At 45.4% G+C, this 72,089-nt stretch overlaps 4 protein-coding genes across 4 annotated transcripts; 3 read left to right on the forward strand and 1 right to left on the reverse strand.

Annotated features, from left to right (window-relative positions):
* Positions 1–17,268: 17,268 nt before the first annotated feature.
* LOC109752455 (putative 12-oxophytodienoate reductase 4) lies at positions 17,269–18,825 on the forward strand. The gene is made up of 2 exons (XM_020311347.4): positions 17,269–18,017; positions 18,137–18,825. Exons 1-2 carry the CDS (start codon positions 17,492–17,494, stop codon positions 18,718–18,720), a joined length of 1,110 nt encoding a protein of 369 aa, XP_020166936.1. The 5' UTR covers positions 17,269–17,491; the 3' UTR covers positions 18,721–18,825.
* Positions 18,826–25,866: 7,041 nt separating this feature from the next.
* LOC109752463 (1-aminocyclopropane-1-carboxylate oxidase homolog 1-like) lies at positions 25,867–28,408 on the forward strand. The gene is made up of 3 exons (XM_020311354.4): positions 25,867–26,454; positions 27,651–27,972; positions 28,074–28,408. The coding sequence occupies exons 1-3, from the start codon at positions 25,919–25,921 to the stop codon at positions 28,326–28,328; spliced, it is 1,113 nt and encodes a 370-aa protein (XP_020166943.1). The 5' UTR covers positions 25,867–25,918; the 3' UTR covers positions 28,329–28,408.
* A 22,844-nt stretch (positions 28,409–51,252) lies between these two features.
* LOC109752430 (uncharacterized) lies at positions 51,253–55,483 on the forward strand. Its single transcript, XM_073507707.1, has 8 exons — positions 51,253–51,325; positions 52,836–53,326; positions 53,408–53,549; positions 53,660–54,105; positions 54,194–54,326; positions 54,437–54,882; positions 54,977–55,128; positions 55,222–55,483. Exons 2-7 carry the CDS (start codon positions 52,976–52,978, stop codon positions 55,097–55,099), a joined length of 1,641 nt encoding a protein of 546 aa, XP_073363808.1. The 5' UTR covers positions 51,253–51,325; positions 52,836–52,975; the 3' UTR covers positions 55,100–55,128; positions 55,222–55,483.
* Positions 55,484–55,600: 117 nt separating this feature from the next.
* On the reverse strand, positions 55,601–57,343 carry LOC109752457 (1-aminocyclopropane-1-carboxylate oxidase homolog 1). Its single transcript, XM_020311348.4, has 3 exons — positions 56,502–57,343; positions 56,048–56,369; positions 55,601–55,952 (listed from the first exon to the last, which is right to left on the reverse strand). Exons 1-3 carry the CDS (start codon positions 57,011–57,013, stop codon positions 55,707–55,709), a joined length of 1,080 nt encoding a protein of 359 aa, XP_020166937.1. The 5' UTR covers positions 57,014–57,343; the 3' UTR covers positions 55,601–55,706.
* Positions 57,344–72,089: the final 14,746 nt, after the last annotated feature.

Consider the following 72,089-nt stretch of genomic DNA (forward strand, 5'->3'; position numbering starts at 1 on the left):
AGCCGAGAAGAATGGTTGTTCTATTTATATGAGTAATATCTTTTATGGTCATGCACCCTTGAAGAGTGGTCTATTTTTGTTGAATCTCGATAGGAGTGACACACATATTCATAATATTGAAACCAAAAGATGCAGAGTTGATAATGATAGTGCAACTTATTTGTGGCACTGCCCTTTGGGTCATATTGGTGTAAAGCGCATGAAGAAACTCCATTCTGATGGACTTTTGGAAATCACTTGATTATGAATCACTTGGTACTTGCGAACCATGCCTCATGGGCAAGATGACTAAAACTCCGTTCTCCGGAACAATGGAGCAAGCAACAGATTTATTGGAAATCATACATACTGATGTATGTGGTCCAATGAACATTGAGGCTCGCGGCGGGTATCGTTATTTTCTGACTTCCACAGATGATTTGAGCAGATGGGTATATCCACTTGATGAAACATAAGTCTGAAACATTTGAAAAGTTCAAAGAATTTCAGTGTGAAGTGGAAAATCATCGTAACAAGAAAATAAAGTTTATGCGATCTGATCGTGGAGGAGAATATTTGAGTTACGAGTTTGGTCTTCATTTGAAACAATGCGGAATAGTTTCGCAACTCACGCCACCCGGAACACCACAGCGTAATGGTTTGTCCGAACATCGTAATCGTACTTTACTAGATATGGTGCGATCTATGATGTCTCTTACTGATTTACCGCTATCGTTTTGGGGTTATGCTTTAGAGACGGCTGCATTCACGTTAAATAGGGCAACATCTAAATCCGTTGAGATGACACCTTATGAACTGTGGTTTGGCAAGAAACCCAAGTTGTCGTTTCTTAAAGTTTGGGGCTGCGATGCTTATGTGAAAAAGTTTCAACCTGATAAGCTCGAACCCAATTCGGAGAAATGTGTCGTTATAGGATACCCAAAGGAGACTGTTGGGTACACCTTCTATCATAGATCGAAGGCAAGACATTCGTTGCTAAGAATGGATCCTTTCTAGAGAAGGAGTTTCTCTTGAAAGAAGTGAGTGGGAGGAAAGTAGAACTTGATGAGGTAATTGTACCTGCTCCCTTATTGGAAAGTAGTTCATCACAGAAATCAGTTCCTGTGACACCTACACCAATTAGTGAGGAAGCTAATGATGATGATCATGTAACTTCAGATCAAGTTACTACTGAACCTCGTAGGTCAACCAGAGTAAGATCTGCACCAGAGTGGTACGGTAATCCAGTTCTGGAGGTCATGTAACTTAACCATGACGAACCTACGAACTGTGAGGAAGCGATGATGAGACTAGATTCCAAGAAATGGCTTGAGGCCATGAAATCTGAGATGGGATCCATGTATGAGAACAAAGTGTGGACTTTGGTTGACTTGCCCGATGATCGGCAAGCCATCGAGAATAAATGGATCTTCAAGAAGAAGACTGACGCTGACGGTAATTTTACTGTCTACAAAGCTCGACATGTTGCGAAAGGTTTTCGACAAGTTCAAGGAGTTGACTACGATGAGACCTTCTCACCCATAGCGATGCTTAAGTCCGTCCGAATCATCTTAGCAATTGCTGCATTTTAGGATTATGAAATTTGGCAAATGGATGTAAAGACTGCATTCCTAAATGGATTTCTGGAAGAAGAGTTGTATATGATGCAACCCGAAGGTTTTATCAATCCAAAGGATACTAACAAAGTGTGCAAGCTCCAGCGATCCATTTATGGACTGGTGCAAGCATCTCAGAGTTGGAATAAACGTTTTGATGGCGTGATCAAAGCATATGGGTTTATACAGACTTTTGGAGAAGCCTGTATTTACAAGAAAGTGAGTGGGAGCTCTGTAGCATTTCTAATATTATATGTGGATGACATATTGTTGATTGGAAATGATATAGAATTTCTGGATAGCATAAAAGGATACTTGAATAAGAGTTTTTCAATGAAAGACCTCGGTGAAGCTGCTTATATATTGGGCATCAAGATCTATAGAGATAGATCAAGATGCTTAATTGGACTTTCACAAAGCACATACCTTGATAAAGTTTTGAAGAAGTTCAAAATGGATCAAGCAAAGAAAGGGTTCTTGCCTGTGTTACAAGGTGTGAAGTTGAGTCAGACTCAATGTCCGACCACTGCAGAAGATAGAGAGAAAATGAAAGTCATTCCCTATGCTTCAGCCATAGGTTCTATCATGTATGCAATGTTGTGTATCAGACCTTATGTGTGCCATGCTATTAGTTTAGCAGGAAGGTACCAAAGTAATCCAGGAGTGGATCACTGGACAGTGGTCAAGAACATCCTGAAATACCTGAAATGGACTAGGGATATGTTTCTCGTCTATGGAGGTGACAAAGAACTCGTCGTAAATGGTTACGTCGATGCAAGCTTTGACACTGATCCGGATGACTCTAAGTCACAAACCGGATACGTATTTATATTGAACGGTGGAGCTGTAAGTTGGTGCAGTTCTAAGCAAAGCGTCGTGGCGGGATCTACGTGTGAAGCGGAGTACATAGCTGCTTCGGAAGCAGCAAATGAAGGAGTCTGGATGAAGGAGTTCATATCCGATCTAGGTGTCATACCTAGTGCATCGGGTCCAATAAAAATCTTTTGTGACAATACTAGTGCAATTGCCTTGGCAAAGGAATCCAGATTTCACAAGAGAACCAAACACATCAAGAGACGCTTCAATTCCATCCGTGATCAAGTAAAGGAGGGAGACATAGAGATTTGCAAGATACATACGGATCTGAATGTTGCAGACCCGTTGACTAAGCCTCTCTCACGAGTAAAACATGATCAACACCAAGACTCAATGGGTGTTAGAATCATTACTGTGTAATCTAGATTTTTGACTCTAGTGCAAGTGGGAGACTGAAGGAAATATGCCCTAGAAGCAATAATAAAGTTTTTTTTTGAAAGACCCAGCTTGGTTGCTGGTGTTTCATGTTGATCATAGCAGAGAGCATGTGGAAAAAAACAGGGACATGGGGCTGATCCGCAGATCAGAGAGAAAAGATAAAGAAAAAAACTAGAGGAAAAGGTAACAAGCCCACTAGGGGAAAACTACAGTGGCGAGAACGATCAGCCTATCCCTTCTGGAGGCAGAGTGAACGGGTGCATTAGGTAGGAAGCACCAGCTTGCCGCCAGAGGTCAATACCTCTCCTGATCGCCTGCATGACCACCGTCGCGGAGGGCTCCTTTTCTCTGAAAGTGCAGATGTTGCGGTGCAACCAAATCTCCCAGAGCGTCAGCATCGTCAGTGATTTGATGCCCTTTCTGAACTCTGGCTTTGTGCTCCCCACAATCCGCGACACCCGATCAGCTGTCGTTGCATCACTGCCTTCAGGCTGCGTCCTTAGGGCCTCACAGCCTTGCCATGTTGACAAACTGTTCCAGAGAGATGCAGTGAACGGGCATGTCCAGAAAACGTGTTCAGCAGTCTCAAGGCTCCGCACACAGAATTGGCAGAAATATGAGTTTGGCCATCCTCGTCGCTGTAATCGGTCGTTGCACCACAACCTGTCCAGCATCAGCAGCCAGCAGAAAATCTTCAGCTTCCCGGGCGCCCATGTTTTCCAAACGAGCTGTGGGAAAACCGAGCCGTGGTTGGTCTGGAATTGTGCTCGATATGCTGACGATGCCGAGTAGCAGCCATTGGCCTCGAGACTCCAACTAATTTCATCTGCAGAGTCTAGGTTGAGGGAGATCGAAGTAGTTCGCAACAGCCGTGCCAAGCACATGCAGTCTTGCACCACCAGCTCTGTCTGTCCATGCGCTAGGTCTCTGATCCAGTGGTCCTCATCCAGGGCATCGGCCACACTCCTATTCTTCCGCTTTGAGTGCTGATATAGAGCGGGAAATAGCACCCTCAGCGCGCCCGTTGGCAGCCAGGAGCAGGTCCAGAAACGAGTTGTCTGGCCATTTCCAACTGTCACTACCGTAGCCGCGCTGAAGAACGCCTTGTCTGCTTCCGAGCACGGCACTTCCATGCCCGCCCATGGCCTCTCCGGGTGCTTCCATGTGAGCCAGAGCCATCTTTGCCGGAGAGCTCTGCCGAAACGCTCGAGATCGAGGACCCCAAGCCCGCCCTTGTCCAGCAGAGAGCAAACCTTGGGCCAGTTCACCTTACATTTGCCACCGGACAGCTCCTCCTCTTGCGCCCAGAGGAAACGTCGCCGCACCTTGTCAATCTCCTTGAGAAATTTTTTCGGCATACGAAGCACAGTGAGTGCAAAGGTAGGAATTGCGCTTAGAACAGCTCGGACTAGCACCCGCCTGCCAGCGATAGACATTAGCTTTCCTTTCCACCCTGCCAACCGTGCCCTAATCCGGTCGAGGACGAACTGGAGGTGCACGATCCTGGTTCTGGTGAGGGTGAGCGGCAACCCCAGGTATTTCATCGGGAAAATGGCCACGGTGCCCCCAAAACTTTGCAACACCTGCTGAATGTCAACTGTTTCACAACGGATCGGGGTTGCAGTTGATTTCTGACGATTTATCTTCAAGCCCGTGGCTTCTCCAAACATATGCAGAATAGTGACAAAAGCATCCATCTCGGCCTTGTCCGGATTCATGAAAATCACGACATCATCTGCGTAGAGGCTGACCCTGAGCTTGAGCTCTCTCCTAGGCAACGGCTTAATCATCTGCTGTGTGATCGCCTCGTCAATCAGGCGCTGCAACGGGTCGATTGCAATAATAAAGAGCAGCGGTGACAGCGGATCTCCTTGACGAAGCCCTTTCCGATGCTTGATCCTGCTCCCTGCCGTTCCGTTGAGGAGGAATTCAGAGCTCGACGTTGAGAGCAGCCATGCAACCCAATCCCTCCACCGAGCGCTGAAACCCAGTTCTTGCAGCAGCTCCAGCAGGTAGTCCCAGGACACACTATCAAAAGCCTTTGATATATCCAGCTTCAGCAGCAGCGACAGTGTTCTGCTTCTGTGCAAAGCTCGTACTCCATTTTGCATGTACAGAAAACTATCCTGGATGCACTTGTTCTTCATGAAGGCAGATTGCGCTGGTGAAACAATTGTGTGGATCACTTTTGTCAGCCTGATTGACAGAACCTTGGTCACCAACTTGGCAAAAGAATGTATCAAACTAATCGGCCGAAAGTCATTCAGTCTTGCGGCACCCTCTTTCTTTGGAAGCAGCGCCACAAACGCCGTGTTCACCGCAGCTAAATTTCCCCCCGCGAGGCTGTAGAAGCGGTGGAACGCCGCCATAATGTCATTGATGATTGGCCAGCAGGCGCTGAAGAACCTGCCAATGAAGCCGTCAGGCCCTGGAGCTTTTTCCGCTGGCGACTGCAAAATTGCTGCCCAAACTTCATCTTCGGTGAAGGGGTTGTCCAACCCAGCGGCTTGGACCCTTGGCAGCCGCAGCACGCCCCGGTTTAACGTGACACTCCGGCCCGTGCTAGCTGCCATTGCCTTGCTAAAGTGATCCTGGATGACTTGGGCCTTGTCTGCATGCGTTATTGCAATTCTGTCATCGCTCTTGATGGAGTGAATGAAGTTGTTGCGCCTTCTCGAGCAGAACTTGGCATGAAAGAACTTGGTGCTGGCATCTCCCGCTCGCAGCCAGAGTACCCGAGAGGCTTGCCTTTTTCTGGCTCGCTCGATGGCCGCCAACCCTACCAATCTCATCTTGAGCAATCTACGCAGAGTATACTCTGCAACCAACAGGGTTCTTGCCTCTTGAGCTACTTCTAACCGCAGGATGACCTCACTGGCAATATGGAACTGCAGTTTTGCATCACTGATAAGGGACTTGCTCCAAATCTTCATATCACAAGCAGTTCTGGTCAGCTTGGTTTGCAATCGTGAGAACGCACAGCGCTGCTGAACTGGCCGGTTCCACGCCCGCTCGACGGTGGCTTGCAAATGTGGGAATTTTGGCCAGAAGGACTCAAAACAAAAACGAGCAGGGCGCTTAGGGGCGTCGCACGATGCTAGGATCAGCGGGCAGTGATCAGAGCACGCCGTTGCAGAGGCCATCAGTCCATAAGCGGGGAAGAGCAGCTCCCAATTGACGTTGCAGAAAAATTTATTTATGCTAACCAAGGTAGGGTTTTGCCGTTCGTTACTCCACGTGAAGCGTCTATTTTTGCACTTAATCTCCTGCAGGCAAGCCGAGTCGATCGCAGCTCTAAACCTACCCATAATGCGCCTATTGAGATTAAAATTGTTTTTATCCCTCGCCTCATAGATTATGTTAAAATCTCCTGTAAGCAACCACGGCTCAGTCGAGGGCGGCGCAGAGCTAGCTAACTCTCTTAGAAAATCATCTTTTCGAGTGTTGTCCGCTGGCCCGTAGACGGTGGTTAGCCAGAATGCAGTCGCCGTGCGCAGGACAGTAACTTTTGCAGTTATGTTAAACTCTCCTACAGCGTGAGAGACGATCGAGACAATCTGCTTATCCCACAGAACTGCAATCCCTCCCCTGGTGCCTATCGCAGGGAGGACTATGCAGTCAGCAAGCCTCGCTCCTCCTACATCCTTGACTAGGGCCGGCGACCAGATATCGATCTTAGTTTCTTGGAGGCACAGGATTGCTGGTCGATGCGCCGCCGCAGTCTCGCACACAGCATCACGTTTTGCTGGCATGTTCAATCCCCGCACATTCCAGCTAAAAATTGGGCAGTGGTTGTCATCCATATGGACACCAGATCATACTCCAACGACAACTACTACCATTTATAGAGTTCAGGATGGAAAAAAACCACACACAACCACGCACGAGGGGATGCTGGCACCCTCCAATAGGCCCCAAACTGCACCAGCACCAGCTAAGCCTACCTGCTAACCTGACTAAAACAATAACAGGACCTAACTCAACCCCGCTTAAGGCCGGGCGCCGTTGGAGACTACTAACATGAGGAGAAACTAACATGATCACACTACGGCCTCATCGGCAGCTCCATCAGGTCCGGCCATGGCGGCAGCAACACGCAGCGCCTCCTGACTGAGGCGGGTGAGCTTGGCGATGCAGGCAATGTCTTCGTCAGAGAGCGGCTCATCGAACTTGCGCAAAAGCTTCTCTGCAGCCTTGGCGGTCATCTTCTCCTTGGGACCCAGCAGGCCCAGCTCGCGCACCAGCCTGAGGGTTCCCCGCTGCGCGACTGGCACTAGGGACGGGTTGGCCGCCTGCCTGGCACTGTGGCGAACGGGGGGCGGCGCAGTCCTGGTCTTGGGGGGGGCAGATGAACGGCGTACCGGTGCAGTAGGCACCAACGGTGGCTTCGTTCCTTGGAAGAGATCCTGCGGGGCAGCAGCTGCGGCTGTAGGTGCGGCAGCCGCGTTGAGCTGCAGGCAGCAGACCTGGCGGGTGACGGCGCCTAACTGCATCTCGACCACCGTGGGGCGGGCCGGCTCGTTGCAGCTTAGGTGGCCTACCGCTGCAGTTGGGCCCGCGAGAGTTGGGCCGAAGACGTCCAGTAGGCCCGTGGTCGCGGCCGTGGCGTTGTCGACTTCTCCGTTGAATTTCAGGGGCTCAGAAACGGCAGCCGCCGCGTGAGCCTCCAGCTCAGCGGCCATGCAGTCAAAATGGGGGGGCGGGAGCGGGATCTTGGCGCCGGCGAAGAAGTCCGCAATTGGGTCAGCGGTTGGTTGCGCATCGGCAGGCGCCTGGGGGGGCAGGGGCCGCGGGGCCTGGAGCAGGGCGGTCCCTGCACCCGCAGCACGGCGGCGCCCAGAGTTGTGGCGGCCCCTGGAGCTCTCCGAGCGGCGCTGGCCCGGAGGGGAACGGCTGCGGCGACGCGAGGAGGCCTCCGTCTCCACCACCTTCTCCTTACCCGCACGGCTGCGACCGAGGAGCGTGTCTTTCCAAGATCTGCGCCCGCCCCGGTCGTCGCCCTCGTCGTCCTTCCTGCCGCTGCCAGTGGCACCGCCGCGGCACCCCATATCCGCCAGCGCGGCGAGTTGACGGCGATAGTGTGGCTCACGCTGGCCGTCCTCCAGGCCCTTCTTCCAGGAGCCAGCCGGGATGATGCGCGGCATCGGCCTGTCGTCGTCGTCCGAGTCCGAGGACGGCAGGCCGCTCTGAGCGGAGCGAGGCGATTGCGGCTCGTACGGAGTCCAGTCCTCGATGCGATCGACGTGGATGATGACGTCGTGGCGGCTGGCGGACGGCGGCGCAGCAACGGCTCGGCCAGGCGGCGAGAAGCCCAGCATCTCGTCCACTCTGCCCGCCCCGCGCTGCATCAGCCAGAAGGTGTGCTTGGTCGGGATGAGGCCGACATCCCACACCCAGACCCAGCAGGCGAAGGTCTTGGTGTGGCTGCGCTCGAACGTGCGGCTGTCGAGGCGGTCGACGCGGCAGCCGAGCGCCTCCTCGACCCCCTCCACAGACCAAAAATGTTGCGGCATCTTCTCGATGACGACTCGGACATGGTAGTTGAATGGCTGGATCACCGCATGGTCGTCTTCATGCCAGCGCTTGATGAAGAATTTGGCGCCGTCAACCGTCAGGGCGCCCAGCTTGGCCACTTGCTCCTGGTGAATCGGCAGGTCGAAGATGATGAGGTAGTCCTCCGGGTCGTGGCAGGTGATCCGCAGCTGGTGCGGCTGGATGCGCAGCCGCGCCTCGAGCTCCTGGCCGACCGCCATGGCAGAGGAGGTCCGCCTGGCGTCCGCCGCCGTGAGCAGCACGGCCTGGCGCTTGAGGACGAAGACGGCGTGCTCCAGGGCAGGGGTGGACATAACCACCTTGTAGCTGTGGCGCGGACGGTGCGCAGGGTCGGCGACGTGGGTACCCTCCATGGCAGACGACGGGGACGCGGCGAAGGTTGGTGGCGGAGTTGCGGCAGCAGCAGCAGGGAAGCGAAGCCTGTCCCGCACCGGCACCCGAGCCGAGGCCGCGGCGGGGTTACGCTTGGGATTCTGCGGGCACTCCCGGCCGAAGTGGCCGGAAAGGTTGCAGATGATGCAGCAGATCGGGTCCCGGCAGTCCTACCTACGGTGTTTCTTGCTCAGGCAACGAAAACACTTCCCCCTGAACTGGCTTAAGAAGGCAGCCCGGCCGGCATTGAAGGCTTCACGCCGGCCAGGGAGGGATGGAGAAAAGCGCGGCCTATTGCCCGCAGGGCCAGAGCTGGGACGCCGGCCTTTCCGGGATGAGACCAAAGTACAACCACGGTCCGGCTTCGAGGGAGGCGAGCTGGCGGAGGCCGCAGGCGCGACGACTATGGATTGAAGGCGCGGTCGCTCCGAAAGAGGCAAAAGGATGGGATCCGCAGCAGGATCCGCTGGGCGAAGCAGGGCCGAGGCGGTGGAGCACTCTCCGCGAAGTAGGATCCGGCGTGGGGATTCGGGATCTCGCGCATTGACGTCGCGGGGCAGCTGGGAATCCGGCACCATGGACGGACCGGAGGACGCAGGTGAGCCCGGCGTGGATCCACGCCGACTACCACTAGCACTAGATCTACGGGAGCGGGGGCGGCCCATGTCTCCAGCTGGAGGCCGCTGACGGGAGGAGCGGTGGCCGCCGCGGCCGGAGTGACCAGCGGCGCGTAGGGGCTAGGTTGGGCAGCTCACGGCCCGAAGAGAGGTGGCCGCCGCGGCCGGAGCGGCCGGCGGCGCGGGGAGGGGAGGGACGCTCGAGAAGTGCTCGGGAGGGGAGCTTCTGGAGGGGTAGGGGTTGAAAGTGTCGTCTAATAATTTAAGCAATAATAAAGTTGTTATTTATATTTCCTTATATCATGATAAATGTTTCTACTTCATGCTAGAATTGTATTAACCGGAAACTTAGTACATGTGTGAATACATAGACAACCAGAGTTTCACTAGTATGCCTCTACTTGACTAGCTCGTTGAATCAAAGATGGTTAAGTTTCCTAGCCATAGATATGAGTTTTCATTTGATTAAACAGGATCACATCATTAGAGAATGATGTGATTGACTTGACCCATCCGTTAGCTTAGCAGGATGATCATTTTGTTTGTTGCTATTGCTTTCTCCATGACTTATACATGATCCTATGACTATGAGATTATGCAACTCCCGAATACCGGAGGAACACTTTGTGTGCTATCAAATGTCACAACGTAACTGGATGATTATAAAGATGCTCTACAGGTGTCTCCGATGGTGTTTGTTGAGTTGGCATAGATCGAGATTAGGATTTGCCACTCCGATTGTCGGAGAGGTATCTCTGGGCCCTCTCGGTAATGCACATTACTATAAGCCTTGCAAGCAATGTGACTAATGAGTCAGTTGCAGGATGATGCATTATGGAATGAGTAAAGAGACTTGCTGGTAACGAGATTGAACTAGGTATTGAGATACCGATGATAGAATCTCGGGCAAGTAACATACCGATGACAAAGGGAACAACGTATGTTGTTATGCGATTTGACCGATAACGATCTTCGTAGAATATGTAGGAACCAATATGAGCATCCAGGTTCCGCTATTGGTTATTGACCAGAGACGAGTCTCGGTCATGTCTACATAGTTCCCGAACCCATAGGGTCTGCACGCTTAACGTTCGATTACGATCGGTATTATGAGTTTATGTGTTTTGTTGTACCTAAGGTTATTCGGAGTCCAGGATGTGATCACGGACATGACGAGGAGTCTCGAAATGGTCGAGACATAAAGATCGATATATTGAAAGGCTATGTTTGGACATCGGAATGGTTCCGGGTGAGTTCGGACATTTACCGGAGTACCGGGGGGTTACCGGAACCCCCCAGGGAGTCTATGGGCCTTATTGGGCCTTAGTGGAAGACAGAATGAGGCGGCCAAGGTGGGGGCGCCCCCCCCCCCCCCCAAGCCCAATCCGAATTGGGGTGGGTGGCCGGGCCCCCTTTCCTTCTCCCTCTCTCCTCCTTCCTTCTTCTCCTACTCCAACTAGGGAAGGGGGAATCCTACTCCCACCGGGAGTAGGACTCCCCCCTTGGGCGCGCCATGAGAGGGCCGGCCCTCCCCTCCTCCACTCCTTTATATACGGGGGAGGGGGGCACCCCATAGACTCACAAGTTGATTGTTTAGCCATGTGCGGTGCCCCCCTCAACAGATTTCCACCTCGGTCATATCGTTGTAGTGCTTAGGCGATGCCCTGCGTCGGTAACTTCATCATCACCGTCATCACGCCGTCGTGCTGACGAAACTCTCCGTCGGCCTCAGCTGGATCTAGAGTTCGTGGGACGTCATCGAGCTGAACGTGTGCAGATCGCGGGGGTGTTGTACTTTCGGTGCTAGGATCGGTCGGATCGTGAAGACGTGCAACTACATCAACCGCGTTGTCGTAACGCTTCCGCTTTCGGTCTACGAGGGTACGTGGACAACACTCTTCCCAATCGTTGCTATGCATCACCTAGATGAATCTTGCATGTGCGTAGGAATTTTTTTAAAATTACTACGTTCCCCAACAGTTATATCCTACCACATTTTCTTGATTTACTATTTTTTAGTTTCTGAATTACAAATTGTACATATAGCCTATTACTCGGAATCAAACATGCGTGTGTTCGGCCTATTTTGTACTACTAACATTTGCTACACTACAGCATAAGTCTCAATCATAGCCAAATTTTTACCTAATATTAAAGGGGGATGCTTTCATAGTTCTCCATATATCAACCTTTTTATATCCGTTGATTTTATGTGAACAATAAAGATTGACGACTAAGATTTAAAAGTAGATGTACGTAAGAGTTTGAAAAAAAACTTCACAACTCCTCCCACGGTACAAGAAGAAAATCAGAAACAAAAGGCACGTCTAACGTATATTCTGTCCTATCCCAATTAGTACTCCGTCTCCTTCCCCTTTTTAAATTAGAAAAACTCAAATTAGTATACTGTATAAATACTACCGTAATGTTATTTAACTACACGTACTCTGTCGGTTTGAGTCCCCAGAGAAAATAATGCCAAGGACTGATGTCATGCCCTAGCACCGTCGTAGTTGATCCTCGCCTCAGCGTCGCCGCGTCGCCGAAGTCGACTACCACAACCGCAGACGCAAGCGGGAAGCTGAGACAAACTTGGAGAAGAAGCGGAACATGGTGACAAGTTGCGCCGGGAGCAGAAAGCAGGCGCGGCTGAGCGACACCATGACGGCAGCGAGGCTGAGCCAAACTTGGAGAAGAAGGTGAACATGGTGATGAGTTGCGCCGGGAGTAGGAAGCAGGGGCGGCTGAGCGACACCATGACGGCAGCGAGGCCCTTGGTCTGGAACATGGGGGCGCAGTTGAATCGAAACGCTGGCGCAGCGGTGAGCGCCAGACGCAAGGTGAAAGGTGGTGGGCAGCGATAACACGAGCGGCAGAACGGCGGTGATGAGGTTGGTGGCAATGCGCATGACCGTGTTCTCCGGGAACCGCCGCAGGTGTCGTTGGAACTCCGGGGATGGCGCACCCACACAGCCGATCGTTCGCACGAGGGGGCACCAGCACAGCTTGTACTACCTGCACGACAAGCTGCTTAGGAGGAAGACACGTAGCCTAATATGGCAATGGCAGCGGTAGCCACACCTGGTGGGGGTTGCCCAAGTGGAGGGCAGCCGACCGAAAACCCTGAACGGTGTGGAGGAAAGGTTTGGGCGCATCCCGCGCGGCCGTGTGCAGGTGATGTGCAGCACGCCCCTGGCCGATCCAGGAGTGAGAGGGATGTTGGAGGCGGCCACGGCTCACAGGCAGGGCGCTCGGGGACGAGAGGGAGCCCCTGCGTACATCGCTGGGGCTCGAGCTGCTCGGGAGGCGCGACCAGATGGGCTCAGGCAGCGGGGTCATGGGATCGAGGTGGTCACGGCTCGGGCGCTCGTCCATGGCAGCGAGCTACCGGAGAGTTGCGGCCGGAGGAGGAGGCCACATAAAGGCGAGCGGCGGAGTGAGGGGAGGCTCGGCCGGATCGAGCGTGTTGCGTACGAGGCCTAGAGCAGTCCAGGTCATGGTGGTTGCGGGCGAGCTCGCGAGGAAGTGGAAGGAGACTAAGGCGCGAGGTTGCAGGAGGGACTTTGACCCCTATTTGCACGCCCGCCGTGGAGGGCGTTTTGCTGTGTCTGTTTTCCGCAGCATGCATGCACGCAACAGACTCCACAATAGAGGTAAATACACTAGAGTGCTTTAACTTACGTTCACTTTAGTGCCTGAACTTGAAAAAAAGTCAAACTGGTTTTAAAACTTGGCACGAACGTGCTAATCCGGTCTATAGACGTAAAGTGCGTCGATATGGCATCGTATATGGCTGATGTGGCACTGACATGGCATGGGGCCCACTTATACTTACAAAACAAAATTACTTGAATACTATATGTCTCTATGATTAGCGGGCCTGCCTGTCAGTACGTTAGCGGAATGGACTTGAACCGGCAACCTGCCGCTTATGAGCTGGTCGCACTAGCCACAACATAGAATATGATTGCTAACTAAGATGGCCTCTCATTCTTCATGTATTTTAACTCGAACTCTTCTGTCTATAAATGGGCTGCAGCCAATGGCTCATTTTACACACGTTATTTTTTTAAAAGTAAATAATAATCATAATAAAAAAAGTTAGAATCAAATATTCATGTGTTATTAATAATTACCTCATGCCACACAAATACTAGTGTGCACACAATATAATATCTAGAGGTATACAATAAAATAACTTATTAAAACTGTAATTTTTAGAAATATTGACTTATAATTTAGAAATATCTACTCCTATAAAAGATTCAGTTGGTGATGATGGTGTGTCTGCCATCCGTCATTTTTGACCATTAGATCTACATCTATAAATTGTGAGGTAAGTTGTGGCCTTTTTGCAAAAATAGCCCACTTCTCTGCTCCAATGTCCAGAAAACACCTTAGTATCTTGAAATCAACCACATCTCTCCCTCACCTCATCAAAACAGCCCGAGGAATATTTTTGAGTGAAACATAATATATTTTTAATGATATATGTATATCAAAACTAGAGTGTTTTCTTTCAAGTATGTGAACAAGTATTATTTTACTTTGGATCCGTTGCAACGCACGGGCACATTGCTAGTTAATATTTTACATATAACCCATGAGTATTTAAAAATGTTTGCAAATACAAACATTTAAAAATATGCATATAAATATTAAAACGTTTCAATAATGGAAAGAATATTTACAAACTGTAATATAAAAGAAATATATTATTTATATTATACAAACATTGTTATTATTCATATATTATTTCATTACTATATATTTTAAATATTCATATAATTGTTAAATATAATCCATGACTGTGTATTTTAAATGTTTGTATTTAAAACATGTTTTAATACCCATGGATTATTTTTAAAATAGTATTTTATAAAAAATAAATTATTTTATTGCATACCGCTTTACGGATATTTGTGTAGCATGAGGTAATTATTTATTACACGTGAATATTTGAATCTAACTTTAATTATTATGATTATTATTTACATAATTTTTACAATAAAAAATAGCCTGTGCAAAATGGGCCACTACCTGCAGCCCGTTGTTGTACACAACAGTTTTTGGTTCGACTACATTAAGCCAGAGGGGGCACCATTATCGTCAATGCAATGCTGGTTTTGTTGGCTAGCGCAAGCATGGACCAAGTGTCATGTTGTAGGTTCGATTCCCATCTAGGGCATTTTTGTGTTAATTTTCCTAATTACTGACAGGCGGGCCCACTAATCATAGAGACTTAGATTACTAAGTTATTCTTTTTCATAGCTACAAGTGGGCCCTTTGCCATGTCAGTGCCACGTCAGCCACATATGATGCCATGTCGACGTACTTTATGTCTACGGACAGGATTAGCACCGTATATGCACGTTCGTGCCAAGTTTTAGAACTAGTTTGGCGTATTTTTCAAGTTCAATCACTAAAGTGAACATCCACAGCAAATTCAAACACCACGGGTGTATTTACCTCTCCACAATACAAGCACTGTCATGCAACGCCATCCATCCATCCATCCATCCTGCAAGCGCTAGGGCTGGCTGGATGCTCGATCGGTTCATGGCGTACTTGGTGCCTCGATGGGGCCAAATAGATAGTTTTATGGCCCATTTAGACAACCAACTGGCTCTTTGATTTTTCTGCAAATTTTTTTTTTTTGCATTGAACATTAGCTAGCCAGCCAGAGCAAACCATGTACGCAGTACGCGTACATGTAGATTTGTTTTGTACAAAATGAAGGTAGTCGCCCTACCTTTCCCTAAGGAGAACTCTGCCAATGACCACTATAGGGAGAAATCAAGCCTAAGGGCAAATTAGGCATTAGCCAACCGGACATGGCCGCTGTGAATTAATAAGCCGACCTCCTATATAGAGACGATGAGCCAATGAGGTTGGCAAGAAGGCTAGCAGCGAGACAGCCGTTGCTAGCTTGGAATTTGATGGAGATGTGAAATCGGAGAAGAAGGTGCTTTGAGACGGGTGCTAAACACGTGTCATTTTTCTTTGCACAGATTTTATTAGTTATAGGCAAAAAGACCCGGTTTCATTTTTCCGTCCCACGGGAACGCCGTCGTGGACCATAACTTCCCCTGGGGGTAACCGGTTTTAGCATGCAATTTACTCTGTGAATGCACCCCCGATGCATGGTAAGTACACTCCATAGAGCTCTACATCTGCGGGCGAGGTAAATTTGTCTTTTGTGAATATAAAAAATCCTTTAGATTTTTAAATTAATCAATTCTTTATAAACTGACAAAGAACATTTCCTTTACAAACGGTGCTCTATGAATATAGCTCTTCTTCTTATCCTTATGTTGATCTGTATTTGAAGGGATGAACATGTCTTGAAAAAAAGACACTATAATCGACACCAACACAAATTCACTGCTTTGAAGTAGGATGTTCCAATAAAGTTTTGATATTGTAAAATTGGGCCTAAAAATTAGCTTCATCGGATCCCCTTCAATTATTGGTGATCACCAAGCATTTAGCCCAACTCCCCTATATGGAGGGGGCCTTGGCTTTCTCGCAATACCATCCCTAAGCTGCCCATCACCAACAACCGTCCTGCCACCGTTGCAACACACATGCCTTTTTGCTAGTTAGAATAATACATTGTGCCTTGCGTAAATACATTGTATATTGACTAGGGTATATACTCGAGTTGCTACAAGAGTCAAAAGTGCCCAGAATTTATATTTCAGAGTCGAAAATAATACCTGCTGATTTTGTAATATTAAGTGAAGAATCCTCCTGATTATGGTGACTACAATTCCTCCACCCGGGCATGTGTAGAAATCCCAAAATACATGCAATCCCAAAGGATTCGATAAAAAAAAGGCCGCGTTGTTACTTACCAGAGTCCCACCATGAATCTACAGGCGTGCTCCTCCATCGCCCCCGCTGAGGCATCGGAGGCCATGGTCTTGCCGTTTTGGGGCTGGAATTGGGCGTCAGCGGTGGGTGTGTACGACAGAAAAAAATGAGGCGTGGGCGTCGTGCGCTACTATACATCAATCATGGTCATGCCGCTCGGCAAGGCCTGATATCTTGGAGTGATTAATGTTCAGTACTTGCGATCTCAAGGAAAAAGAGGAATGGTCGTGGGCTGTTGCGTGCGGGGCTGCTAGGTGACTCCGAACATTAATGATCAGAGATTTACCTGTTGCGTCCCTGGGCCATGGCCTACCTGCAAACCTGGGAGGGGGCCCGGGGTGGCCGCCCCCCTTGCCCTTCCCCCGGCCCGGCCCTGGCCTACACTCAACAAAGGTATGCCGAGTTCCCTTGACAAGGAACGTGGCAAACTGTAATGACATGTGCCACTTCTTCACTCGTCGAGATTCTCTAGGTTCCACGATCGGCAAATGTTTGCGAGTCCGGCTCCCTAGGACTTGGTGAACACTGGGCCACACGTCACGTTCTCATTCGTTTGAAATTTCCTGAGTTCGGATGTTGGGGCACTCTGCAACATTGATTTACTATTATGAATGTTGATATTTGTTTTCAAAAAAATGAAATTAGGGGAAAATTAATATGTAAAAAAATGGAGGGAGTACTATTTTTGTCAGCACCAGCTCTGCGTGCTCAGCTAAGCAGAAAATATCTTTTTTTTTAACGCCTAAACCAAGTAGGCCCAGTGTCAATGTTGACAACAATATGTCAGATAGGCTTGGTTTCAGCATGGATGTTTTATCCCAAAACAACAGGGTTTGATGCGTGACGGTGACCTGGATAGGATAATTGGTCATGGATGACGCATCACCATCGATGCTGCAAGTTGCAGCTGCATAATTTTGACCCATGATCCTAGCAGCCTCCATCTTTCTTGACCATTATAGCCGCCACTACAGTCGCCACCTGCCACTCTCTTCTCCCCTTCCCTCGGCCACATGATCCACTCTCCTCACCTTACTCAAAGTCGCAACTAGCATGGATACGACGTGGACAGTCCGAATCTCACACCATTTTTTCATATTATATACAATCTCACAGATCCCATGGCGTGTGCAGTGTGCTGTATAAATTAGTGGATGCCTCCACCTTCATCGACCACCTCCATTGATCAAAGATCAGAGCTCAGGAGCTCAGGAGCTCGCAGCAATGGAGCCGCAGGCCGAGCGCAAGCCCATCCCGCTGATGACGCCGTACAAGATGGGCACGTCGCTCGACCTCGCCCACCGGGTGGTGCTGGCGCCGCTGACGCGGCAGCGCTCCTACGGCAACGTGCCGCAGCCGCACGCCACCGTCTACTACGGCCAGCGCGCCACGCCCGGCGGGATGCTCATCACGGAGGCCACGGGGGTCTCCGACACGGCGCAGGGGTACACCGACACCCCGGGCGTCTGGACGGCGGAGCAGGCGGAGGCGTGGCGCCCCGTCGTCGACGCCGTGCACGCCAAGGGCGCCCTCTTCTTCTGCCAGCTCTGGCACGTCGGCCGCGTCTCGTCCTACGGCTTCCAGCCCGGCGGCGCCGCGCCCGTGTCCAGCACCCAGAGGATGGTCGGCCCGCAGGTCAGGCACGACGGCACCACCGAGGAGTTCTCGCCGCCCAGGAGGCTGGCCGTGGAGGAGATCCCCATGATCGTCGACGACTTCAGGAAAGCTGCACGGAACGCCATCAACGCCGGTACGTACATCATCAGAACATATGTTTCCTCTGCTTTGCATTTTACACTCTGCTTTCCTCTACTGTACATTTCAACACTTTGTTGACACTCTGCTTTGCTCTGCACGCGGACGGGTCAGGCTTCGACGGCGTGGAGATCCACGGCGGCAACGGGTACCTCATCGAGCAGTTCCTCAAGGACAGTGCCAACGACCGGGACGACGGCTATGGCGGCAGCCTGGAGAACCGGTGCCGCTTCGCGCTGGAGGTGGTGGACGCCGTCGCCAAGGAGGTGGGCGCCCACCGTGTGGGTATCCGCCTCTCACCCTTCATGGACTACATGGACTGCCACGACTCCGACCCGCACGTGCTCGGTCTCCACATGGCCACGAAGCTCAACGACCACGGCATCCTCTACCTCCACATGATTGAGCCCCGGATGGCCCTCGTTGACGGCCGGCGGGTGGTCCCGCACCGACTACTTCCCTACAGGGAGGCCTTCAAGGGCACCTTTATTGCGAATGGCGGGTACGACCGGGAGGAGGGGGACAAGGCGGTCGCATCGGGGTACGCCGACCTCGTCTCGTTTGGGCGGCTATTCCTCGCAAACCCAGACCTGCCCAAGAGGCTAGAGCTCAACGCGCCGCTTAACAAGTACAATAGGATGACGTTCTACATCTCTGATCCCGTCGTCGGCTACACTGACTACCCGTTTCTTCCTTGATGTGTCATTGAACCATGGATAATGATTGATATTATGTCATTTCTACCGTGAATAATGTGTCATTCACTCATTGTCATGTGAATTTCAAATGGAACATTTTCTTTATCCCAGCTCTTCCCTTTTTACCCGCGTAGGCCCCATGGTACATGTGGCTTTTTTATGTAGAATTTTTCTGGTCATGAAAATGTCGCAAAATTATGAGTGTATAAATTTTGAAGTTTGAAATTTCAAAATTCGGAATGATTAATTTTAAAAGCACCGACAAAATAGGTTGAATTGCTTATCATATGTGTCACGTGGGTATGAGGGTGCAAATTTAGTACGAAAGCTTGGACAAAATTCGTGATGGGTGGTTGAAAATAAATATCCCATTATATACCGGTGGGTGCTTGCGTCCTTGGTGGACCACTGGACCTGCATCAGATCGCAATAACAGGTACGTAACGTTGTTTTTCTTGACACGTACGTAACTTTGATTGGAGTCCGAACCGAACACTAGGTTTTGCCTGCATCTTCAATATGAGACTCTGCTCAAGCAAATCGCATCCAGACCTAGAGGCCTAGAGGGTAGAAACCGAGGAGCGACTAATCAGGCATGACGGCGATGGAGACGGCAGGGATACAGGCGGCGGCAGTGGCGATGGAGACGGAGACGATGGCAGCGGAGGCGACGATCGCTGGCGGCTCCCGCCGGCTGTCCGAGACTGATCAGCCCGGGTCGAGCTCCCCGGTGGCGCCGACGTGCCAAAAACTTGCCGATGGCGACAAGGCGGATGCCGGGAAGGTGAAGGGGAAGGGGAAGAGGACCGTCAGGGTGACCCAGGAGTACATCGATATGCTGCTGCGTCTGGAGTGGGAGAACCCCCTGCCCCCCTGCGACATGGACTCCCTCGACGTCTACACCGGCAATCAGCCCTCAGCCCTGGAGAAAGCTCCCATGAAAGAATTCTTGCTTTCTACGTCTTTAATTCATTTATTTTCCTAATAGCGTTTGTGGAATATCAAACCAAACGGTTGCTACATGAATATAACACATTTTCACTATATTTTGCCCACAACTTTTTACATGCCTCAACATAAACCTTGATGTACAAGAGAATGAACTGAGTTGCCCTGGTTATGTGGTCTGGGCATCCAGAGAGGTTGCAGAGTCGGCGGGTCAAGACATAATAACATGACTCAACATAAACCTTCACGTGCAAGAGATTGGAACTGGGCTGTTCCAATCACATTGATTAGGATTTTCCTCACAGCTGTTCAAGAAAAGTTTTATAGTCGGAGTATGTCAGTATATAAGAATCAGCGGGGATTACATGTGTGTATGGAGAGACACGGGCAGAGAACCGACACCATCTGGCCTTTGATGTAAAAGTTGAAAGCACAGTCCGATCTGCCATGTTTTTTTGATCAAAAGGGGTTTCTCCCCGCCCCATTTTTATAAAAAACGGAGCAACGCAAGTCATCAAGACTGTTACAAGCAACCGTGACTGCCAGAAGTAGCAGACCAGAGAACAGAAAGAGCTACATCCCCTAGTTTTTAAGCAGACCAGACTGAATCAAAGTAACCACAAGGAAACCTAAAGTCTTATGCAGCCATGCAAGGCAAGATATAAGTCATCATCTGGGTCGCGGCAGAAGTAGGACGAAGGGGGAGATCGCTACGTCTTTTTCCTCCATCATCACTCCAAGTGAGCCTTCAGCGTCCCACGTCGGTTCTTCTTCGCGCACGCCCTCAGGCCCAGGCCCAGGCAATCCTGAGCAGCTCTCCTCTTCGTCGATCCAGAAGTTGAAGGCATCTTCTCAGCAGGACCGATTGATCGCCTCCACAAAGAATCTTCCATTGATGTAGCGATGTGCTGATCCTTGCCAAGATTGCACGGGTGCTTGTCCATGGTATACCCTGAAAACACATATCGTTACGCATAGTCCAAATGCTCCAAATGGTAGCAACACAGGCAATATTGACAACAGATTTCTTATTATTCACATTCCAGAAAGAGGACAATTCAGCCATGTTATTAGGGATAGTGAACTCAAAAGAGTCAGCCACATCACTCCAAACCTTTCTAGCAACTACACATTCAAAGAAAAGGTGGCAGACTGATTCCTCCTCATCACAGTATAAGCATTTTAAGTTATCCACCACCCTTCTTTTGTTCAAATTATCTCTGGTGAGGATTTTATTATTAAAAGCTAGCCACCAAAAGACTAGATACCTGTGAGGTACAGCAATCTTCCAAAAGTTTTTCCAGACAGGAGTAGAAACCATGTTATGTTTATGGAGGATTTCAACGAAGCTATGTGGTCTTTTCAGCATTTTTCTATGACATCAAGGAATGAAGCCCAAATGCTTGCCTTCGGAGATGTACTTGAAGCATGTGAGTTGACAGATATTGGCTTTTCATGTATTGCACACACATATGATAATAAATGGAATGGAAGGCGCAATGTAAAGGAGAGACTTGATAGGGTGGTTGCAGACAACAAATGCAAGGGATATTTATTCTGATGCCTCAGTAGTTCAACGGGTGAGCCCATGTTCTGATCATATCCTTGGGAGGGCCGTTTTGGCGCTGGGGTGCATATGCTCCCTAATGAACACTAACTTCAAAATAAATAGTAAATAAAATTTAAAAAATCTATTTTTTTTGTAGATCTTCATGTTAGCGTAACAAACGCATTTGACAATTTTCATGTGAAACGGGATGATAGTGCTTCGTCGGTGAAAAAAATAAGTGTAACATTTGAATGTAAAATTTGTCGTTCGACTTGTTTTTTTGCTCAGATCAAAATACTTAAACTTTTCTCCTAAAAATTTGCAGCTACCATTTTAGTGTGACAAAGAACACACCTATTTTTTTCAAATTTTTTGACATTTGCAAAAAAAAGTACATTTTTGATGGGTAGGAGAATATGCTCCCAAGAGCCGAATTGGATTTCTGTCACATCCCTCTCCTACTCAAGGGTGAAAGGGGAGAGGTACAACAGCATTTGTCAAGTATAATAGATGTAAGATCATGTGGGAAAGAGAAGCTAGTCTAGCTGAAAGAATTGAGTCGGCTTGGGGTAGACCTGGCACAAAGCTAACATCAGGGATGCCAGGTTGTGGCTGGGAATCCTCATGGACGAGCTGCATGTTTGGAGTAAGGCCACGTATGGGAAAGTGGCCCGTGAGATAGAGCAAGCTCGATGCCAAATGGAGCAACTTATGTCAATGAATGCAGGTAGTGACGATATAAGGAAAGTGTCTGATTGCATGGACTACTTTACATGGAGGAACATATGTGGATGCAAAGGTCACGTGTTGACTGGATTCGAGGAAGGTGATTGCAATAAGAAATTGTTCCACCAAAAGGTTGTTTGGAGGGCTTGAAAGAACAAGGTGAAGATCCTACTCGATGATGCTAGTACACCACATAATGATCAGAAGGTAATTGGAGGTATGCTAAATGACTGTTTCCAAAATGTATTCATATGAGATGATAATTTAGTCCATGAACTCTTGCTGAACCTTTTCGAGGAAAAAGTGACAGCGGATATGAATGCTCGGTTATGCTCTGATTTACTGGCAAGGAAATTGCAGACAGTCACTTTCAGATCGGTCCTCTGAAGGCCCAGGATGTGATGGATTTCCGGCATGTTTCTTTCAGCATAACTGGCTTATTCTGAAGGAGGAAATCATGTATGCTGTAAAGGGATATTTTAGAACTGGAGTCATGCCGGCTGGCGTGAATGACACGGTGATTGTTGTTATTCCAAAAATAAAATACCCATCCCATTTCTTTGAGTTCTTATCCAATATTCGTCTCTCTATAATATTGTTCAGCGTAGAGAGGCTTATGTTGCAACAGTATTACAGTCCATTCCTCTTAATATTCAATTCAGGAGGACTTTAGCAGGAAACCGTTGAGAAGCTTGGCTCCATCTTATGAGAAGATTGATGGATGTTCACCTTTCTCAACAGGCAGATCAGTTGCACTGGAACTAACCAAGAATGGAGTGTTTTCGGTAAAATCCATGTATTTGGATATTATCAACTCTGGATCTATCCCTCGATCTGTGCATATTTGGAAAGTCAAAGTGCCCTTAAAAATTAAAGTATTCATGTGGTTGTCCACAAACAAGTCATCCTCACTAAGGACAATTTGGCAAAACGTAACTGGACATGATCTCGAAGATGTAGCTTCTGTGATCATAATGAATCTATCAAACACCTCATTCTTGATTGCCCAATAGCCAAAATAATATGGCGGTCTGCTCATATAGCGTTTAACAATACTCCTCCAAATAGCATCCACACGTTATTTGGGACGTGGCTGAATGGAGTTGAGACAGAAATAGCAAAACATATCCATGTAGGAGTATGTGCTTTTATGGGTTATATGGAACTGCAGGAACGATTTGATTTTTAACAGAACAACACATATTCATTTCTTGTAGGTTATTTTCCGGGCAACTATATTGATCCGTATGTGGTCGCTACTCACTCCGACGGATGCCAGGGAGCGTATGGTTACTGGGTCTATCCGTTGGGAGACGATAGCGCGGACTATCTTCAACCGGTTTGGATGGCGGTCATGTAATAGGATAGGTGTATATTTTCTTATCTATCTTTATTCCGCCGGTTGTGGCTATCCCATTTTCATATTTTTTGCTCTTTGTGAGACCTTTTACTTTTTGAGACTTGGAGACTTGGTTGAACTGTTTGCTTATTAATAAAATGGCCGCATGCATCATTCTGATGCAGAGGCCAGGGGAACCTCCTTTTCGAAAGAAAAAAAATTCTTTGAGTTCCGCCCCACCCGTTTGTGCAATGTCATATATAAAATTATTGCTAAATGCCTAGTGAACTGTGAGACCGATTCTCAATCAGATTATTCCCCCATATCATAGTGCCTTTGTTCCGAGACGATTGATAACTGATAACACACTGCTTGCTTTTGAGTGCCTTCATCATATCTAGTAGGACAAGAAACCAAAGAATGGCTTGTGTGCTTATAAGTTGGACCTGTCAAAGGCGTATTACCGTATTGACCGGGGGTTCTTGGAGCAAGCAATGCAAAAGTTGGGCTTCGCTCACTGGTGGATAAGTTGGATCATGACTTGTGTTACCACCGTGAGACACTCTATTAAATTTAGTGGAGCCTGCTTGGATTCATTGCACCGTCGCGAAGTCTTTGGCAATGCGACCCCCTCTCCCCATGTTTGTACCTATTTTTTGTCGGCGGGTTATCGGCATTGTTGAGACAGGGTGAGTAATCAAATGTCATTCATCCAGTTAAGGTGTGCCCATGTGCACCTGGAGTGTCTCACGTTCTATTTGCTGACAATACACTCCTCTTTTTTTAAGCAAAAAGAACCAAACACGGAAAGTAAAGGAGGGGATAAAAAATTATGAGAAGGCAATGAGATAGTTGACAAATCCTCAAAACTGCTCCATTCAGCTTGGGGACTACTGCCCAGCAAATATCCAGCAAGAAGTGAAACAAACTCTTGAGGTCCACCGAGTTGATTCTGAGGGCAAGTATCTTGTCCTCCCAACGCCGGATGGAAGGATGCATAAAGTCAAATTTCAAATGTTGCAAGAGAGTTCGAGCAGAATTTTAGTGTGGGGAGGCACTTTGTCACATGCCACAAAGGAAATTATGATCAAGATCGTTGCACAAGCCATGCCCATGTAAGCTGCCATATACGGTTTGCGGCGATCTTACAAGGCTTGTTAGTTATTAATTTTTGGTGGGGTTCAAAAGATGGGACAAGAAACACACATTGAGTTGTGTGGGAGAAAGCGACTCAACCGAAAATGAAAGGGGGCACAGGATGTCGGGCCCTGTTAGCTCGGCAAGTGTGGCGGCTGCTCACTAACCCGGATTCTCTCTATGTCCAGGTGCTTAAGGCGAAGTATTACCCTAAAAGTGAACTCCGGGATACCGTTTTCTCAGGTAACACTTCACCAACGTAGCACGCTATACATCATGGCCTGAAACAACTCAAGAAGGGACTTGACGGATTGGCAACAGGGAATAGGTCCATATCTGGAATGACTTCTGGAGTAAATATTATGCTACTACGTGTCATGCATGTCATGCATGACAATAAATAATATCTATAATACTAATCCATGATACTATGCACTATGATGATAGTATTATACACTAGTATCATATGTGATACTCCAAACGACAAGTGGGCTTACCTTAAAGAGTAGTACTCCCTTCTCCCCATAATATAAGAGCGTTTTTTATACTGGTATAGTGTCAAAAACGCTCTTATATTATGAAATCGGAGGGAGTAGATGATAACAAATGTGCTTGCACACGATTGCATTCAAAACCTAGCAAGGGGGCTGTTTTCCACGTGTGCAAGGCGTTTGGCCGAACCATGCAAGTGGTAGGCAGCTGTCCACTAGCACGTGTGCAAACTAACATGCACGTTCTACATGTGAGATGTGACTTCATCCGGCTAACCCTCCTTAACTAACTGCGGGTGAGAAGCCCTCCTTAATTAATCTCATAAGGTCAAAAAATTGGCCGCCATGTTTTCTTTTACACACGTGATGTTTGCATGCATGAACCAAAATATTTTTTTATGTTGCACTTTTATAGTATATATCTTCATGCATACACATATACATCACCACATGGTATGTGTGGTAATTATAAGCAACTTTTTTTAAATGAAAATCAAGTTATGATGATTTAGTTTTGTATAGTTCTACTATATAAAACTAAAGTATGTGGCCCAGAAAAATAATCCATAATTGAAACTCATTGATGCCTAGTAATCATCATCACGCTAGAAGCTAGATAACTTAAATTAGAATAATTCCGGTAAATTTGATGGGATACACACGGGCATAGCGTCTACCACGTGGGGGGCGTGTCCGTTAACCCCGACGGCCGGAGCGCGCGCGGAAGAACGTGCGTCCGCGCGGGCTTGTGCTGTGCAAGGCCGGGTCGCCGTGCCATGACGGCTCGTGCGTCTGCCTCTGTGGAGGACCGTGCTATTGAGTTGTGGAGCCACCCACGTTTTTTGCCTTTCTTCTTCCCCGTCGCGGTCGCGGCACGGTCATCTGTGCGGCAAGCGCACTCACCAGCTAGAAGATACACTATATAGGAGCACTCGAGCAGCCAAGCCGATCACACTCACACTCACGCCACCAACCATCCACGATCATCACGTACATACGCCACTAACCATGTCGACCGCCTCCTCCGAGTCCTCTCCCGCGGCCTATGACCGCACGGCTGAGCTCCACGCGCTGGACACCACCTACGCCGGCGTGCGTGGCCTCGTCGCGTCCGGCGTCACCCATGTCCCGCGCATCTTTCGCGTCCCCGACCAGCACCATGAGCCACGGCAGGACGGCACCGTCCCCGCCGGCCAAGAACCGGCAGCCATTCCGATAATCGACCTCGGGTGCGGTGACCACACGGCCGTGGTGGCTGCCGTCCGGCGGGCCGCGGCGCAGTGGGGGTTCTTCAAGGTGACCGGCCACGGCGTGCCTGAGGACACGATGGCCATGGCGATGGACGCTGTGCGGGCATTCCACGAGGCCGATGGTGGCGAGGGCAGCGACAAGGCGCGGCTCTACTCGCGTGAGCCGGCGAGGGCGGTCAAGTATCACTGCAACTTCGACCTGTATCAGTCGCCCGTGGCCAACTGGCGCGACACGCTCTACCTCCGCATGGCGCCCACCCCACCTGATGCCGGTGATCTGCCGGACAACTGCCGGTGAGTGCTCTGGCTGTATCTCACAGTAGTTCCTCGTAGCACAATTCGATTTTTTTTTCTAGTTTGACGATATTATTCTGTTAACTGCCTGGTTTTAAAGATTGTCACGAGCTAGATCTAGGCCAATTTTTATTTTATTTTTTAAATTGGTAAAATAATATTTTTCATATAACCTGCATTCATTGAGCTGCCCCCTTTCAGAAAAAAAACTGTCATGGAGGAAAAACAAAATACTCTCTCCTTAAAGAATATAAGAGCGTTTAGATCACTACCTTAGTGATCGAAACACCCTTATATTTCTTTACAGAGGAAGTATAAACAAAATTGTTGCATGGAACCATGGAGCAGCAAAACCTATGCTCAACGTCGCTCATCTCACAACACCTTTTACTGGGAAAACGATGGATTAAATTCTTTACCAGTCTTCTCCTTTGATATATGATACGCACGCTGTGCGTATTCGAGAGAAAAAAACAAGTTTATACGGAACGCCTAAAAGTAAACTGGGCCATGAACCTAGAGCAGATTTTGAAGAACCTGATGGATGGATGGAGAAAGAAAAGAGGACAAATGCGATGAATGGGCTACCCGACGCCTTGTCATGGCAGCCTGTCTAGGGACGGTGAGGCTGACAGTGTCAAACAACATGCTATGAAAATCAATATCAAACAAATTAGCAAAATCAATGTCAAACAGCATGCTATGAAAACTTATGAAATACAAAAAGATGTAACATATGCGATCTATTTTGATATGATTATGTAGATGTAACAGATACGGTCTATTTAGGTATCACTATGTCGATATAAAAGGTACAATCTGTTTAAGTACATTTAAATAGACCGCTGTAGATCTAATGGATTTAATATGTTTATACATTTATGTAGGTCTAGTGATTGTGATAGGTTCACCAAATCCTCGACCGGATGTACTTGTTTTTCTGAGAGTTTCTAGCACATCTCTATTTTTCCTTCCTCATTTTTTGATATACAGTAGATATGTGATATAATTTATACCTATATGAAGTATGTATTGTTCGTATTAGTTCATTCTTGGTTGTTAAGTAGTAATTGATTAGAGCTAAATTGTGCAGTGAAATTACTTTCTCTGGGACATCTTTTGGTTGTGTTTTTTATAGGAATTATACTTAAATCGCATGTTCGAAATAAACAACTCACTCAAATGTTAATTTTCAGCAATGCGTTGTTTGACTATGCCCACCAAGTGAAGAGTTTGGGGAACACTTTGTTCGAGCTGCTCTCGGAAGCTCTTGGGCTCAAACCGAGCCACCTGGCAGATATAGAGTGCAACCAAGGACAAGTCTTACTATGTCACTATTACCCTCCTTGCCCACAGCCTGAACTCGCCATCGGGACAAGCCGACATTCAGATGGTGGCTTCCTGACCATACTTCTCCAAGACGAAATCGGCGGCCTTCAGATCTTCAGCGAGGATCAGTGGGTAGACGTCGCGCCAACGCCCGGGGCATTCATTGTTAACATCGGTGATCTCTTACAGGTATTTAAATCATGGTCTGTCGCCCTTAGTTATTTGTTTTATTCAACGCAAGGGCTCGTACTGATCATTAACTATTTCCTTTATGTTACAAAATTGTGCAGTTGATCTCCAATGATGGGTTTAGGAGCGTGGAACATAGGGTTTTGGCGAAGAACGTTGCTCCACGGGTCTCGATTGCAAACTTCTTCGGAACGCACATCGATCCGACATCGACAAGGATTTACAGTCCAATTAAGGAGTTGTTGTCTGACGAGAACCTACCGTTATATAGGGAAACCCTTGCTGGTGATTATATCAAACATTACTACTCCATTGGGTTAGATGCGAAAACTGCTCTTTCTCATTACCGATTATGAATTGTGATATGTGAAGGAGAGTTTGCACTCTATTTGTGCAAACAATAACCATGTATATGTAGAACATGAAGAATTGAGTAATGTACAATGCTAAGAAATGGATAGTAAACTTGCGTACATGCAACATTGCAGTTTTCCGGCAACTAGCATGGTAGCCAGTGGTGGATCCATGAATTGAACATGGCCGGGGCGAACATTTATGGTATAATTTGTTTTTGTAAAAATGGCAAGTTTACTTAACCAAAATTCATGAATTCAGTTACCAAAAGTAGGAAAAAAAGATCTTTAGAACTACGAACATAGAGTGTTGCTGCTTGAAATGCATACCCAATGCCATAATACAAGCACACAATACAAGGTGACACCCCTACAGCATGTGAAACAAAGAATTATGAATGTAAAACTAAGCACCAATGTGATAAGAGTTGTAGCTTTTGATAAGACTAGTAAGCGTGCACGTGCAACGCACATATCCACTAATATTACAGCCATATGTGAAAATTTTACTTGTGTATGTAAAACGATAATCTGATAGTAGTAGTAAACAAAACATTTCAAATGAATTGTTGTGTTGATAAGGTTCACTTTCCACCCAAAAGGCTATTGCATTCTTATTTCAAACCATTAGTAGCCTTCTTGTTTCTATGAATCTTGAAGAACACATCCAAATACTTAGGTACAACCACTATTTATTCATTCTTGTAAAATGATTATTTTCTTACAAGTCCTACTTTCCATAATCTTCTTTATGTTTTGACGCCATCATTTCAAGATACGCCGTTGAGTGCCACATATCTATGTAGTAGGGGAACAACTGCTCTCATTTGTGGTATCGACGGCGAGCGTCTTCAGGGGAAAGGCCAACCAGAACGACACTCCAATGAGGGCGACTATTGGACAGGAGCCCCTTCAGCCTAGATTAGTGTTTCATGTAAATTTCCAATGACAGAACTGACTCTCCAGAATCCAATCTTTAAACCGATTCTGGGATGAAAACCTCCGCACAAATATGCGATATTCAGACCGGTGTCATAGGACCCCAACGAATAGATTTCACAAACAAACAAAATTTCATCAGGGGCGACTATCCATCAGGGACATAATGATTTTTTTTTTGGTGTTCAGTTAAATTCGCTACAACCATTCAACTGAAAATCAACTGCCGATGTTCATCTTCTTCCTCTGTCCATCTTTTTCTTGTAAAGAAACTAAAATAAAACTAAACAAAAAATAAGTTTTCTAATAAAGAATGAGTTAGTTGCATTAGTATTATCCTTATAAAATAATGAGGTAGGATCCTCCGGGTAGGCAAGATGAGGAGTCAGCCCAGCAGGCTTGGGGTGGCCCAAGCCCATTTGAAAAAGGTCATCTCGGCTAGCCAGCATAATGAAGCACATAATCAACACTGCTACGTCCACTCAGCTGGACCTTTATTTTTTATTTTCTTGCAAGAAAACTTCCGGTCTATTTATCAACTGTTAACGTAGTACTAAGAGCACCAGAAGTAAAAAGTACATGCAGGTTCGTATACCACACCTAGCAACGACTACAAGCACTGGAGCAAGCCGAAGGCGCGCCGCCGTCATTGCTCGTCCCTCATCGGAGCCGGGAAAACATTATTGTATTAGACAGTCGGAAAACTGTCGTGCTAAGGACTCATAGGACCAGCGCACCAGAGCAACAACGGCCACCAATGAAGAGAAGTCTAGATCGTAAGGATCCAACCTACCACTGGACCTTTATTAACACGTCATAAAGATAGCCGTTAGGACGACGTTTTCAATCTGGCGTTACCACAACGCCATCAAAATGTTCCTACAACGCTAGGCTCTTTTGCTAGCTACACAAAAGTGTAAGAAAAAAACTTGAGTAACCTCGCTGCCCAGCTATCTAGGCAACGAACAATTGATATATGTGAGAGGATTTGTGACACACAGATGCAGGAGAACCAAGTTCCTCATGCGTGCCTTTTCTTTTGGCTTCTGATTTTTAATCTTTCATATTTCTTGAAAGAAAAGTCTAAAGTAATTTCTGTTTTCATATTTGTGTTTCTCATGTGGAGGGATTTCAACTAAGATCCGTTTTAAATACATTTTGAGGAGTTTTAAAAAATCTTTTAATTTTGAGTTCTAGTTATTTTTGCCAAGTTATAAAAAAAGGCTTAAAGTTTCAACTCTGAAACTTGATACGAGCAATATTTTGGCACAGAGGACATTTTTCTCGTGGGTACCATGGTTACCACAAAATTTTAAGCAAATTTTGGATGAAATTTTATTTCAAATTTTGAATTCAATTTTTTTGGGAGGAAAAACATAAAAAAATCGATTTTTTTTACAGCAACATGCCTACTGTATTTATAGCATATGACACCTTGAGCGACTAGGGTCCTTTGTGTGTGGGGTGCGAGTGCGCTGTTCACAATACCAATCGAGCTATACAAACTTTACGAGGTGATGAAATAGGAGAAATACAACAAGCACAAACGTTAGCTTAAAAAAAAAAGCACACACGTTCGTCCAGCCGCCACGTGCTGATTCTCCCGGACACGTGGCAGGTGACGTCATCGCCTCATGTGATCACGGTCCGCACGTGTGCCATCGTACTTTCCTAAAGCACGGAAACAAAGAAAAAAGATCCCTGCCGTGTTTAATAAAACCCTGCAGTGTTCGTATATACCTTCCCTGTGCTCACGTACGTCGCATCCAGATCTATAAAACGAGAGAGAACCAGCAACTTGCGGCGCGCGCGACGGCGATGGAGACGACCGAGAAACAGGCAGCGGCGGCAAGCGGCGCAGCCAATGGTGGCGAGCCGGCAGTACCAGTGGCGGCCTCGGACTCGGAGTGCCAGAAGCTGGCGGAGGCCGACAAGGCGGAGGCAGGCAAGGGGAAGAGGATGGTCAGGGTGAGCCAGAAGTACATCGACATCGTGCTGAGGGAGAAATCCACCGGCACGGGCATGGGGACTGACTACATACAAGTCGACTGATTTTGTATTTTGGGTCAGTCACTTTTTTGCACCGTAGAAGTAGAAAACAAGTCAAAGTCTATCCCTGTGGCAACGCTAGCTATGGCTGGCTGGGTACATGCATGCTTGCGTGCATGCAATGGTTCGGCTTGACATGCATGGATAATGGATGGGTCACATTCACACTTACATCAAGTTAACAGTTTGGCTTTTTAGGTTTGATGGATATGAGTACGTGCGTGAAAAATAAAAGCACATACACGTTTGTATATGTCTTTAGTGATGGTATAGGCATAAAAAATAAAGTAATAAAGTTTTCTAAGAAAATGCATGTGTGCCGCTGGTATTGCCTTTTAAGAAAAAAAATTGCAACAATTTTACACTCAAATTGCACTTTTTGTAATACACAAAGAATAAACATATACTAGTGCAATTTTCGCAATCTTGTATAATTTACACACATATTATAGTATTTGAGTGTATACAGACCCTTTACGAAGAAAGAAAATATAAAACTAAAACAAAATAATAAAATATCTAGGGAAGAATGAAACCCTTTAAGAAGAAAGAAAATAAAAAATAAACAAAAATAATGAAGTTTAATTTCTAGGGAAGAATGAACCATTGAGAAGAAAGAAATTAAAAAAACAAAAACAAAAAAATCAAGAATTGGTTTATGGAACAATGACCCTTTTAAGAAGAAAGAAAATAAAAAACAAAAACAAAAACAAAATAATAAAGTTTTCTAGGAAAAAAGAAACCTTTTAAGAAGAAAGGAAATTTAAAAAATTACATAAAGGTTTGCCCTGAAATTGCACATTTTGAAATATGCAAAAAATAAGCATATAAAGTGCAATCTTTGCTCCCCTACTATAGTTTACATACATGGTGTATCATACTTGCGTATATACTTACTTACACACATAAAAAAAAACATATTCTAAGAAGAAATGAAGTATAGTGGCATTGGCACTACCCTTTAAGAAAAAAGAAAGTGAAAAAAGAGAAATAGTGACAAAATATGCACACAATTTACACATTAATTGCACTTTTTTTAGTATATGTAAGAATAAACATATAATAGTGAAATTTACATAAAAAAGGAAGTTTTTAAACAAGGAATGAATTAGTGACGGCGTTGGTATTAACCTTAAAAAGGAAAATGGAATAAAAACTAAAACATAATAAATAATATTTTTTCTAGGAGAAAATGAATTAGTTACATTGGTATTACTCTTAAGAAGAAAGCAAACTAAAAGAACTTGCACGCAACTTTGAGTGAAATTGCGCTTTTTGTAATATGCAGTGAATACATATATTAATGCAACTTCCGCTATCTAGTATAATTTTCACATATTATATAGTACTCGCGTGCTTACATATACAAAACATATTAATAGAAAATATATTTCTCTAATAATTAATGAAGCAAAAAATTAGCATTTGTATTACCCTTAAAAAAGAAAGAAAATACAAAAATTTCCAAACAATTAGCACAAAAAATGCACTTCTCATAATATATAGAATAAACATATAAGAGTGATGTTTCGGTGCTCTAATATAATTTGTACATGTAGTACTTGCGTGGATACATTTACACGCATTCAACACCTGAAAATACATGCAAAGAAAAAAAAAACTCAACTGAAAAATAAAAAATAAAAAACGAAAACAAACATGTGCAGAAAACAAAAGCAAACACAAGGAGAAAAAAACATACACACACTAAAATTGAGATGCATTTCATACATGCATGTGCGTGCAAGAGACACGAATTGGAGACATGCATGCATGCAAGGAAGCGCATCGTGCACTCAGCAAGGATAGACAGAAAAATCGACTGAACAAGTGACAGGATCAGTCGACCTCCTACACATGTATCCAGTCACAAAGCACTTTGAATCAACGGCCACAAATTTGACTGACCGGAAATAGAAAACTCAGTCGCCTGACATGTAGCTAACGTGACGGGCATGTACAGGAAGAACAGGGCCATGGAGATCGTTGAGAACTACAAGGGTCCCCTTGATCTCCGGTCGCTCGTGGCAATCAGCAATGGTATTAGGGAGAAGATCCACGCCGACGACGCGGCGATCCTCGAGCAGTACCTGTAGGAGATATGCCCTAGAGGCAATAATAAATGATATTATTTATCTCCGAGTTCATATTATGTTTATGTCCCATGCTATAACTGTTGTGGTTCCCGAGCCCGTATATCCATAAAGGCTCTAGGGAGAACCCATATGCACGTGGAATAATAAACGATAAATTGTATTCCTAGTCGTGCCTCTAAGACTAGCTCACGTGTTGCATGATGATTATGTTTTCCCAATCATGGGCATGTCTATGCCAAGCAACTTTGAGGGCACAATGTCAGGAAGGACATTTGTGTTGAATCGACCAGAATTGATGTTATGCTATGAGATACATTCGTCATAAGTTAATGGTTTATAACACAGAGATAGTTAATGTTTGCATAATTCCTTAGACCATGAGAGTATCGAGTTTCTTCATGCTTGCTTCATGAACTTTGGGGTTTGTTAAACGTCATCCGTAACTGGATGGCTATTACGGCGGCTTACGGGTAGCTTGATAGCTCAAGATTGGGATTTGCTCCTCCGACGATGGAGAGATATACTCGGGCCCTCTCGGTGTTACGGTATCCATCATCGTCTGGCCAGACACTTTGTGATTTGATCACGGGGATGCCGGAACACGATAACGAGAAAAGAGAACAATACCGGTAACGAGGTAACTAGCATAGTGGACAAGTTGTTGATCCACGGGAATGCCAACATGTCTCACCTCGGGTATTTGTAACATATCGCGAAGCAACAGGAATAGCTCACTGCAACTGGAGGTTCACTCGAATATTTATTCGTGTGGGTATAGGGGTCAATATGGGTGTCCACGGCTCCGATGTTGATCATTGATCGGAAGGGGTTCCGGGTCATGTCTATACTTCACCGAACCTATAGGGTCACACGCTTAAGGGTCATCTATCTGCTGAATACTAGACAAGGAGTCTGAGAGAAAATCACCCAAAAAGTTTCGGACACCGAAAAGTTTCGGACAGCGGAAAAGTTCCGCAGAGAGAGGTCACCGGATGAGTTTCGGTGAAACCGAAAAAGTTGTTTCGGGGTATGCCATTAAGTCAAAATGGTTTCGGCACATGCCTGATAATTCTTGGAGGGTGCCAGAATCTTTCTGGAAACTTTTTGGAATTTTCAGAAATAAAAACCGAAAATGTTTCGGAGCTGCCGGTACCGCTTTGGCTGTTTTTCGCAGATGAAATTCACTAATCTGGAACTGTTTCAGAACGAATCCAAAATCATTTTAGTGGGTACTGGAATTATTCTAAGACCCCCAGAAATATTTTCGGATTTAGTGGACGCGAAAAATTGTCTTCATGAATAGTGAAAACGCATTCTTGTTTGCTTTTCGCAGATGAAAATCACTAAACCGAAATTGTTTCGGAACGCGTTGAAAATTATTTTAGTGGGTACTGGAAATGTTCTGAGCCCACATAAATATTTTCAGTTCGAACGGACGCTGAAAAATGTCGTCATGAATAGTGAAAGTGCTTTTTGCTTGGCTTCTTGGAGAAGCCACCTTGAGGGCCTTTTTGGTATTTTTCCCCTTGGCTTCTTGGAGAAGCCACCCTTGGGCTTGGCCTATAAATAGGGGTGGAGGGGGCTGCCTAAAGGATCATCCCTTTTCACATACAAGTGCCATGCATGATCTGGCTTCTCTCTCCCTCCCAGCGAAATAGTTTCGTAGAGCCGAAAGGTTGTCTGGGTTCCGGTGGGAACTAGTTCTGGACGGCGAAGCCCTGCCGGATAGATGACACCGTATGTGTGCAACTCTGTAGAGAGATCGTAGTTTCGGTCTTAGTTCGTGAGTGCCTCCCGAAGGGCTGTCCGTGTGACCGTCCGAGTTTCGAAGGTCCTCCCGAAGGGCTGTCCGAGTGACTGTTCGAGTTTCGAAGGTCCTCCCGAAGGGCTGTCCGCGACACCGTCCGGGGGACTGTTCGACCGCCTCCCGGAGGGCTGTCTAAGGAGCAGATGAGGGTATACATCCTCGCGGTTGGGAGGTTGTAAATCCTAGCTGCGGGGATCTGCACCGCCGATCGTCATCGACTCTACTTTCCGCTGCGCTACGAGTCGGTAACGAAAAAGATCAAACCTTGTATGCAGTCTCCATAGTGGTCCTGGGCTGGTGCGTAGGTCAGAAAATTTTTGTTTTCTGCTGCGTTACCCTTCAGTACCACCGCCTCGGCTACGCCTACGCCAAGGTCGAGGAGGAGGAGGAGCCCTCCGTCGACAATGAGAAGGTCTGCGCCCCGCTCGCCAGGTCAAGGCAGCAGGTCCCGCCAGCTTAATCTTCATCTGGAGAAGACTTCAATGTTTATAGATTACCTAGCAAACTTGCTATTGATGCCTGTATCATCTACCTATCCTATTCTAAGTTTGTTTAGTTCGATTGTTTTTTGTCTGATCAGATCTCATATGGGACATTGGAACAAAATATCTAATATGGGACAAAGGTTAATTGTGCTACATGCCTGCATAGTATGCTCAGACTTTGTGCTATAGTTTTGTGCTCTCCCTGCTGTCAGTGTTTGCTATGTTAATTGGCCCCTAAGATGGAGCGGAATTTGTATTAGATGATAAACACTACTGAGTCACAACATCGTACATGTGCCTTGTGATTGTAATAAGTTTCCACTCATAGAATTTTAATTTGAAACGATCATTACCAAGCTAAAGATGAGGCGGATTTGAGGATTATTACTTGTCACACCTAAACTTAATAATCTTGCATCTTTGGATTTGTCAGTTATTTACAACTTCTATACTCCAATACACTCCAAAAAGTTCTAGAGATCAACTAAAAAAATATGGATATTAATACATGGAACTACTATGGAAAAGAGGACATACAAATATGCTATTATGTGGTACTAGAACAATTGATAGATACAATACGACTCACCAAATCACAAAAGTAGTATCAAAATAATACAAAAACACAAAATCTAGTTTAAAATAAATTATCTATTTGAATTGATCACCAATATCATGGCTAAACTCAAACCGACTGGTCAAAACTTTTGGCTTTCTTGGAAAGTTTCATGAAGAAAATGGAATGGAATAATACAAAAGAAATGGCATACATTAATTCTGAGAAAAAAATCTTAGATTTATGATCAAACCTACTATTTTTTTCCTTTTGCTGTAAATTATTTAATAAAAAGTAAAAACAATTAGTATAAATAGGCGAGAGCGTGATTATGTCGTCTTGACACCTGCAATAAATATTTTGAATTGAAACAACATGGCACAAAAAACAATGAGCAAAGATTATGACGAATTATTTTATTTTTCTATAAGATTGAGTGTCCGCTTGTCATATAAATAAATATAAGCAACTGTTAGATTTGATGTCCAGATAGGCGAGAAGACAAATGAATGTTAAGTATTCCAGCCAACTAGACCGAAGCTAGGGTCGCCGCCACCGGTGGTGCTGGCTTTACGAGACATCCGTGGAGAACGATGGTGGATTCGAGCAGCTAAGAAGGATCAATCAATTGATTAAAGCCCATGTCAATTTCACGTGTACATAAGGGTGCTAGTGTGTGCGCATGTGCTACTATTAGAAAATCAATCGAATTGCCTATGTGCTTGCTAGCTTCGCATGTATAGTGATGCACTCGTGAATCCTAATCGAGTTTCTGATTGATGTTCTAATGGGGTGAATTTCTTTTCAGATTTTTTGTTCCTTGGCAAGAATAGATAGTGTTTGCTATCCTCCGGCGGTTCCTATCATCGAGAGTTTTTGCCTTCGCCGTTCCTCATTGCACCTACTATTGGCAACAATGAAGTCATTTCTTGGAATTGTTGCGGCATGCTCTCAGCGATGGCAGTACGTGAGCTGTTGGATCTTCAAGGGCGGGTGAGAGCAGATGTGATATTTTTGTCTGAATCTCGTCTAAACAACAAGTCCACATTACTCATTACTCCCCGAAATACACACAGACTCTACCCCTATGAGCACATCCGAGAGACTGAGCCGACATATCATTTTGACATTGATGAAATCAACAAAGACGCCTCGTAGTTGATGAGAACGTCTCCTCCCACTGAATGTGCATCGTTGAAAATCCTAAAATAAATCTAAGAATAATGCGAGCATTAGGACATGAACCCTGGTGGACTGGGGATACCATTGTCCAGATAACCATCCAACCATGTTTTATTCGCAAAACAAGTGGAAGGTTAGCACCTCGAGGGATGACAACCCACAACCAAATCCCTGGTGGAGCGTGACGTGTCCCAGACGATGACATACGCCACAAAACCGAGTTGTAAAGACGTTCTTATGAACTTAAAAGCAAGGGGCCACCTATTTTTTTAGTTGGCTGGAAAAACAATTGGGTCAGTCGATTCCCATGAAAGGTTGGATATGAAATAAACTGCATGGATCTCCTTGTACCTCCGTCAGACCCTTTGATGTTCATCTTCCTCCTTTTTCTGTCCTTGCAAATTCTTCTTCGCTCTCTCGCTTACCGCCGGTTCGACCACCTGCTCTCGCTCCTAGTGGCTAGCAGCGCTACCCGTGCACACCTCACCACCATGCCCTCTCCACTGCCTCTATCGTGTTTTCGCCACCCCCGAGCAACCTTCTAAACCTACACATGCACCAAATTTTCTCCCACTAGCCCACACCCCACCCAACTTTGTCCACCTTTGACAGCCCTCAACCTACGACGCCGTTGCCGCGTTGTTGCCAACTACTAGTCGCTCTTGATCAAGGCCTCACCAGCATCCCTACACCTAGCGCTCGCCGTGGCACCGCTGGCTTCAGTCGTGTAGCTTCGCCGGAAGTCGACTGGCATGAAAGAAAACCTCATGCAACCAAGGATTAGCAAAACCATAAAGTTAATTAATCCCTCTAAAGTTGTACAAAACTGCATCAAATAATTTGGATGAGAGAAAGTACATACACTTTTCATATATTATGGGACAAAGGGAGTACTTTTTTTTTTGGAAAAGGGATGACCCCTGCCTCTGACGTACGTGCGTTGTGTCTTCGACGGGAGTCCAATCTATACTCTACTGTTCGAAAAATATACTCCCTCCGTCCCGAAAAACATGTCGCAGCGGCATTTTTGCAATTTAGCCCTCGTGGTTTTCCCGACCAAACCCGCGGTCCTCTGTCTCCTTCCTCGCTCTTCTCCGACACCGGCCGATTTGGTCGCGCCTCCCTTGCCCTCGGCCCCGCCGCCTTGCTCCCCCTCCCGCCGCTGAACGCCGCTTCCCCCCCACGCCGCCCCACGCGGTGGTTTCCGTCCTCTCCGCCCGCCGCCTCGTTCCCCTCTGCTCGCCGGCCGTGAAGGTTCGATTTTTTGGAGACCACTGTCCGGAGTCCTCGCTCTCCTTCCGCCTCTGTCCATCATCAACCACCTCCTCGCCTTCGACCACGAAGCTCGCCCCCTCCATGACGCCGTCGACCAGAGCACTAGAAAGCATAGGTGCCCCTTTTCCACTCCTCGGACGGCTACGCGCTCAAGGTGGAGGAGCTCGCCGGAGTGGTGCTGACTGGCGACTCTGTGGTGGGAAAGTCCAATCTGCTCTCCCACATCACCCGCAAGGAGTTCTGCCTCGACTCCAAGTCCACCATCGGCGTCGAGTTCGCCACCCGCACGCTCCACGTAAGACCAGATTTCCTTGCTGTTCCCCACCTCCTCCTCCTCGGTTAGATCTGCACGCTCCACGTAAGCCAATCAGTTAGTACCATAATTATTGACACGGAGTATTTAGGACATTCCATGAGGTTTTCTTAGATGCAAAAAAGTTCTGTTTGTTGTATGTATCACAAATTCAGTTTTAGTTCCAGTGAAGTTTCCTGTCCTTTAGGTTTATTCTTATCAGTGAAGTCTAGTTCCAGTGAATTTTTAGGTTTATTCTGAAAAAATGCATTCTTCTTATAAATGAGTGTAGCTACAAATGTTAGACATACTCCGTCAAGTACAGTAGTATGCATATCTTTGAAACATCTTGGAAAATATGCAGAGTAGTTGTTGATGTTGATCTCCAGCATGTATGCAGAGTAGTTCTGTTGTTGTTGAACAGACCCATCTCTGAACTCGATTACCAGCAAAGCGAAGTAAACACCATGCCTCTCCTTATCTGACAATTCTCTTCTCTTCTCTTGAAGTATCCAATTCATAACTTCATCCTCTTCCTCTTGAGCTTCATCCTCTTTCCCTTCATCTTCTGGAGGCATCCAATTCATAGCTTCTTTCCGTGTGTGGACTTTACTCAAGTTAATTAGGGACCTCAGCTGAGAAGATCTGCTCTAGTGAGTAAAACAGGGCAGAAGGATTACTTGCTTTGCAGTGAGTAAAATAGGGCACTTTTTCACAGTGAGTAAAACAGGGCACTTGCCTACACATGTCCTGCAGAGAGATTAAACAAAAAGTGCAATTACCCTCTGCACAGCAGCAGGTGCATGTGTTGGGCTGCCTAAGTTGACGTTGTTAGAATAGAACATCTGCTAATCACTCCAAACTTTCATAATTTCTAGAGTACTCCAAACTAGAGTAATTCCAGCAGTACTCCAAATTTGCATATGATTAGTGACTGCATATGCTCATTGACATAACAGTTTGATAGTTAGCAAAGTATAGTGATTGCGTATGTTCAAAATTGGCTTATCTGCTCTAATTCCACAATGCTAGCAATAATTGATCTAGACAAACATTCAATTTCACCAGATGACTATCAGTTTCACCATGAAAATTGACAGTAAATTTTAATAGTTTGGAGTATAGATTAACTAAAACCTGACATTTTAACTGAATTTTACCTTCTTCCTTCCTTAGGAACACCAGCTCTGGCGGCAACACAAGGAGCAGGCCAGAGGAGCACAGGGCAGCTACTACTAGAGCTGTGCTGCTGCTGGTCAACACGAATATCGAGCTGCGGATCAATTTCACTCTGTATCAACAGAGGAGCACTGACAAGCGAGCTGCGGATCAATTTCACTCTGTATCAGCTGTAGGATCAGAGCGGAGTAGCAGAGGTAGACGCGGAGGCCTCGGGGGTCGGGGCGGGGATCGGAGGGTGTCGGCAGCAGAGGCGTCGCCCGCCACCACCACCTCAACCAGCCGGCGAGCCAAAGTGGACCAGCACGGCGACCAGCGCGGCGGCAGTGAGCGGCGGATTCGTGGGCAGAGTGGACCAGCGCGGCGGCGGTCGGTGGTGGAGGACCCGCTCGTCGGTGGGCGCCGGAGGACCCGCTCGTCGGTGGCCGGCGGAGATCCTCCTCGTGGGCCGGCGGCGGAGATACTCCTCGTGGGCAGCGGAGGTCCTGTTCGTGGGTGGGCTCGTCGGTGTCTCAGGAACTGCGGCGGCTGGCCGTGGCGATTGGAGACGGCTGGCCGTGGCGACGCGGGCGACGGGAGGAGGAAGATGGGGGCTTAATTTCTAGAGCTTTGAAAGTGGAAGGACTAAAATGCAAAAAAAAAATGTACTACCCCGCGACATGTTTTTCGGGACGGAGGGAGTATCTGGAATACCCTATCTAGTAGTCGGCTCCTAGCTAGGGTTTGGCCTGCATGTTTATATGCAAGCATGTATTTGCCCTCCCTGATCAGCTCACATCGCATCGACTAGTTAGATCTCCTGCGAGAGCCACCTCACGGCACGACGGCGATGGAAACTAAGAGGGAGAAACAGGCGGTGACAGCGGCAGAGACGCCAAGCAAGACCGCATCCCGCCGATCGAGCGTCGGCGAAGGCGACGAGACGGCACCCATGGCGGCCCTAAAGTGCCAGAAGCTGGCGGAGGGCGACAAGGCGGAGGCGGGCAAAGGGAAGAGGATCGCCAGGGTGAGCCAGAAGTACATCGACACCCTGCTGAGGGAGAAAGCCACCGGCACCGGCGCCTACAGGCCGTCGAGGTCCAGGGAGTACCTGGACATGTACAAGGGTCCCCGTGAAGCTGAAGTCCGGGAGCTCGTGGACCACAGCGAGGCCGCTAGGGAGATGGTGCGAGCCGGCGACGCCGCGATCCTCGAGCAGTACCACCGCCTCGGCTACGCCTACACCGAGGTGGAGGAGGATGACTCCTTCATCCATGACCCAAAGGTGTGCGGCCCGCTCGCCAGGAACATGCCTACAGTCCCGCCGGCTTGATCTTCCTCTGGATGTCATTACAGCGATTAAGTTGATGCCTGCGATGAATCGTACGTAGCCATCATCTACCTATCCTAAGTAATTATTAGTATTGTGTTCGTCAGATCTGATATGGGACAGATGTGCTACTAGCTAGCTAGTATAGTTTTCTCATAGATTTTGATGTATTTTTGTGCTCTCGTCTCATATGTCTTCCTTGGTTTGGTTCCCTTTGCAACATTCGTTTTGGTTAGTGCTTTCTGTATCTTGAATTCTTGATTGGCCCCTTGAGAAGGAGAGGAATTTGTATTAGATATTGTGTGGAAATATTTGAATTGCAGGGCTACTTGAAAATGCAACAAAAAGAAACCTGTTCTAAACTTTGCCGAGTGTGTTAGCTCATGGTGGCTCATGGAAAGGTCTGCCGAGTGTCAATCGAACGTCACTCGGCAAACATGGACACGTGCTGGCACCTGTCAAACCCTAGGCATCGCTCGGCAAAGGCGGGGACATGCGGCGCGCTGTGGTGCTCTGTTTACTGATTATCTGCCACATGGTAGCACGGTCTCCGTCTCCGTTTCGTATAACTATTTTTTTCTGCGAGTTCTTGCCGAGTGTCGCCATTTTTGTTGAGTTCCAGCAGTACTCGACAAAGGGCCAAATAAACTCGGCAATGTGTTTCCCAAATTCCGACCTTGGAAAAAAGACCCGGCAAAGACTCCGCTGGGAAAACATCGACAATGTTTACATTTGCCAAATTCTTGTTAGCGGCCACTTGGCGAATATGCAGACCGATGTCCGAATTCGCCAATCTAAAGCAGACAGAACGTCCCATTAACGGTGGCACCACATGGCGACGTCTTTGCCGAGTGTGGATGGGCGGCCGACCCAAACGGACAAAAAGCGGACAAAAACGCCGTCCGTTTGGGTCGGCCCGTTGGAGTTGCTCTAAGCATGCATGCAAATCACACTCGATCGGATCTATTGTTATAATGAGAACGTTTGATAGTTATCTGAGTCCATTATATTTATATATCTGGTATTGCATATATTAATATATTTTTACATAAATTTTATCAAACTCTACAAAGTTTAGTTTAAGACAAAACTAATATGCAGATTACAAGAAACGGAGAGAGCAGTACACCATGGCATCAAGAACTGGCCGTGAAGTAATGAAGCAATTAGCCTCGGCTATTTTTTGTCTTCTTGGGCCTTAGTCGCAGCAACAGGGTTAAGCTCATTTAGTCATTTCACTTTGTTGGGCCACCATAGGCCAGTGTAGGAGGCCACACACCCATCAATATAGAAACGGGAGATCCTCAAAAAAATCAATATAGAAACGGGAAGACTAAAGGCGAATCGATAGGTTACTAATCATTAGGCCTAGACCGTTTGTCTACATGATGCATGTTGCACGGCAGCGCCCTAGTTTGACTGAGCACCGATGCCTGTAGGCGGCGGGGAGATGGCTCACAGAGAGATGGCGGGTAATAGCGGCTCTAATCAGACCGCGGCTCCAATGAGAAAAGGATGCTCGAGTGCGACAACTAAGGCAATAACTCCTTAGATGGGAATCTTACTCCCGTGGACGTTGGCTCCTCAGGGCTCCAATTAGTAGTAGCAAAATGGGAAGCACCGACAAGTTCCCAACCGGTGCAAAGGATAAAACTAGAAGGTAGCAAACAGGTCGGTGACGACGAGGGACACTAGCGGCATGCGGCAACTAGGTGACCCATTCTCTGTAATTTATCGAGAAATTCCGCTACTGAAGGTTGATCGTCACCATTTCTAGTTATACTTGTTCAACTTTCATATTTGGAAAGTTTTTTCATGTTGACACTATAAGATTTCATGAGCGAAACTATTAGTGCATATACTACATATGATCTTTACCTAAATATGTGATACTTGTGTTTATAGATAGACTAAAGTGAAGTACAATTAGCTTGCCACACGCATGGGATCTGACAAGTTGCTAACTCCGCCGCTACGTACACCCTCATCAAACTCGAATCGCTCTGAAACATGTGATCAACACAATGTTCTACCCAAGATAATTGTTTAAGCAGCAAATGTGATCGACTGCCAAGTATGATGTTGCAGGATCATATCTCTAATATCCATTGTAACCAAAGATAGTTGTTCAGAAACAGTAGCAGGAAATACACAATAACTACAACAGGAGGTGGCAATTCATCCACATCAATAACATAACCCATGCAACTTCTTGCGACAATAAATGCTCGGAGATTACTGTTTCTCTACTTTGTTGTGCACCACAGATAAGCCATAAGTGAACATCATATAACTCAACAATATTACCTACTAGTAAGTTTAAATCTCATTAGAAGTGAGTTTTATTTGCTAGTTTCCAGGTAGGTGTGAAGCACAATACACTGTGGGCTACTAGTAGTTTAAACACAAGTTAAACTCCACCTTATAACTTGGTTTTCCACATATTTGTCTTTGCAATGTGAAACTACACTAACTATTTTTCTGAGAACTAAATCTTACATGATTTGTGATTTTCCAACACTTTACGAATGGGCCTCATGTACACATGGGCCTTCCTATATTGGTTTACTCTAATAGCCTCTTGTGACGAGGCATGGGCTTGATTAATGATACTGTTGTGTGGTGCTTTGTGCTTTTTTTTAGCGGTGGTGAATGTGATCATGGTGTCAAGTGTATATTGGTTAGTGACTTTTTTTGCACTTGTCAAAGACCAAACCTCACTTGATGAAATTTGGCACGTGAATCTACCTCCCTCCTTTTCCTTTTTCTTTTTAAAACTTTGACTTTCTTGGATTTTATTTGAATCTTTGGTGAATGAACTTGGTAAATTCGCAAGCTCTCTGCCCTGGAACCATGAAAAATTCTCAAGTGAACCTTGATCCCGAGATAAATTCATACAGAATACAACTTAACAATAACTTCCTCTATCTGCTAGATCGAGTCATACTGCCATTGAACCGATTAAATTCATACGACCATACGGTGTGTTGGGGGACCTGGATTAGGCATTTGGTCACTCCTTTTATTGATGTTTCCCATAGAGCGGGAAGTGTGAGATGATCCATCCAGACTTACACTAACCTGGTGAGATACTTGACCCGTCAAATTGAATACTTAATAGAGTCCCTAGTGAAGGGATATTTGATATCACGAGTAAAGGTGATAAGGTACGGTCACTTTCACTCAAAGTGAGGTTCGGTTCCTTACTGGTATATGTGGCAAAAAGGTGTGGCTAGGGATAACCTTGACAGGGCATCCCCGGAAAGGATGTTTTTTCGTATGGGTACAGTGTACGACCACTACAGAGTCAAACTATTTGAATAGTCGTTTCTAAGGTATGCATGGAGCCGGTATAAGTCACACTATTCGGTCATTGTCGAACTTGGAGGTTTAAATTGAAATAAAAGAACATGTTTATTAAGACAAGAGATAAATTATTGAGCATGTAAAAAATATGATTTGTGATGCTGAGGAGTACACATGTTGCACTGCTATGACAGTTGGAATGCCAGGTTTATGTTATGTTAAGAAAGACATGTGTGAACCATGGAAGGCTATGGTAAAGTTGGTCTCAGAGACCATGGTATTATTGTTATGATCTTGGAATGATCATGCCAAAGATTTGAAACATTATACTTATATATCTGCATGTCTTATCTTCAAATTTTCTAGATAAGGTTTGATATGCCATAATAGCTACAATTGCTATGATTATGTTTTATGCCTTGTATTGCTTTGCTTAGTGATATATGTTAGTTTGTTCTTGCGAGTACTTTTAAAGTACTACCTAGCATTTTGTTTTGGTCGGACATTTGTTGAGGTATCGTCTTACAGTAGCGTGAGGTCGAAGTGTTTTATCTGCTAGGAGTGTTTCCCAACCAATTCCCTGAAAATTGGTGTTTCTCAAGTCTGTGCTGCCCCGAGTTTGTCCTCTGTTACCATTATACTCTGTGCCACCTACACTGTTGTAATGTTCATCCTGAATGGCTTCATGAACCAGTCTTGTAATAAGTTATGTGTGTATGATATCACGTATGTCAAGGCTCGTGCCAACATGACTTCTGGGCTGGCACGGGCGACGCAGTGATTTGCGATTTTATGCGTGACAACAATTTGTGCTACATGATCTTTTTAAAAATATTGTGATGAATCAGTGTTTCGACAACCTGTCTTGCATTTTATTTACTTCCTAAACCTCTTCCAAGTTTTTTACTAGATTCATATACTCTAAAACAATCTAGCAAGTTCTATATATATATCTAAGATATTATGGATACATACACAATAAAAACACTACGATGTGGTCTAGTGCAATCGTTCAAATAATATAGACACCTCTTCAATGGAGAATACTCACCAAGCATGAAAGATGATTAAAAATAGTTTATGGTCTATAAAGTGACTATGCATGGATAATCTCACATTAATGCAAAAACTGAATCCAATTTATGATTATTTTTTAGAAGTTTAAGGAATTAAAATGCAACAAAATAACATACACATGCAAAACTACTTAAATTAAATTTGTGGGGTAATGTGATACTATTTGTTTGGGTGTGGTGAAACCCACTATTCTTCGATCGAAAATTAGTTAATAAAAATAAAAAAGTTCAGTACAAATTAATGAGCATATTATCATCAGGCGGACTCTTATACTCCGAGAACTGTAACTGAAGTAGAACCGACTTGTGCAACTTAGATTAGATTAATCACAACTATATTAGAGATAATATTTATGCTGGTTTGATGTCACACCTGTTGGGGCAAACTCAGGGCCGTCCAAGAGGGTGTGCGAGCTGTGCGACCGCACAGGGCCCCCAAAAATTAGGGGGCCCCAAATCTTACCGTTGCACTGGAGGAGCACTAGGTAAGGGCGTCTCCATGCCTTGATTTTTCAGGTTCTTCTCCACCACGACCAGTTCAGCAGGTTTTCATGGCAAAAAGGTCTGTCTAGGCATATCAAGATGTGCCTTAGTTATTGCATATCTAAGTGACTCAATTAAATATAAAAAAATTGCCTGGACAAATCTCCATGTAAATTCAGTGACATAGGAATTAGATGTGCAATATTTAGGGCAGATCTAAATGTGCCTTAGCTATTGCATATCTAAGTGACTCAAATAAATATTAAAAAAATACATGCATGAATCTCCCTGTAAAAGCAATGACATAGGGCTTAGGTGTGCAATACTTAGGGCACATCTAGATGTGCTTTAGCAAAACTTTTTGCTATTCACCTTTTCTGCAATTCATTTTTCAACAATGTTTTTTCGTTCCAATATGCAATACAAAAATGGATAATTATATAGAATTTTATGTACACATGCCATTCTAGAGTGAGATATTTGGTCGTTTTAAGATACGTACATTACAATTGGATGATCAAAAAACACTCTTCATATTTATGAATGCTAGTTACCAATGTTTAAAATTTAACAAGCCTTTAAAAAATCAACAAGGAAGAATTTTACAACCGATCACCATGTGTAGTTCGTTAGCATACTTAAGCATGCGAAACATCTACAGAGGTAAAGGAAAACCTAATGGTAGCCAACATATATATACACTAATAGGGAAAACCTTCTACACAGAATCTTAGCAGCAGCGCGGTTTAAAAACAAACGCTACTGCTAATTAGCAGTAGCGAGCTTCAGGAAACCGCGCTACTAATAGCCCGGTAGCAGTAGCGCTCTAGGTGAAACAAGCACTACTACTATAATTGCCACGGCGTTGCCTCCAGGCTAGATATAGTAGTAGCGCCCTTCCCTGGACGCGCTACTGCTAAAGTACTTAGTAGCGGCGTTTTTCTTCAAAACTCGCTGCTGCTAAGTATTGCACCTAATTAAGTTTAGTCCCATGCTGCTAAGCGAACAAGGTGTTTACCGCCTTAAATATGTTACTTCTCAAACTATCTCGAACACTTGGTCTTCATTGAACTATATGTGTAGGATTTGTGGCTGCAATATGAATCTTCACCAGTGCCTATACAGGTACTGTGAGGATTCATGTTGACTATTTAGATTCTACACAAAAAGATCAATGATGACCAATGTATATTTTTGATGTTTTTACATGCTTAGACTTAGCAGTAGCGTTTTTTCAGGACAAAGCGCTACTGATATTGGGCTTAGCAGTAGCGCGCTCCGTGTACCCGCGCTACTGCTAAAGCAAAACAAAACACGCGGCCCGGCCCCCCGCACGCTCATCTCTCAATCGTCCCCCTCCGCCCGACGCCAGCAGCTACGGTTAGGGTTTCTCCTCCGCCACCGCCGCCGCAGGTAATGCTCCTCCCCCCTCTCGCCGCCCCTCCGCTGCTCCTCCACCCTCTCGCTGCCCACTCTGTCGCCGCCCGCGAGCTCTGGCCGGGCGCCTTTGGCCGACCGCCCTCGATCCCCTCGCCGGCCGATGTCGTCGCCCCCTCTCGTAGGAAAGTCACCGGCCTTCCCCTCGTCAGCACCCCTGACCGAGGTCACCATGCCATCCCCCCTCCTCGACAGCACCCCCCGAGGGCTGCCCTACCTAGATGCAGCGAGGGCTTACGAACTTCATATGGATAACTAGATGCTTTTGTTTTTCTGTAATAAGTTATTTTTTGCAAAATGTAGGTGCCAATTTAGTTGAAATGCTTTGGTAGGTGGTACCGTGATCTGCTAGATATTGGTTTTGATACAAGTATTTAGTTTGCAAGTGCTAAGTTAATCCCAATTAAATTTGCCACTTGTTTTTTTAATCGGTTATCTTAGGCAATAGGGGCCAAATTAGATGAAATGTGTCTTGGTAGGTGGTACCTTGATTTGGTAGATAACTTATTACAGATCTTAGGATTATACCTTTGGTAGGGGCCAAATAGTTTTTTCGGCAATAGGTGCCACTGAAATGCTTTCATAGGTGATACCTTGTCATCTTGTATGTTACTAGCTAGATCTTAGGATTATAATTGTCCATCAAATTGCTTCTCGCGGAAGAATCTCTTCATCTAGAGATATTCTAGAAGGTGTTAGTAAGCTAATTGAGAACTTGTTGGCTGTGAGTCTTGTTGGCTGATTTGGCATTTGCTTGCTAGCTGTTGGTTCTATTATAGAAGGTGTTAGTAAGTTAATTGAGAACTTGTTGTTTACTTTTTGGGATCGGGTTCAACTATGAAAATATAACTGAAGAAGAACCAAAAATATCACATGCTACTGTTTTTCTTTCCTGTGAAGTGGATCGTTAATCCTTTGCTCATATTGCTTTAGGGAAATGGCGCCACCACCACCATGTCGACTGTGCAAGTCAAGGTGCGCCAGCAGCCTTGCAACTGGCAAGCTATTCGGCATCTACTTCCAGCCGAGTTTTCGTCATGCGGCGGTAAGAAATTAGATGAAATGTAACAACTATTTTATTTTTAGTGTTGGCATTACTGCATTGTGTCATTTTGCTTTTTTACACAGATCGTCCCATGCAATGTGAGGTTGAAATTCAACAAGCTGACAGGAGACACTGTGACATTTGATGCTCCTGGGGGGCCGTACACTATGGAGGTCGAGAAAGGACGCAATATGTCGTAGATTGGAGGAGATGGATGGGCCCGTTTCCTCGCCCGCATGCGTCTTACTGGTGGTGAGTTGATCAGCTTCTCCTTCAGAGCAGAAAGACCCAAGCTGACTATCATTTATATCAACCTGGTGGAAGATGATGAAGATGACGAAGATGACGAAGATGATGAAGATAATGAGGACCCACTCGATGAAGATGATGAGAACCCACTTCATGAAGCCATCGTAGCTCAAAGAATGGGGCTGAGCGAGGAGGAGGTGTGCAACCTATGGGACATAATTCCGCCACGTGATGACTTTATCGGGGTGCCATTCGTGACCCGCCTGACAAGTACCATGGTCGATCGGCATGAAATGGTATGTTATACTGACTGTAGTAATTTGATGATATATATATATATGCTTTATGGTTATACTTACAAATGCAAATTATCCGATGATATGCTTAGTGAATCCGATGATATGCTTAGTGTAGAGTCCAATGATATGTTGTGTGGAATCTAGTCGATGATATGCTTTAGTGTAGAGTCTGATCACATGCTTATTAGTGTAGAATCCAAGGAACTATTAATAGTGTAGATAATCCATATATACTTATTAGTAGAATTAATGCTTAATTAGTACAAATGTGTAGTACTGTGTCTTTTGATAGTGTAGAAATCTATACTTGATAGAAATATATTGCAAGAGTATGTGCGAGGCTATTTATTAACTGATATGTTTTTCTTATTTAGAAATTGCCAAAGGACCTATCTGTGAGTTGTGGTATCGAGCTTAATGAAGAAGGCTCAGCTGATACCGCAAGGGGCTCCGTCACCACCTGTACTTACCGCATGGACATAGACGGTCGCACACACTTAAACTCGGTTGGGTGGAAGAGATTCCTCGTTGGCAAGAATCTTCGTGTTGGATAGGCCATCCTAATTACTATCAGGAACACCCACCGCCCAGGCTTCAGGATGATGATCGTCGTCGATATCATCTAGAACTACATATGCGTGTGTGGCTATATCATCTAGAACTACATATGATGATCGTCGTCGATATCATCTAGAACTACATATGATGATCGTCGTCGATATCACCTAGTACTGCTTGAGGATGCATGTTGAGTATATATGAAATTGTTATCTAGTACTCTCTTCGTTCCAGATGAACTAAAACCACGACGAGTAATTTGGAACCGAGGGAGTACTACCTAGTACCTATAATGCTTTATGAAATTGATATCTAGTAGTACCTAGTATCTGAAAATTGCAATTTATTGAAGCTGAAACGGGGTAGGAAGCCAGGGGAAATGATGAAAGATATAGCAGTAGCGCGGGGCTAGAAAATCGCTACAGCTAATTAATAGTAGTGCGTTCCGGAAAAACGTTGCTGATATAATGAATAGTAGTAGCGCGGGTACAGACCGCGCTACTACTAACAGTTCGCTGTAGCGCCTTATTAGTAGCGCGGCAGCCCGCGCTGCTGATAGCCTCAAAACCCGCACTACTACTAGGGTTTTTCCTAGTAGTGATAACAGGTGCCACTAAACTTCTACCACCCCTTCCATTCTCCAACAATGCGCAGAGCACGCAATTCTTTTGGACAGCTCACGTTCCCCAGCATCTGTAGGACTATGCGTACATGAAGTCCAGATTACTTGTCCTACGTTGGACTAGTCATCGTGATCATCTCATGCACATGTCTACTCCTGGGGTGGGGCAAAAGCTTGTGCCTCGCCTGCATGCCCGTTGAGGTAGTAGGATTTGTTGGTTTTTTGCTACCTTTTTTGTTTTCTTTTTCGTTCTCTATTTTTCACTATCTATTTATTTTCTCTCCTTTTTGTTTCATTATGTGCTGGGCTATTGGCATGTAGACTATATACCGAACCTGAATTCATGATCAGTGTACATACGAAACTCCAAAAAAAAAAAACAGTGTACATACAAAATTATACTAGTACCGTACGTTAGCCCGTCCATCGTGCATGCGAGACCTGCCGTACGTGTTGCACGTGCGATACTAGCTAGCTACCTCGATCAACGTGTCATGTGAGTCACTCAGTTCATATATAGAATCGCCGACAGATACCTCGGGCGAGGGAAAAACTAAGCCGGCCGTGATGTGCATGGGCACCTTGTTTATCACCATGCCACCAACCACACACCACAGCACCACCCTCTGCTTCTCTTCTCCTACTTAAGAGCTAGCTAGGTGTTGTGGATGGGATCAGCAAGCAAACCACACTCATTTCCTCCTCCCTACCAGTCCCGTTCCTGAAGGATAGCGCGGCTACATCCATCGGCCCCAGGTAAATAAGTTCAAGTAGCTGCTTGCTAATTCCTTCTACCTTCCTTTTTCCATAGTAGCTCATCTGCAGTTGAAAGCAGATCGTCCAAATCTACTCTGCTAGTTTGTTCTTCTCTATTAGTGCTCGGTTGAGCTTTGTTATCTTGTGTTTTCTTTATCATCTCAAAAATATGTATACCTAGATGTTCAAACAAGTGTAGATGTTCAGTTGAGAAAGAATACATATGGTTTACTTTGTACTCCCTCCTTTCCTAAATATAAGACCTTTTAGAGATTTCAGTATGGACTTTACATACTAATGTATATAGTCATACTAAAAAATATAGTCATACTAGAAACGGATGGTATGTTTTTGATAAAAGAAAACAAATGGTTCGGTTAAGATGGCATGTCTGCCAATTTATAGGCAGAGGTAGGCAGTCCAAAGATCACGATACTAGTAGATCTACTTTACTGTTTGATAAAATCAGATTTTATTTATATATATATATATATATATATATATATATATATATATATATATATTGTTCAATTATTTGCGGGCTTAATTAATGGAGAGAAACTAATGGCGTTGAAATTGATTTATTTTTTGAAGGAGTCAACTTCAAAATTTAGGATTTAATTGTATCATCCACAGTTATTTTCTAGGAGAGTGTTATTTACATATTCTAGATGTATGACAAAATAATAAAGTACTTTATGATTATAACATGTAAATAATAGGCTGAACCCTTTGGTTCAAGATGTAACTTTGACCATTAATTTATACTATAACTCTATAAGTCTATAATATATGTAAGGCTTAAAAATATGTACTCCCTTCACCCCAAAATATAGTCCATATTAGATTTTTTTTCAAATTTTGACCACGTTTGTAGAAAAATGTAGCAACATCTAGAATATCAAATTAATACCATTATATTCATCATGGAATATATTTTTATATTGTATATATTTGATAGTTGGATTTTTTTATAAACTCGGTAAAATTTTCTTAAGCTTGAGTTTTGTGAAAACCAATGTGTGTTGTATTATGGGACGAAGAGAGAATTTTTTTAGAAATATTTTTTGAGATAAAAAGATAGAAGTTCTAATCTGAGTTATTATAAAGTGGTATGTGTATTGAGTTTGACTGAACATAGTGTCCAAAATTGTGATTCCGAGAGTATGTTCTTAGTATAAAACGATTGTATATGTATGTTTGTTTCAAACGGATGCAAAAGATTTGCCTATGTGTTTTAGACTGCACAATAATTCTACACATGAAAATTGGTGCAAGTTTATTCACACGGTCATCAATATTGTAATAAATATTGCTTTCAAATATAAGAATCCACATATATCTTGTGTGCACTTACATGTTTGTGTACGCGTTCTACATGCACACACCGGTAGACTTGCGTCTCCTTTCGTATGTGGTTGTCATTTTTTTGTTGTTGACCTGAACGTACATCAATCTGAGCTGGATCGACCAAAAATCATTGACACACTGCCTCTACACACCCATGCAGAGTTTGCCCACACCCACTATGAGTCGATCAGGCGGTGGAGGTCCAGGGCGAGGGGACCACTAGGTGTGGTGATTGTGTATGCATTTGACCGCAGCACCTCGACCGTGGCTTGGGATAAGGTGGACAATGAGATCTTTTGGATGGTGCAAGAGAAACTCACCCATTTCACGGATACCTGGCTTGGCTACACATATATTGCGTCGAGCCCTAACAAGTACACATCTGATATGAAATTAGTTGATTCTACCGAGATAAAGGCAAATGGGTATAAAGAAAGCTCGGCATGGAGGAGGATTGCAGTCACGAAGGACATGCCGTCTGCACTCTCCCAGGCACATAAAATGATCAATGATCAAGGGGACTTGCATGGCATCATCTTATTCTTCTCCGATGGGTTGATTAACAAGGGTGCCTTCTTTGATGGGGCTGAGGAATTCATCTCAAAAGTGCCTGTGCACACGTTTACTCTCAGCGGGGATGCTTATAACCATGTAAGTGTCAAGACATAGTTAATTCATCCAACTATTGATCATCCATTAATTAATTAATTACTTATTGTGTGTATGCTGCAGGTTCTTCGTGCCATTGCAGTAAATTCCCCAGGTGGGACTTTCAGCCCTCTCCAAGTTCCGGACAAGCCGAGTCTATCACTGCCCTTCTCGCAAGTGCTGGATAGCATCCTTAATGGCACCAAGCATCCTAGTACCAATTCAGGTAGATATATAGAAACAACCTGCACATGTGAATTCATAAGTTAGTATAAAAAATATGCTTGTTCGGAAACATACATATGATTGAGTGGATGAATGATCAATAATGTGCAGGGAGGTGGCCCCTGGATGTGGTTCTTGTGTATGCATTTGACTGCACCACTACCCCAAGCCCGGCTTGGGACAAAATGGAACATGAGATCTTTTGGTTGGTGCAGGAGAAGTTGAAGCACTTTGCAGATAGTTGCCTCGGCTACACATATGTCATGTCGACCCCTAACACATGCACGTATGATATGAAACAAGTTGACCTTGTAGAGACAAAGTTAACTGGCTATGCAGGGAGCTCGGCTTGGAGAAAGAACCCATGCACAAAGAATATGGCGTCTGGCCTCCCCATGGCACATAAACTGATGAGCGATCATGGGCACCTGAATGGTGTCATCTTGCTCTTCTCCGATGGGTTGATTAACAAGGGTGACTTCTTTGATGGAGCTGAAGACTTCATCTCCAAAGTGCCGGTTCACACATTTACTCTTGCTGGAGGTGCATATAACCATGTATGTATCAAAGCAGAGAGTCACATAAGTCCAAATCTTAATCAGCTTAATAGTATAATCTTGCCTATTTTTTGTGCATGTGAAATAGGGTCTTCGCGCCATTGCAGCGAATTCCCCGGGTGGGACGTTCAGCCGCATTCCTGTTCCAGACAAGCCAAGTTTATCGGTGCCCTTCTCGCAAATTCTAGATAGCATCCTTAATGGCACCAAGCTTTCTCCAGGTATATACATCAACAAAAAACATAGATTGGTCTGAAACAAGGGGCTATCATGAAATTATGCCGGTTGTACAAATATACAATTGAGCTAACAGATGAAAATTAATGTACAGGGAGGTTGCCACTGGACGTGGTGCTTGTGTATGCATTTGACTGCACCATTACCCCAAGCCTGGCCTGGGACAAGATGGAACAAGAGATCTTTTGGCTGGTGCAAGAGAAACTCACCCACTTCAAGGATAGTCGTCTCGGCTACACATATGTCATGTCGACCCCTAACACGTACACGCATGATGTGAAACTAGTTGTCTCCAAGGAGACAAAGACAACTGGTTACTCCGCAAGCTCAGCTTGGAGAAAGAACCCATGTACGAAGAACATGGCGTCCGGCCTCCCCGTGGCACATAAACTAATGAGAGACCATGGGTGCCTGAATGGCATCATCTTGCTCTTCTCCGACGGTTTGGTTAACAAGGGTGACTTCTTTGATGGAGCTGAGGACTTCGTCTCCAAAGTGTCGGTGCACACGTTTACTCTCGCAGGAGGTGCATATAACCATGTAAGTATCATATCGGAATTACTAAGTCCAAATAATAATCAGCTTTTAGTGAATTATTAATTCAACATATTATCATACCATGTGTATATGCTAGGGTCTCCATGCCATGGCAGCGAATTCCCCAGGCGGAGTGTTTCACCCTGAACCAGTTCCTAATAAGCCGAGTGAATCGGTGTCCTTCTCGCAGCTGCTGGATAGCATACTCATCGCTCCATGAAAGTCAGCTAGTCCAAGCTCTCAATCCAGGTAAGATAAATATATCCGATAGTCATCGGTGATATGTTAGTTATGTGTATGACTGAATGTTCAGTGATGTGCGATGGACATGCCTGCTTGCAGGGAGAAATTCACATGCCAGGGCTCGTCATAAAATGAAATAAACTGCGCTGCGCTGCGCCTTTGTCCATTTCCAATTTATTTTTTTCCGTATCGAGTTTTGTTGGAATTACCGTTGTTGTTAAGCCGCAACTTAATCATTTATATTTGTGTTCACGGCGCAAGTGTGATGTGTGTGTACTTTTGTTCATGTGATTTCACTCTCTGGGCAAATCTGCTGAACACTAGCTAGTTCCCGGCCGGCCCTCATGTTTTCCCCTCAAACAAAGAAGTTCCCTCATGTTTTCGTTTTGAGAGAGCATACTCGCGTTGTTTCAAGGTGCACGTTCAGGTTATTGGTCAACTTCGTTTTGTCAAATGATTTAGCACATGGTAGCGAACATATCTGAATACACAAAATCCCTTGGAATATGTCTAACAAAAGACATGCACACTTGGAATTTGTTGTCCAATTATTTCCGAAATCATAAAGGATTTTTCTGACGATTTCATAGACGAAAATCATTGATGGCCATCTTGGGACCCAATCCGACAGAGTAATAGTGCGCGACGTAATCCCTAGCGAGTGTCTCCCTGTACAACGGCGGGTTCTTCTCTGACAACAGCTCCTTGATGGGGCCATATATCCTCTCCGAACTTGGATTGCTTGGGAAACATGCGATCGAGACCCTCGGTGCATCGTTCTTCGCAATGACTCTGTGCTCCACGCTCCTAAACCAGTCATTCGAGATCATCTGGTGGAGAGGAGAGACACATGTATGCCTTTAGCATTTTACGGTTGCGATTTTAATGATTTTAGCGTGACCCAATTGTGAAGATATATAGGTACCTGTAAGAGATCGCCCACATTGATGATGAACGCCCCCGGTGTTGGCGTGACGTCGACCCACCGGTTCTCGTGGAGGACCTGGAGCCCGCCGACGCCGTCCTGGAGGAGCACCGTGAGGAAGCCGGAGTCGGAGTGGCGGGTGGTGCCGATGGCGAGCTCGGGCTCCGGGCAGGGAGGGTAGTAGTGGCAGAGTATCATCTGGCCCTGGTTGCAACCCATGTCGGCGAGGTGGTTGGGGTGGAGGCCAAGTGCTTCGGACAGCAGAGCAAAGAGCGTGTCCCGTAGGTTCCTCACGTGCTCGGCGTAGTCAAAGAACACGTCACTGCATGCATATAAGTCAAAGTTGACTACTACGTGGACAGATAGACTTTTCTTTCTCAAAAATAGCCAGAGTACATGTGGGCATTGTCGAGCTGCTAAAATTAATGGAGTGGAGGCTCAGTGGAACACGTACCGGCGGCAGGAGTCCGGCATGTCGCCGGCGTCGGGAGGGTGGGGCTCGACGCGGAGGTAGAGGGTGTCGCGCCAGTTGGCCACCTTGGACTCGTGCAGGTCGAAGTTGCAGTTGTACTTGACGGCCCTGGCCGGCTCGCGGGTGTAGAGCCGCGCCTTGTCGGTGCCCTCGCCGCCGGGGGACTCGTGGAACGCCCGGGCCGCCTCCACCGCCGCGGTGCCCACCTCGAGGGGCACGCCGTGGCCCGTCACCTGGAAGAACCCCCACTCGGCCGCGGCCCGGCCCACGGCGGCCACCACTGCCGCGCGATCGCTGCAGCCGAGGTCGATCACCGGGATGGCTGCAGGTTCTTGCCGGCCGCCGGTGGGCTCCCGCGGCGCTTCCTGGGCGTCGTCGGGGACGCGGAAGATGCGGGGGACGCGGGTGACGCCGGAGGCGACGAGGCCGCGCACGCCGGCGAAGGTGTCGTCCAGCGCGCGGAGCTCGGCTGCGCGGTCGTAGGCGGCCGACATGGTTGGTGGCGACGGCCGTGGGTGCTCGGATGGTTGGTGGCGCGAGTGCGATCGGCTTGGCTGTCGGATTGTTCTTATCTGCCAGCTTAGCGGTGACCGGTGAGCGCGCTTCAGCCGCTAGTGCTGAAATTTTGCCGCGACAGCGACGGGGAGGAGAAGAAAGGCCCGGCACCTGCAGCCGGCGACGGATGGATGCCACGTACGTTGCCTCCGGCGGCTCCCGCGGCCAGTGTTTGGACGGAGTCTGCGACGGAAACATCAGCGCGCACGTATGCATTCGGTTTGGTCTTCTACTAGGACTCGAATCAAGTTCAGACAAATTAAGGTTTTTGTACATTTTTTTTACCTCTATATCTATATCTATATCTCTATATCTCTATATCTATACCTCTATACCTCTATACCTCTATACCTCTATATCTATATCTATATCTATATCTATACCTACTAATAAAGCAAGGTGCGTTTCTCCGATTTCTTCATCCGTTCACCATTGAAAATATTTTTTTCTGTTCGAGGTGGTACTAATTTTTTGTCCGTTCGTCTGTTAGAAAAGGAAAAACGCCAGAATTTTGCACATGGGCTGCCTGCAGTGTGGCCCAGCAAAGCCAGACCATTTATTTTCATGCCCATGCAGGTGGCAAAACCGTATTTATCGCATGGGGCATCAAATAGTCGCAGATTCACACAGGGCGCACAAGCTGGGCTGAGCTGTTTTTTGTTCTGTGTGCTATGTTTCTATTTTTATTTTTCCATTTCTTTCTCTTTTTTATTCCTGTTTCTTTTGTCTTTTTTTCTTTCAAGTTTATTTTTCTTTCTCCCTTTTTTTTGGAAATTCATTTTTTTTTCAAAAAAGTTCACAATTTTAGAATTTTTTTATTTTTTAAATGTTCTGAATTCCAAAAAATATCCCGTTTTGAAAATTTTTCAGATTTTAAATGTTCACTATCCCAAATTGGTTCGAATTTTAAAAAAAAGTTCCACTTTTTCTTTGATTTTTCAAAGTTGTTTGAGATTTTCCAAAAAATTGCATTTTCAAAATGTTTCAAATACGAAAAATATTCTTATCTTAGTAAAATGTTCGCAAATTAAAAATAATTTCTGATTTTAAAGAAACACATTTTCTAAAATTGTTCTGAATGTTCAAAATATATTTTCTTTTTTTAAAAAATTCACAAATTCATGTTTCCAAATAAAATTGTGAATTTTGAACGTTTCAATTCTTGCTGTGTATTTCTAAAAATGTAAAGAAATTCAAAAAATGTTTGGGATTTTCCAAATTATTCATGTTTCCAAGAATATTCAGTAATTTATAAAAAATTTTAAAGTTCAAAGAAACAAAATTGTTTCTAATCTAACATTGGAGTAAGTTCTTAAAGGTTCGAGCTGGCCATTGGTTGGTAGGACTCATTTCTTCGAGTGGCTAGCAACACGTAGTTGGGTCTTTGAGGGCAAGATTTTAATCCTTCAACTCATCGTTTTTTGGATGTTTTCCGCGTCTTACAAACACAGGTCGTCTTGGAGCCTACCAGTGTGCTAGCCTATACACGAACTGATGTGCGCCCCATGCGCTATTTTACGCAACTAGCATCATATATAGCCCCCACACAGTTGGCCCAAGAAAAAAAGTGCTCCATCACACAGGTAGTATTGGGCCTCAGCCAAACTCCCCTACTGGGTCATCCGCATCCGGCCCATCAATCCTCAGGCGGATGCATCCACATCTGAACTAGGGCGGCTTTGTTACATAAAAATGGTTGGTCCTCCTATTAAATATACATATAAGTTTTGTTCCGACCGCTCATAGTTCCCAAAAAAAATTTGTTTGTCCCCCGTGGTGGGATGAACTGGGCCTACCCACGCATTTCTTTTCTGTGAGACAGATGAGCAACAAAAATTTAAGCTCCGAGGACTTGAACTATGGACCTTCCCTACTGTGTCGATGGACAAAACCAACTCATGGATCTTGCATTTATGATGAGAATAGCATCGCCTTGGAACATTATAGTAAATCCCCGCCAGTTTGTATATGTCCATAGGTTGTCTGAAAATAAGAAGTTTGTATCAAAATAAGAAAGTTATCTCGAGAACCATGAGCAGCAGGAGGGACTCCATAAATTATTGCCGGTGCTAGCTTGCAAGCGCCAATAAAAGAGAATATGTTGGTTGGCCTCGAATAAAAAAATTATGGGCACGTGAGCGCTAAAACAATTAAAGAGAATAAATCCTAATAAAGAAGAGACATTGATGTCTAGTTATGTGCTAAATATGAATGAAACGGGATTTATGCAGTGCCATTATTAATCCATCCGGTTACGCCATCGTAAGAGAGAGTGGTCGAAGCAACTGTGACCCGAAGGTCGTCGCATAGCTACCAAATGAGGAGGTAGACACAACCCCGAGACAGAGGCGGACCCGAAGGAAAAAAGGCATGAGTTGGATGGTTGCCGCCACGCCGATTAACCCCACCACTATCAAGATCTCGCGGGACAAACATGACTCACGAGAAGACCACAACTCCTCGCTCTATTGCACCCTATGGACACTACTAGGGAAAACCTTATACAAAGAATCTTACCAGCAGTGCGGTTCAAAATAAGGCGTTACTGCTACTTAGCAGTAGCACGCGTAAAAAACAGCGCTACTCCTACCTTCGTAGCAGTAGCGCGTTAGCAAAAAACAGCGCTACCACTACAAATGCCATGACATTGCCGCCGGAGTAGGTTTAGTAGTAGCGCCGGTTTTCTAAGAGCGCTAATGCTATTGAACTTAGTAGCAGCGCTTTTCTCCCACCCTCGCTGCTGCTAAGTTTAGTCCACTCGTTGCAACTAATTTATTCCCACCTCACTCCGCGAATAGGGTGTTTGTCACCTTAAATACGTTACTTCTCAAACCATCACAACCACTTGGTCTTCATTGAAATCTATGTGTAGGATCTGTGGCCGATTTCTATTGACAATTTAGATTCTACAAAAAAATCATTGAAAAGGAATGTTTTTTTGATATTTGTTAGACGCGTAGCCTTAGCAGTAGCGCCTGTAGCGCTGCTCTGGTAAAAGGCGCTACTGTTATGGCGTTTAGCGGTAGCGCTTTATTTCAAAGCGCGCTGCTGCTAAACCCATCCTATCTTCTCCAACCGGCCGCCCCTCACTCTCCCCTCTCCACTCCCAGTCTAACTCTCTCGTGCGTTCCGCCGCCGCCGCATTGCCGTCGCCCCAAGGTATCCTCTCTCTCCTCCTCCCTCCTCCTCCTCCCTCCTCCTCCTCCCTCCAGTCGCCCACCTGTCTCCTCCCTCCGACGGCCCTCCTCCCACCACCTCCTCCTCCCTCCCTCATCCTCTATCCCTCCTCCTCCCTCCTCCTCCCCCTCCAGACACTGCCCCACCTCCATACGCCACCCCTCCTCCCTCCTTCCCCCCCCCCTCCATCTCGGCCTCCTCCCTCTCTCCTCCCTCCCTCCCTCCCTCCTGCCTCCCTCCCTCCCTGTTGGGGAACGTAGCGATAATTCAAAATTTTCCTACGTGTCACCAAGATCAATCTAGGAGATGCTAGCAACGAGAGAGAGGGAGTGCATCTTCATACCCTTGAAGATCGCTAAGCGGAAGCGTTACAAGAACGCGGTTGATGGAGTCGTACTCGCGGCGATTCAAATCGCGGAAGATCCGATCTAGCGCCAAACGGACGGCGCCTCCGCGTTCAACACACGTACAGCCCGGGGACGTCTCCTCCTTCTTGATCCAGCAAGGGGAGAGGAGAAGTTGAGGGAGAACTCCAGCAGCATGAAGGCATGGTGGCAATGGAGCTCGTGGTTCTCCGGCAGGGCTTCGCCAAGCACTACGGAGCAGGAGGAGGAGATGTATGAGGAGGAAGGGGCTGCGCCAAGGGAATGGTGTGGCTGCCCTCCCACCCCCTCACTATATATAGGGGGAAGGGGAGAGGGTCCGGACCTTCTAGATGGATCTAGAGGAGGAGGAGGCGGCCAGGGGAAACCCTAGATGGGTTTGGGCGCCCCCACCCCCTAGGAAACTTGCCCCCCAAGCCGGGAGGGGCGGCTGCCCTAGGGGTGGCGCCCCCACCTCTCCTGGTTACGTGAGAGGGGTTGGGAGGGGCGCACAGCCCCTTAGTGGGCTGGTTTGCCCCTTCCCCTTGGCCCATAAGGCCCCCCAACGCTTGTCGGGGCCTCCGAAACCCCTTTCGGACATGCTGGCCATAGCCTGGTACCCCCGGAACAATTCCGGACTCCAATACCCTTCGTCCAATATACCGATCTTCACCTCCGGACCATTTCGGAGCTCCTCGTCATGTCCGGGATCTCATCCGGGACTCCGAACAACCTTCGGTAACCACATACTATTTCCCATAACAACTCTAGCGTCACCGAACCTTAAGTGTGTAGACCCTACGGGTTCGGGAACCATGCAGACATGACCGAGACACCTCTCCGGCCAATAACCAATAGCGGGATCTGGATACCCATATTGGCTCCCACATGTTCCACGATGATCTCATCGGATGAACCACAATGTCGGGGATTCAATCAATCCCGTATACAATTCCCTTTGTCCATCGGTATGTTACTTGCCCGAGATTCGATCGTCGGTATCCCAATACCTCGTTCAATCTCGTTATCGGCAAGTCTCTTTACTCGTTCCGTAACGCATGATCCCGTGGCTAACTCCTTAGTCACACTGAGCTCATTATGATGATGCATTACCGAGTGGGCCCAGAGATACCTCTCCGTCATACGGAGTGACAAATCCCAGTCTCGATTCGTGCCAACCCAACAGACACTTTCGGAGATACCTGTAATGCACCTTTATAGCCACCCAGTTACGTTGTGACGTTTGGTACACCCAAAGCATTCCTACGGTATCCGGGAGTTGCACAATCTCATGGTCTAAGGAAATGATACTTGACATTAGAAAAGCTCTTAGCAAACGAACTACACGACCTTGTGCTATGCTTAGGATTGGGTCTTGTCCATCACATCATTCTCCTAATGATGTGATCCCGTTATCAATGACATCCAATGTTCATGGTCAGGAAACGATAACCATCTATTGATCAACGAGCTAGTCAACTAGAGGCTTACTAGGGACATGTTGTGGTCTATGTATTCACACATGTATTACGGTTTTCAGTTAATACAATTATAGCATGAACAATAGACAATTATCATGAACAAGGAAATATAATAATAACCATTTTATTATTGCCTCTAGGGCATATTTCCAATAGTCTCCCACTTGCACTAGAGTCAATAATCTAGTTCACATTGCCATGTGATTAATACCCAAGAGTTTACTAGAGTCAATAATCTAGTTCACATCACCATGTGATTGTAATGAATCCAACACCCATGGGGTTTGTTCATATCTCGCTTGTGAGAGAGGTTATTAGTCAACGGGTCTGAACCTTTCAGATCCGTGTGTGCTTTACAAATCTCTATGTCATCTTGTAGATGCAGCTACCACGCGCTACTTGGAGCTATTCCAAATAACTGCTCTACTATACGAATCCGGTTTACTACTCAGAGTCATCCGGATTAGTGTCAAAGTTTGTATCGACGTAACCCTTTACGACGAACTCTTTTACCACCTCCATAATCGAGAAAATTCCTTAGTCCACTAGTTACTAAGGATAAGTTCGACCGCTGTCATGTGATCCATTCCTGGATCACTCTTGTACCCCTTGACTAACTCATGGCAAGGCACACTTCAGGTGCGGTACACAGCATAGCATACTGTAGAGCCTATGTCTAAAGCATAGGGGACAACCTTCGTCCTTTCTCTCTCTTCTGCCGTGGTCAGGTTTTGAGTCTTACTCAATACTCACACCTTGTAACACAGCCAAGAACTCCTTCTTTGCTGATCTATTTTGAACTCCTTCAAAATCTTGTCACGGTATGTATTCATTTGAAAGTACTATTAAGCGTTTTTGATCTATCCTTATAGATCTTGATGCTCAACGTTCAAGTAGCTTAATCCAGGTTTTCCATTGAAAAACACTTTTCAAATAACCCTGTATGCTTTCCAGAAATTCTACATCATTTCTGATCAACAATATGTTAACAACATATACTCATCAAAAATCTATAGTGCTCCCACTCACTTCTTTGGAAATACAAGTTTCTCATAAACTTTGTATAAACCCAAAATCTTTGATCATCTCATCAAAGCGTACATTCCAACTCCGAGATGCTTACTCCAGTCCTTAGAAGGATTGCTGGAGCTTTGCATACTTGTTAGCATCTTTTAGGATTGACAAAACCTTCTGGTTGTATCACATACAACCTTTCCTCAAGAAAATCGTCGAGGAAACCATGTTTTTTGACATCCTATCTGCAAGATTTCATAAATAATGCAGTAACTGCTGATATAATTCCAACAGACTCTTAGCATCGCTACGAGTGAGAAAATCTCATCGTAGTCAACTCCTTGAACTTGTCGGAAAACATCTTAACGACAAGTCGAGCTTTCTTAATGGTGACACTTACCATCATTGTTCGTCTTCCTTTTAAAATCCATCTGCACCCAACAGCCTTACGACCATCAAGTAGTTCTTCCAAAGTCTGTACTTTGTTTTTATACATGGATCCTCTCTCGGATTTTATGGCCTCGAGCCATTCATCGGAATCTGGGCCCACCATCGCTTCTCCATAGCTCGTAGGTTCATTGTTGTCTAGCAACATGACTTCCAAGACAGGATTATGTACCACTCTGAAGTAGTACGCATCCTTGTCGACCTACGAGGTTTGGTAGTGACTTGATCCGAAGTTTCATGATCACTATCATAAGCTTCCACTTCAATTGGTGTAGGTGCCACAGGAACAACTTCCTGTGCCCTGCTACACACTATTTGAAGTCATGGTTCAATAACCTCATCAAGTCTCCACCATCGTCCCACTCAATTCTTTCGAGAGAAACTTTTCCTCGAGAAAGGACCTGTTTCTAGAAACAATCACTTTGCTTCCGGATCTGAAATAGGAGGTATACCCAACTGTTTTGGGTATTCTATGAAGATGCATTTATCCGCTTTGGGTTCGAGCTTATCAGCCTGAAACTTTTTCACATAAGCGTCGCAGCCCCAAACTTTTAAGAAACGACAGCTTAGGTTTCTCTAAACCATAGTTCATACGGTGTCGTCTCAACGGAATTGCGTGGTGCCTATTTAAAGTGAATGCGGTTGTCTCTAATGCCTAACCCATAAACGATAGTGGTAATTCGATAAGAGACATCATGGTATGCACCATATCCAATAGGGTGCAGTTATGATGTTCGGACACACCATCACACTATGGTGTTCCAGGCGGTATTAGTTGTGAAACAATTTCCATAATGTCTTAATTGTGTGCCAAACTCGTAACTCAGATATTCATCATAGACATTTTATCCTCTTGTCACGACGATCTTCAACTTCACTCTGAAATTACTTGAACCTTTCAATAATTCAGACTTGTGTTTCATCAAGTAAATATTCTTAGCATCTACTCAAATCATCTGTGAAGTAAGAACATAACGATATCCACCGCGTGCCTCAGCACTCATTGGACTGCACACATCAAAATGTATTACTTCCAACAAGTTGCTTTCTTGTTCCATCTTACTGAAAACGAGGCCTTTCAGTCATCTTGCCCATGTGGTATGATTTGCATGTCTCAAGTGATTCAAAATCAAGTGAGTCCAAACGATCCATCTGCATGGAGTTTCTTCATGCATATATACCAATAGACATGGTTCGCATGTCTCAATCTTTAAAAAAACGAGTGAGTCCAAAGATCCATCAACATGGAGCTTCTTCATGCGTTTTATAGCAATATGACTCAAATGGCAGTGCCACAAGTATGTGGTACTATCATTACTATCTTATATCTTTTGGCATGAACATGTGTATCACTACGATCGAGATTCAATAAACCATTCATTTTAGGTGCAAGACCATTGAAGGTATTATTCAAATAAAAAAAGTAACCATTATTCTCCTTAAATGAATTACCGTATTGCGATAAACATAATCCAATCATGTCTATGCTCAACGCAAACACCAAATAACAATTATTTAGGTTTAACACCAATCTCGATGGTAGAGGGAGCGTGCGATGTTTGATCACATCAACCTTGGAAACACTTCCAACACATATCGTCATCTCACCTTTAGCTAGTCTCTGTTTATTCCGTAGCCTTTTATTTCGAGTTACCAACACTTAGCAACCGAACCGGTATCTAATACCCTGGTGCTACTAGGAGTACTAGTAAAGTACACATTAATATAATGTATATCCAATATCTTCTGTCGACCTTGCCCGCCTTCTCATCTACTAAGTATCTAGAGTAGTTCTGCTTCAGTGACCGTTCCCCTCATTACAGAAGCACTTAGTCTCGGGTTTGGGTTCAACCTTGGGTTTCTTCACTAGAGCAGCAACTGATTTGTCGTTTCATGAAGTATCCCTTCTTTCCCTTGCCCTTCTTGAAACTAGTGGTTTTACTAACCATCAACAATTGATGTTCCTACTTAATTTCTACTTTCGCGGTGTCAAACATCGCGAGTTGCTCAAGGATCATCATGTCTATCCCTGATATGTTATAGTTCATCACGAAGCTCTAATAGCTTGGTGGCAGTGACTATGGAGAACCATCACTATCTCATCTGGAAGATTAACTCCCACTCGATTCAAGCGATTGTAATACTCAGACAATCTGAGCACATGCTCAACGATTGAGCTTTTCTCCCTTAGTTTGCAGGCTTAAGAAACTTGTCAGAGGTCTCATACCTCTTGACGTGGGCACTAGTCTAAAATCCCAATTTCAGTCTTTGGAACATCTCATATGTTCTGCGACGTTTCAAAAACGTCTTTGGTGCCACAATTTTAAACCGTTAGTATTACGCATTGAACTATCACGTAGTTATCAAAACGTGTATGTCAGATGTTTCGCAACATCTACAGACGATGCTCGAGGTTCAGCACACCGAGCGGTGCATTAAGGACATAAGCCTTCTGTTGAGCAGTGAGGACAATCCTCAGTCTACGGACCCAGTCCGCATAATTGCTACTGTCAACTTTCAACTAAATTTTCTCTAGGAACATATCTTAAACAGTAGAACTAAAGCGTAAGCTATGACATAATTTGCAAAGACCTTTTGACTATGTTCATGACAATTAAGTTCATCTGATTATTTAATGAACTCCCACTTAGATAGACATCCCTCTAGTCATCTAAGTGATATATGATCCGAGTCAACTAGGCCGTGTCCGATCATCACGTGAGACGGACTAGTTATCATCGGTGAACATCTTCATGTTGATCATATCTACTATACGACTCATGTTCGACCTTTCGGTCTCTTGTGTTCCGAGGCCATGTCTGTACATGCTAGGCTCGTCAAGTCAACCTAAGTGTTTCACATGTGTAAATCTTGCTTACACCCGTTGTATGCGAACGTCAGAATCTATCACACCCGATCATCACGTGGTGCTTCGAAACAACGAACCTTCGCAACGGTGCACAGTTCGGGGGAACACATCTCTTGAAATTTTAGTGAGGGATCATCTTATTTATGCTACCGTCGTTCTAAGCAAATAAGATGTAAACATGACAAACATCACATGCAAATCATAAAGTGACATGATATGGCCAATATCATCTTGCGCCTTTTGATCTCCATCTTCGAGGCGCGGCATGATCACCTTCGTCACCGGCATGACACCATGATCTCCATCATCGTGTCTTCATGAAGTTGTCTAGCCAACTATTACTTCTACTACTATGGCTAACGGTTAGCAATAAAGTAAAGTAATTACATGGCGTTTTTCATTGACATGCAGGTCATACAATAAATTAAGACAACTCCTATGGCTCCTGCCGGTTGTCATACTCATCGACATGCAAGTCGTGATTCCTATTACAAGAACATGATCAATCTCATACATCACATATATATAATTCATCACATCCTTTTGGCCATATCACATCACATAGCATATCCTGCAAAAACAAGTTAGACGTCCTCTAATTGTTGTTGCATGTTTTACGTGGCTGCTATGGGTTTCTAGCAAGAACGTTTCTTACCTACGCAAAAGCCACAACGGTGATATGCCAATTGCTATTTACCCTTCATAAGGACCCTCTTCATCGAATCCGATCCGACTAAAGTGGGAGAGACAGACACCCGCTAGCCACCTTATGCATCAAGTGGATGTCAGTCGGTGGAACCTGTCTCACGTAAGAGTACGTGTAAGGTCGGTCCGGGCCGCTTCATCCCACAATGCCGCCGAATCAAGATAAGACTAGTAACGGTAAGCAAATTGAACAAATCATCGCCCACAACTACTTTGTGTTCTACTCGTGCATAGAATCTACGCATAGACCTAGCTCATGATGCCACTGTTGGGGAACGTAGCGATAATTCAAAATTTTCCTACGTGTCACCAAGATCAATCTAGGAGATGCTAGCAACGAGAGAGAGGGAGTGCATCTTCATACCCTTGAAGATCGCTAAGCGGAAGCGTTACAAGAGCGCGGTTGATGGAGTCATACTCGCGGCGATTCAAATCGCGGAAGATCCGATCTAGCGCCGAACGGACGGCGCCTCCGCGTTCAACACACGTACAGCCCGGGGACGTCTCCTCCTTCTTGATCCAGCAAGGGGAGAGGAGAAGTTGAGGGAGAACTCCAGCAGCACGACGGCATGGTGGCAATGGAGCTCGTGGTTCTCCGGCAGGGCTTCGCCAAGCACTACGGAGGAGGAGGAGATGTATGAGGAGGAAGGGGCTGCGCCAAGGGAAGGGTGTGACTGCCCTCCCACCCCCTCACTATATATAGGGGGAAGGGGAGAGGGGGCCGACCCCTCTAGATGGATCTAGAGGAGGAGGCGGCGGCCAGGGGAAACCCTAGATGGGTTTGGGCGCCCCCACCCCCTAGGAAACTTGCCCCCCAAGCCGGGAGGGGCGGCTGCCCTAGGGGTGGCGCCCCCACCTCTCCTGGTTAGGGGTTGGGAGGGGTGCACAGCCCCTTAGTGGGCTGGTCTGCCCCTTCCCCTTGGCCCATAAGGCCCCCCAACGCTTGCCGGCGCCTCCGAAACCCCTTTCGGACATGCTGGCCATAGCATGGTACCCCCGGAACAATTCCGGACTCCAATACCCATCGTCCAATATACCGATCTTCACCTCCGGACTATTCCGGAGCTCCTCATCATGTCCGGGATCTCATCCGGGACTCCGAACAACCTTCGGTAACCACATACTATTTCCCATAACAACTCTAGCGTCACCGAACCTTAAGTGTGTGACCCTACGGGTTTGGGAACCATGCAGACATGACCGAGACACCTCTCCGGCCAATAACCAATAGTGGATCTGGATACCCATATTGGCTCCCACATGTTCCAAGATGATCTCATCGGATGAACCACGATGTCGGGGATTCAATCAATCCCGTATACAATTCCCTTTGTCCATCGGTATGTTACTTGCCCGAGATTCGATCGTCGGTATCCCAATACCTCGTTCGATCTCGTTATCGGCAAGTCTCTTTACTCGTTCCGTAACGCATGATCCCGTGGCTAACTCCTTAGTCACACTGAGCTCATTATGATGATGCATTACCGAGTGGGCCCAGAGATACCTCTCCGTCATACGGAGTGACAAATCCCAGTCTCGATTCGTGCCAACCCAACAGACACTTTCGGAGATACCTGTAATGCACCTTTATAGCCACCCAGTTACGTTGTGACGTTTGGTACATCCAAAGCATTCCTACGGTATCCGGGAGTTGCACAATCTCATGGTCTAAGGAAATGATACTTGACATTAGAAAAGCTCTTAGCAAACGAACTACACGACCTTGTGCTATGCTTAGGATTGGGTCTTGTCCATCACATCATTCTCCTAATGATGTGATCCCGTTATCAATGACATCCAATGTTCATGGTCAGGAAACGATAACCATCTATTGATCAACGAGCTAGTCAACTAGAGGCTTACTAGGGACATGTTGTGGTCTATGTATTCACACATGTATTACGGTTTTCAGTTAATACAATTATAGCATGAACAATAGACAATTATCATGAACAAGGAAATATAATAATAACCATTTTATTATTGCCTCTAGGGCATATTTCCAATAGTCTCCCACTTGCACTAGAGTCAATAATCTAGTTCACATTGCCATGTGATTAATACCCAAGAGTTTACTAGAGTCAATAATCTAGTTCACATCACCATGTGATTGTAATGAATCCAACACCCATGGGGTTTGTTCATATCTCGCTTGTGAGAGAGGTTATTAGTCAACGGGTCTGAACCTTTCAGATCCGTGTGTGCTTTACAAATCTCTATGTCATCTTGTAGATGCAGCTACCACGCGCTACTTGGAGCTATTCCAAATAACTGCTCTACTATACGAATCCGGTTTACTACTCAGAGTCATCCGGATTAGTGTCAAAGTTTGTATCGACGTAACCCTTTACGACGAACTCTTTTACCACCTCCATAATCGAGAAAATTCCTTAGTCCACTAGTTACTAAGGATAAGTTCGACCGCTGTCATGTGATCCATTCCTGGATCACTCTTGTACCCCTTGACTAACTCATGGCAAGGCACACTTCAGGTGCGGTACACAGCATAGCATACTGTAGAGCCTACGTCTAAAGCATAGGGGACAACCTTCGTCCTTTCTCTCTCTTCTGCCGTGGTCAGGTTTTGAGTCTTACTCAATACTCACACCTTGTAACACAGCCAAGAACTCCTTCTTTGCTGATCTATTTTGAACTCCTTCAAAATCTTGTCACGGTATGTATTCATTTGAAAGTACTATTAAGCGTTTTTGATCTATCCTTATAGATCTTGATGCTCAACGTTCAAGTAGCTTAATCCAGGTTTTCCATTGAAAAACACTTTTCTAATAACCCTGTATGCTTTCCAGAAATTCTACATCATTTCTGATCAACAATATGTTAACAACATATACTCATCAAAAATCTATAGTGCTCCCACTCACTTCTTTGGAAATACAAGTTTCTCATAAACTTTGTATAAACCCAAAATCTTTGATCATCTCATCAAAGCGTACATTCCAACTCCGAGATGCTTACTCCAGTCCTTAGAAGGATTGCTGGAGCTTTGCATACTTGTTAGCATCTTTTAGGATTGACAAAACCTTCTGGTTGTATCACATACAACCTTTCCTCAAGAAAATCATCGAGGAAACCATGTTTTTTGACATCCTATCTGCAAGATTTCATAAATAATGCAGTAACTGCTGATATAATTCCAACAGACTCTTAGCATCGCTACGAGTGAGAAAATCTCATCGTAGTCAACTCCTTGAACTTGTCGGAAAACATCTTAACGACAAGTCGAGCTTTCTTAATGGTGACACTTACCATCATTGTTCGTCTTCCTTTTAAAATCCATCTGCACCCAACAGCCTTACGACCATCAAGTAGTTCTTCCAAAGTCTGTACTTTGTTTTTATACATGGATCCTCTCTCGGATTTTATGGCCTCGAGCCATTCATCGGAATCTGGGCCCACCATCGCTTCTCCATAGCTCGTAGGTTCATTGTTGTCTAGCAACATGACTTCCAAGACAGGATTATGTACCACTCTGAAGTAGTACGCATCCTTGTCGACCTACGAGGTTTGGTAGTGACTTGATCCGAAGTTTCATGATCACTATCATAAGCTTCCACTTCAATTGGTGTAGGTGCCACAGGAACAACTTCCTGTGCCCTGCTACACACTATTTGAAGTCATGGTTCAATAACCTCATCAAGTCTCCACCATCGTCCCACTCAATTCTTTCGAGAGAAACTTTTCCTCGAGAAAGGACCTGTTTCTAGAAACAATCACTTTGCTTCCGGATCTGAAATAGGAGGTATACCCAACTGTTTTGGGTATTCTATGAAGATGCATTTATCCGCTTTGGGTTCGAGCTTATCAGCCTGAAACTTTTTCACATAAGCGTCGCAGCCCCAAACTTTTAAGAAACGACAGCTTAGGTTTCTCTAAACCATAGTTCATACGGTGTCGTCTCAACGGAATTGCGTGGTGCCTATTTAAAGTGAATGCGGTTGTCTCTAATGCCTAACCCATAAACGATAGTGGTAATTCGATAAGAGACATCATGGTATGCACCATATCCAATAGGGTGCAGTTATGATGTTCGGACACACCATCACACTATGGTGTTCCAGGCGGTATTAGTTGTGAAACAATTTCCATAATGTCTTAATTGTGTGCCAAACTCGTAACTCAGATATTCATCATAGACATTTTATCCTCTTGTCACGACGATCTTCAACTTCACTCTGAAATTACTTGAACCTTTCAATAATTCAGACTTGTGTTTCATCAAGTAAATATTCTTAGCATCTACTCAAATCATCTGTGAAGTAAGAACATAACGATATCCACCGCGTGCCTCAGCACTCATTGGACTGCACACATCAAAATGTATTACTTCCAACAAGTTGCTTTCTTGTTCCATCTTACTGAAAACGAGGCCTTTCAGTCATCTTGCCCATGTGGTATGATTTGCATGTCTCAAGTGATTCAAAATCAAGTGAGTCCAAACGATCCATCTGCATGGAGTTTCTTCATGCATATATACCAATAGACATGGTTCGCATGTCTCAATCTTTAAAAAAACGAGTGAGTCCAAAGATCCATCAACATGGAGCTTCTTCATGCGTTTTATAGCAATATGACTCAAATGGCAGTGCCACAAGTATGTGGTACTATCATTACTATCTTATATCTTTTGGCATGAACATGTGTATCACTACGATCGAGATTCAATAAACCATTCATTTTAGGTGCAAGACCATTGAAGGTATTATTCAAATAAAAAAAGTAACCATTATTCTCCTTAAATGAATTACCGTATTGCGATAAACATAATCCAATCATGTCTATGCTCAACGCAAACACCAAATAACAATTATTTAGGTTTAACACCAATCTCGATGGTAGAGGGAGCGTGCGATGTTTGATCACATCAACCTTGGAAACACTTCCAACACATATCGTCATCTCACCTTTAGCTAGTCTCTGTTTATTCCGTAGCCTTTTATTT

This window comes from Aegilops tauschii, chromosome 2, assembly GCF_002575655.3.
Source record: "Aegilops tauschii subsp. strangulata cultivar AL8/78 chromosome 2, Aet v6.0, whole genome shotgun sequence".
In the NCBI taxonomy this organism is placed as follows: Eukaryota; Viridiplantae; Streptophyta; class Magnoliopsida; order Poales; family Poaceae; genus Aegilops; species Aegilops tauschii.

Coding starts and splice junctions, on each gene's coding strand:
- LOC109752455 (XM_020311347.4), top strand. CDS start 17,492: ATGGAGCCGCAGGCCGAGCGCAAGCCCATCCCGCTGATGACGCCGTAC. Junction 18,018..18,136: donor ACGGAACGCCATCAACGCCG/GTACGTACATCA, acceptor CGGACGGGTCAG/GCTTCGACGGCGTGGAGATC.
- LOC109752463 (XM_020311354.4), top strand. CDS start 25,919: ATGTCGACCGCCTCCTCCGAGTCCTCTCCCGCGGCCTATGACCGCACG. Junction 26,455..27,650: donor GATCTGCCGGACAACTGCCG/GTGAGTGCTCTG, acceptor GTTAATTTTCAG/CAATGCGTTGTTTGACTATG. Junction 27,973..28,073: donor ACATCGGTGATCTCTTACAG/GTATTTAAATCA, acceptor AAAATTGTGCAG/TTGATCTCCAATGATGGGTT.
- LOC109752430 (XM_073507707.1), top strand. CDS start 52,976: ATGGTGCAAGAGAAACTCACCCATTTCACGGATACCTGGCTTGGCTAC. Junction 53,550..53,659: donor GCATCCTAGTACCAATTCAG/GTAGATATATAG, acceptor AATAATGTGCAG/GGAGGTGGCCCCTGGATGTG. Junction 54,106..54,193: donor CTGGAGGTGCATATAACCAT/GTATGTATCAAA, acceptor CATGTGAAATAG/GGTCTTCGCGCCATTGCAGC.
- LOC109752457 (XM_020311348.4), bottom strand. CDS start 57,013: ATGTCGGCCGCCTACGACCGCGCAGCCGAGCTCCGCGCGCTGGACGAC. Junction 56,370..56,501: donor ATGCCGGACTCCTGCCGCCG/GTACGTGTTCCA, acceptor ATATGCATGCAG/TGACGTGTTCTTTGACTACG. Junction 55,953..56,047: donor ATGTGGGCGATCTCTTACAG/GTACCTATATAT, acceptor CCTCTCCACCAG/ATGATCTCGAATGACTGGTT.